The 72089-nt window shown below is 42.7% G+C and overlaps 1 protein-coding gene and 1 long non-coding RNA gene across 4 annotated transcripts; one reads left to right on the top strand and one right to left on the bottom strand.

The window, feature by feature from the left end:
• Positions 1-34436: 34436 nt before the first annotated feature.
• On the bottom strand, positions 34437-64881 carry LOC117561816. 3 transcript variants are annotated; one of them, XM_034239416.1, is made up of 9 exons: positions 64439-64881; positions 48550-48652; positions 47627-47740; positions 47222-47278; positions 39223-39360; positions 38027-38074; positions 37774-37887; positions 36533-36622; positions 34437-35417 (listed from the first exon to the last, which is right to left on the bottom strand). In XM_034239416.1, exons 2-9 carry the CDS (start codon positions 48643-48645, stop codon positions 35310-35312), a joined length of 765 nt encoding a protein of 254 aa, XP_034095307.1. In that variant the 5' UTR covers positions 48646-48652; positions 64439-64881; the 3' UTR covers positions 34437-35309. The 3 variants fall into 3 exon arrangements, with proteins under 3 accessions (XP_034095307.1, XP_034095308.1, XP_034095309.1); XM_034239417.1 differs by having other exon boundaries at positions 48550-48649; XM_034239418.1 differs by lacking the exon at positions 38027-38074.
• On the top strand, positions 56135-56590 carry LOC117561817. The gene is made up of 3 exons (XR_004571453.1): positions 56135-56217; positions 56347-56426; positions 56538-56590. It is a non-coding gene; the product is annotated as an uncharacterized LOC117561817 (long non-coding RNA).
• Positions 64882-72089: the final 7208 nt, after the last annotated feature.

Here is a 72089-nt window from a genome sequence, read left to right as displayed (position 1 = left end):
AGAGGGATCCTCCACTTTTATTTTATTTGTATTTACATTTTATACTTTCAAAGTATTTTGGGGTGGATTTTTACTTCCAAGAGACTAAGGACAGGGGGTGTCAGATGCTAGACAGGCTGTAGAGCTCCCTGAGTCCGCTGATGTGAGAGATAGAAACTTTTACTAAGATAAAAGAGGAAGAGGAAGAAGATTTTTTATTTATTTTTTAAAACAAATTGTATTTACATTTGTTTTAACTATACACACACCCTGCAACCCTAATACATTACAATTTCAAATAAATAATCAGATTTTCATGACTACCAAAATAAATATAATTTGCAACATATTACCCATTTAAAAACATCCTCTTTTACACACTTTAAAAACAAAAAATACACCTATCCTTTAAAAGTTCAATAATAGAGAGTCATTCTCCCCCAGTGAGCACAGAAACTGCCCAACATCCAGAAACCCCTGCAGATGATTGATCAGCGTATAGTATGCATGCTCCACCCTCAGACGCGCTGCCACCAGCCCCCTCAGACAGAGCACTGCATCCGTCCATCCCACTCCAGCAAGTTGCTTTTTCCGACTTTTCCAGATTGCTAATTTTGCATTAGCAAACAAGAAATGTATCAATACTAGGGTTTCCCTCTTTTTCAGGATGTATTTGGGGCCATGGACAAAAAGTGGTATGGAGAAAACCTCCCCGAACCCTTCCACCCACTCCTGTAACACATTTTTTAGACCAGCCAATCGGGGACAGGACACCACTAAATGCTCCAATGTTTCTGCCATAAAACAGAATGGACAGCCTCCCCTTGTGCCCGGGTCAAAATGAGCTCTGTATTTGCTAGTGGCTATTGCTCCGTGTATAATTCTCTATTGGATGTCAGCCATCCGTTTCTCAACCGGAGATTTATACAGGATCCTCCAGCTGCCCTGAGGGGAAGAGCCCAAGCCAAACACATCCGTCCACGTCGACTCTCTGACGCCTGGAAGAGAGCTGAGGTTTAGCACCTTTACGCAGCTAAGATATAGCTTCTTTCCATAGCAGGAGCTGAACGTTCCAGGTGTTAGAGTCTCCAGTGATAGCAGGAGACCATCCTCCTCTCTCCATTCCCCCACCGCAGGACCCACACTCAAGGCAGGAAAGACATACTCATGTCCCTTTCTCCACTGGTCAGCCAGATCTGCATCCAGAGCAAAAGTCCGGTGGGATGGCGACAGCGACTGCCATGCCTCATCTACCAGGTTCTCCAGAACTCGGGTTGATCGCATGCCCGTCACCTCAGCCAGTTTTTCTGTGGAGACCCCCGTCAAATGGCTAAGTTTTACCACTCCCGCTTCAATGAACGCATTCTTTAGGGTGACTGAAGAGAAAAGGGTTCCAGAAAGAAAACCAGTGTCAAACAGTCGCTCCTCAAACAGCCACATCCCAGGCCGGGGGTCAGGTGGTCTGGTAAAACTCAGAATCTTCCAGGCATTGATGACTGAGCAGTAAAAAGGTGCAAGTCCAGTTATCTTGTACGCAGGGGCCTTCAGCAGAAATAGGTGTTTATCAAAACCAAAGCCCCCTGCCCTTCAGAGCAACAGCCGGGCCATAGCCAGCCAGCAGGGAGAGGCACCATACAGCAGCCGCTGAGCTGCCTGCAGTCTAAAAGCAGCAGTCCTCAAAGTAATGTCCACGAGGCCCTGCCCCCCCTCCGCTACAGGCAGGTACAGGACCGATGCTGGCACCCAGTGATGACCCGACCAGAAGAAATCCATGAGGAGCCACTGCAGTTGTTTCATGAGGCCCGGCGGTGGGGTTAACACCTGAAGTCTGTGCCACAGAGACGAGGCAACCAGATTGTTGGCTACAAGAACTCTTCCCCTGTAGGACAGCTGGGGTAGCAGCCATTTCCATTTGGCTAACTTAGCTTGCACCTTTCCCAGCAATCCCTCCCAGTTCTGTGCCACCATGCCCTCAGACCCCAACCAAACTCCCAGGACCTTTAAACCCTTGTTTCCCCAGCTGAGGTTACCAGGAAGACTGGGCCTATTTCCTACACTCCACTGACCTACCAAAACTGCCTCACTCTTCTCCCAGTTAACTTTGGCTGAAGCAGCCTTCCTGTACAAAGCTAAACTGTCCTGTAGCTCCTGGATATCTCGCTGACCCTGGACAAAAACACTGACATCATCAGCATAAGCTGATACAACCACCGGGGGGGCCTGAGCTGACTCTGGCAGACACAGGCCCCTCATCCGGTTTCTAAGTCTGCACAAAAGCGGCTCGATGGCAATACTATATAATAGGCCTGAGATAGGGCAGCCCTGCCTGATCCCCCTTTTAACTGGTACAGGTCTGCTCAGCCCTCCCCCCACCTTCACAACACAACATGCATCAGTGTACAAACACTTCACCCAGGACAAAGAATGCTCCCCAACACCAAAAGCCTGCAAAGTGGCAGCCAGAAAAGTGTGATCCACACGATCAAACGCCTTCTCCTGGTCAATAGAAATAATACCAACATTTATATTATACAGTTTGCAAACGTCAAACAAGTTGTCCACAATTGATCTGCCAGGGATGCAATATGTCTGATCAGTACCAATAAGAAGTTCAATAAAACACTTCAGTCTGTTAGCTAAGACCTTTGACAGTATCTTATAGTCCGTACATAAGAGAGCCACAGGTCTCCAGTTCTTCAGCAGGGTTAGATCTCCTTTCTTAGGCAACAGTGAAATCACTGCACGCCTACAGGAAGCTGGAAGAGTCCCTTTCCCAAAGGACTCCATCAATACTTCTAGCAAGTCATGTCCTAAAATACTCCAGAAATGTTATAAAAAGTCTGCAGGTAAACCGTCTATGCCCGGAGCCTTGCCGGAGGCCATCTGTGTCACCACAGAGGTCAGTTCCTCCAGCGTAATGTCAGAGCCCAGGGTGTCACTTTCGGCTGGACTCAGCTGTGGAAGACCCTGAAGAAGTTCATCAGCAGCTTCCACGTCACAACCTTCGGCTTTGAACAGGTCTGTGTAGAAGGACACTGCATGCCTCCTCATCTCAGCAGGTTCAGAGGTTACCTGTCCATCGGGGAGACGCAGACATACCATCTGCTTCCTTTGGCCCACAGACCTCTCCAGGTTGAAGAAAAAGGTGGTTGGTGCATCAATGTCTCATGGAAGTAAAACGGGCTCTGATCAGAGCTCCCTTGGCCTTCTCCTGAAGAAAACAGTTAAGCTGTTGTTGTTTTAGGAGGGACTGTTCTATATTTCGAGCAGACACACTCTCTAACTCTCTGATCTCCCTCTCTAACTGCTCTATAGCTCTCCTAATGTTTGCAGTGGAGTAGGCTGTATACTGTTGGCAGAACACTCTAATCTGAGCCTTTCCTACCTCCCACCACTGACTCAGGGAGGGAAAATACTCTTTCTTTGATTTCCAGTTGATCCAAAATAATTTAAAATGATCACAGAAAATCAAATCTTGTAAAATGTTAACATTAAACTGCCAGAACGATCTCGGTTTCTCTGTGTTGGATAAAACCAAATCTAAATAAACTAGCTGATGGTCTGTGAAACCAACAGGTTGGATGTGACAGTTCACTGCACGAGTAATAGAAGAAGCAGACATGTAAAATCTGTCTAGCCTGGCTTCACTGACGCCCCCATCTAGCATTCTCATCCAGGTGTATTGTTTAACAGAGGGGTGCTTCGTCCTCCACACATCCACTAAGTCAGCCTCTCTTATCACCTGTGACAATAAAAGGGACGACCAAGGATGAGGCTCCCGTCCTATTCCATAGCCGCGGGAAGTCATTTTGCTCAGGGGGTGCTGCCAAAAGTGGGGATGGAGCCGTTTAAAATAAAAAATAAAAAGGCGGTGCCGGGCCGGGCCCGGCTGTCAGCGATACGAGCCGCATAAATTGTTTGTTAAAGGCGAGACACGGCAGGCAAAAACATCGTTTTTCATGCACTGGTCAATTTTGAGATGTTGTGCTATTTTGATTCCATAACATGTTTTCTTTCAGGCTTTTGGAAGGAAAACGTACAAAATACACATTTAAGTGTTTTACTATAGTTTGTTTATTTGCATCTGTATATTTCTCCTAAATTCACCAAAAGTTAGCATTTCTAACGTAACATAAAGTACCACGATCGCTGTTTGCACAATAGGCGCATTCACACTGCGGTACTTTTCCCACAAAGGTTCATGTGAACTTAGTTCATGTGAACTCTTTTATCGCGTTCACACCAAAAAGAGCCGGTACTAAAATTAGTTCATGTGAACCTTTTTACCCCCTCGAAAGTCCCTGCTAGAGAGCAGGGACTTTCGAGCGGCTCTTTTGTGAGAAAAGAGCTACATTTCTGATTGGCTGGAAGGATTGCAAACCACGCCCCGCAAAACTCCCAAAAAGTTTTGTGAAGCCGCCATTTTATTATCCTCGCATTAGCATTATTAGCATTAGCATTAGCCCAGCGGAGAAACGCAGAGAGACTAACTTATGGCAACACAAAATAAAACATGGGAGTGGTGGAGATGAGGAGGTGTCGGCGTTCTGGCGATTTACTCGGAAGTCCCAGCAGCTTCTACTGAAGCCAGTCCCTAACTCCGGGGACTTCCGGCCGGGGACTTTGGGCGGCAGTATACGCCGTGAAGTGGTTTGCGGCCTGCCAGTAAACCCAAAGCAGAAGAAGAACAAGTGACGTCAGCGGCTTCATTTGCCTAATCCACCCCCAGGGACTTTTTCCAGTGTGAACGCGATCTGTACTTAGTTCATGCGAACTAAAGAGTTCACATGAACTAAGTTCACATGAACCTTTGTGGGAAAAAGTACCGCAGTGTGAATGCGCCTCTTGTCATCGTTGGAAAAGCTCCGTCTCTCCTGCACAATGATCTCATCGGATCCAAATATGGTCATTTCCTTTGTATCAGCAACCAATCGTGAAAGCACAAAAGGGTCTTAAACCAAGAAACGAAATCTCATTGGCTGGTGTCAATTTCTGACAACGTAATTCGTTCAGATGCATCACGTGGTGTGCTAAAACACTTCCTGGTTAGCTTTCCGCTAGAAATGTAAATCTCAAAATGGCAAAATAACGGCGAAAAAAACGTTCACAGAGAAGACAACAACAATTGTCACTTGCACGAAGCAAGGTTATACAAAACACAAATGACCCCGAACATGAAATCCAAAGAACAGAGGGTTTAGCTAGCGCCTCACTGCAATCTTTAAAGGTCGTTTTCTCAAAATGAGTTTTTTCTCCTACTCTGAGTCCGAAATGTCCACTTCAGTTGCACTTACATACACCAAACCTTCCAGTTATATTCCTATCAATATTATGAAGGCTTTTACAGAAGGGTTTGTTCATATATCATTCATAGCCTGAATTATATAAGATTTTATACCTAGAAACATGGCGAAAATTGATATTTTAGGGCTGTTGACAATATTTTCTGATTTATGGAGTGATAAAGAGAAATATCCAAAATCCCTTCAGTAAAAGCCTTAGATGCTAATATGACTACAAAATGAAACGAGAATTTTGAACCTGGCTTTATCCAAAGTTCAGATTTCGGTTCCTGAAATGTGTTAAAATATGCGCAAATGTAATGAGATAATGGATAATTTATATATATATTACTCTAGTTGTAGTTCTGGTGGGCTGAGGAGTAGCTGGTGGTCCACTCTTTTTATTGGGTTGTTTGTTGGAGATAAAAATCCAAAATCCTTTTTTGCGCCATTCTAGAAAGTTGTCACTCTGCAGTGTGTGTGTCGCGTCAATTACGTCACTCTCCCACGACCTACGACCTAGATGACTCGGATTTTACTTATTTGGAAAATCAATTCAAGCCACCTGATATATACAAATATATACTATGACTATTATATGCTACTGTATACAGCTAATTTTATTTTAAGTAAAATCATAACTATTTTATGTAGTTTAATAATTTTTATTTAGGTGGTCACTCAGTTTTTCAAATGTACACCACTCGCCAACAGGGGGTGCTGCAGCACCCCCAGCACCCCTGCTTCCCGCGGCTATGTCCTATTCTGTCTAAAGTGACATTAGTGCAAACGTTCCAGTCCCCCCCCCCAGTATAACACACTCCCCCTGTACACTAGTGTCTAGCTTGTCTTTTAATAACTGAAACACAGATACACGTGCAGGGCCCTGATTGGGTGCATACACATTAATAAAAGTGAAAAAGAACTCTAACAGTTCCACTTTCACCATCAAGGCTCTACCTGCCACTATCTCTGTGCTGGATCACATCTTAACATTTAGAGAGGCTACTCCAGCACTAAGGTTTGAGCCATGACTGAGTACATACTGACCCCCCCACCACATTCCCCAATCCGTCTCATTCAGGCTATCACTGTGCGTTTCCTGCAGAAATATCACATCTAATTTTTTCTGATTAAAGACCTCTAACACTAAAGCTCTTTTCTGTGCACTTCTACCCCTGTTAATGTTTGAAGAAGCAACCCTTAAAGCCTGCATTAGAGGAAGGAGATAGAGAAAAAGAACAGACAGGTACAGACAGCAGAGAGGAGACACCCAGTGTTGCATGATCATGTTGAAATTATTTAGACCCTTTCAGTTTCCTCCCTCTTTTGCTTCCTTTCGTAACTTTTTTCATAGTAGTTACATGCTTCCTGAGACGATAGCGTCTCTTTTCATCCAGCAGGTCTAACCCTACAACTTTCTGAAGAGTGCTCACTGTATGAAGAAACTTGTTAGTGTCAGGGAAAAAGTCTCTCACTTCCACTGCCTTGCCAAAGGACTCATCTAAAAAGACATTAATCTCTTCCAAAGAATATATCTCTGCGTTCTGAGAGAGACTATCTGCAACTGAAACACAGTCAGAATCCCCCTCACCGTCTGTGTCCATCTCTGTCACCTCATTACTGTCTGCAGCCTGTTGAAGCTCTTTTTGCCTCCCAGAACCAGACGGCAGCTCCTGCTGTGTGCCAACAGCCTCCACCTGTCCCACAGCACCAGTCCTCACCTGTCCTACTACATCATCTCCCACCCGTTTACCTGTTTCCACATGTTTTCCTCTCACACTCACCACACTCTCTACAGTCCCTGTTTAATCTCTCACGATATTCATCCCTACTTCATCCGCAGCCCCCGAGTGCAGCAGCAGCAGCCCCCGCGACACCGGGTTCTGCAGCCGCGGACCCAGCTGCCCCGGGCTCGGCGGGCTCGGCTGCCCCAGCGGCCTCGGGCTCGGCGGCCTCGGGCCCAGCCGCACCCGGCGGAGCGGCGTGCCGTCTCTGTGGACATGCAACACGTTTGTGACCCGACTCCCCGCACTCAAAACACGTTCCCTGAGCTCGCATAAAGCATATAAAAACCCTCTTCGTGCCTCACCCGGAAAGACACATCTAGTGTCTGAGTGGGACAATTCAGAAACATGAAAACCTGTCTCCGCAGAGATTGGACATGTTTTAGCTTTTCATCCTTACACCCCAGAGCAACAGTGCGGAGATTACTGGCAAATTTACCGAAACGCTTCAGCTCCCGTTCCAGCGCCTCATTCGGGATGAACGGAGGAACGCCAGACACAATGATCTGCGTGGACGGTGTCGCCAGCGGTGAAACTTGAATATATTCCTCGTTTAGCATTAATCCGCTCTCAATAAATTCCGTCACATATTTCTGGTCTTTCAAAAAGACCACGACCGCTTTGTTCATGCGGGAAGCATACTGTAGGAGATGTTTACATGACCGACCTGCTCCCCCACAGCCAGCAGCACCTGCTATAAGGTGTGACTTGTGCCAAAGAACAGATAACTAAACTGACTGAGCGGAGAACTAACGTGTCAACGTGCGCCAACGGCCCCATCAATTTTGAATGGGTTGACGTAGAATACAGGCGACGTCACGACGATGTCAGACGTCAGACGTCACGACGATGTCAGACGTCACGGCGACGTCAGACGTCACGACGATGTCAGACGTCACGACGATGTCAGACGTCAGACGTCACGACGATGTCAGACGTCACGGCGACGTCAGACGTCACAGCGACGTATCACAGGTGCGCTCAAAGTACGCGCTCACGTGGCGGCGGCGTAGCTTAGAAAGCGCTATCTTAGATATGCGTGTGAATAACGTACGTCTCGCCTCCGTCAGCATTGTATAGTATGGTACGGGATTAATAAGAGTTGTGTCTAGCAGCTCTCTCTCTCGCTCGGGAACAGCTGATCGCTGCACGGCGATCAGCTGTCCCTCCCTCCCTCAAGGTGTGTGTGGGTGTGTATGTGTCTGTGTGTCTCATTTAATACTATCAATATCAATACTAAACCAAAATTAAATGATACCTCCTTTGAAAGTCTCGTTTTTAATCTTACACATCCGACCTGGAAAACTTTGCAGCCAATCTTATTTGTTACAGTGTACCGTGCACCAGGTCCTTATTCAGAATTCTTATCAGAATTCTCTGAGTTTTTATCAACTTTGGTACTTAAAACAGATAAAGTAATTATCGTAGGTGACTTTAATATTCATGTTGACGATGATAAAAATAGCCTTACTGTTGCATTTAACTCTATATTAGATTCTGTAGGTTTTTGTCAGAGTGTAAATAAATCAACCCACTGCTATAATCACACTCTCGACCTTGTTCTGACTTATGGTATTGAAATTGAGCAACTATTAGTCGAACCCATAGACTGTATATATAAATGGACATAGCATCCGTGACGTCACCCATAGGATTCTGCAGAGTTGCCGTGAAGCCCTTAGTAGGCGGAGTCGGCCACTAACGGCTCGACAGTGACGTTAGAGTTCAACTCCGCCTTGAGTTGAACGCCTTCTCCAAATAAGGGCAAAGAGGCGGAGCCGAGGCGGGACCTCCTGCCACCGAGCTGAAAGTTCCAGAGCTAGCTGAAGCTACCAAGCTAAGCTAACAGGCTCCCCATCTGCACGCTGCCGTCGCATTTTACGTTTCTAAGGTAAGCGGACATGAAACTATAAATAATAATCTAAGTTATTGAGTTTTTAGCATAATACTTCAGAATCTTAAAACCCCTTAACGTTTGTATGCAATTGTGCTAAATTCAACACTGGAATCAAGCAAATATTAATATGTTTGCATGACATTAGTTATTTATATTTTGATATCACTTAACTATACGTTTAATACATTTAAGTCAAGCTAAGGTACATGTGATGGTAGCTAGTTAGTGCTCTTACCTGTGAGGCCTCCTCCAAACAGCATAATAACCAGACTGTATCATTAAAACTAAGTACCAGTTCTAGATCCTTGACTTTAGACAAACAATTCAAAAGACAAAATGTATTTAAAGACCAATCTTTATTTGAATGTGCCTCTTAACCTGAGATATTAGTTATACAGTAATAGTATTGACAATCTAAAAAAATGAGCAACTCAACAGTCAACTTTATGTTTCTTATTGTCTAAAGCATTTATTATTTTCATTTCCCCCCTCTCATATTCAGTGTGGACGGATTGAGACAGCATGGTGTCCAGAGAGCTGCAGAGACTTCAGGGAGAAACCTCCGTGTGATGGACGTCCTGTCTGTTGGTTTGGAGAGGACTGAGGGTCTTTCCTCTGCGAGGAGGACCAGGGCTGATGGAGGAGCCCATGCTGGGCAAAGCTGATACCAACTGCACAGGCCTAGTCTGTCACTTTATTTGACTAAATGTGTTCACTTATACATTTAATAGGTTTACACCTTCTGTCCATATGTGCTTTTTATTTAAAACATTGATTAACTTTTGGTTCACATTTCAATAAATTGTATTTGTATTTGCACTCCTTTTGTCCATTATTCTTACTGAAAATGTTAGATTACACATTCACATCTGACTGAAGATTGGCCCCATTTATTTGTGACGTTGCAAAACAAGGTACATGTTGTGAAGCTCATAAAGTGAGACAAATAGAAATAATCAGCTGATGGAGTGTAGATGTGGAAATAGCTGCATTCGATCAGCTGACTGTTTTTACAATAAAAGTAGTTTCTTAGTGAATGTCCTGTACTGGTCTTAAAATCTCATAACATCAGCTTTTAATGTTCCTCTTGGATGTTCTTCTTGACCCTCAGAGAAGGAGAAAATGTCCTGTCTTTCAGGCATGTCCTTTCCTAACAAAAATGACAGGAAACATAAAACATATTATTGCAGAACAAGTGTGTTATTTATAAAAGCAGTGTGTTTGTGTGTTTCGGGGCTGTAGATATAATTATTTTGTAATTGTAATGTTTTTTTTTTATTTCAACAATGAGCTACAAAGACAATCAGATTATGAATGAACAGTATGAAGTTCATCAACATTGAAATATATGTTATTGTCAAAATAATATTGAACTGTTATCAAAACATAGTGCAACTGTAGAAGCTTGCTCTGTTGTCTCACTGAAAGAATAACTTTTACCACGTTTTTTACAGACAATATTGAGAGATAAATAGTAGCAGTTCTCACTATGTGTTAAATATCTTTGCCTTCAATACATTAAATTAGAAAGCTGACAAAGTCATATTGCTAAATATCTAAATGTAACTTTTTGCATGGAAAAAACCCTCAACTTCACTGATGTGTAGGTGATCTAGTATTTAGTATTGTTTAATGGAATGTATATCAGTGTATTCAAGTCAATACTTCATTCATTTAAACCAATATCTTTCTTGATTCTTTGTACAGTATGAAAAAAGAGTCTTTGTACCTGTGCTGAAGTTCACTGCTGTGAGGAGTCCAGTTCTGTCTCTCACTCTCTGGTCCAGCCTGTCTGCATCACCTGGACACCTTAAACAAACAGATATATATATATATGTAAAGTACCATGTGTACAAACAATATAACTGATTCTCTTCTGTTGAACATGTTGGATTGTGTATTGTCCGAGTCAGGGTCCTTTTTATTTTACTGTAACTTTGGAAGTTGTGTTACCAATGCTTACTGTTTATTTGATACCCATTTGGTAATGCAATTAATAAAAACAACAAGGTTTGGGTTCGTTCTTCAGATGACTGTGACGTTAACGTGTAAGCTCAATAATGAACTCCAGCTCAACCAACCATATTGTAATATCTAAGTAATCATCTTGAAATATGACATTAATAATTGTAATATACACACATCTTATTGTGAGGTTGATTTCACATACACTACTTCGACATTAGCTTGTCTACATACTTGAGCATAGCCAATTTAAATTAACCTTAGATGCATACAGTTCTACCTACATAATAAAATATCTTTAAGTTACAAGGATGTAACCTTATTTTATCAACCTCAAACGGAAGCCGTTTGTTCGACAGTACTTAACTTAACACTTGTCTATTTAGTTTTAACCTTTATATATACAGTCTATGATTTTAACTTGGAAGCTACGATTACAATCGTTAGCACCGATGTAGCTACCACTAGCTTACATGCTAACCCAAGCCTTACCATTCATTACGTAGCCGATTAAAATCATTAACACATAAATAAAGCACTCGAATTTCACTTACCGCATTCATGCACCGTCTGTTTTAACCGCAGAGCGAGTCACAATAGTCCGATATATAAGCATGAAGAACAAACAACCACGGCCGGCTTCAAGTTGTGTTCCCTGGATGAGCTGAGTAGGCAGAGTCCCTGTAGCTAGCTTCACGGAGCAGGTAGCAGAGAGACAAGAAGCTAGCAGCGGCAGCCACTTGACAGAGCCGTCACTCAATGTGACCACGCCCTAATCTATGCACAAACTTTAAGACCTAATATAAATAAAAGTGTCGCGTTAGAAAACAATTCACTCACAGATCCATAATCATGAAGGTGGAATCTAACTATATCGCTAATAAAATGTATGGAGCCAGGGGTAGAAACATGTTTTTTTCTGCTGTAAAGTTGGGCATTTTAACATGGGGGTCTATGGAAATTGCTCCTTTCTGCAGCCATCGCCTATCGGCCAATATATGAACTGCAGTGTGTGGCACTTCCGTATTGGCTTCCCGGCTCTACCCCACATTTGCCGCTTGGTCGAACCGCATAATCCTGCTTTATCCGACCATTTCTTAGTAACTTTTGAAGTACTGTTACTAGACTACAAAGCATTAGTCAAAAGCTCCTGCAGCAGAAACCTATCTGTTAGTGCTATAGCCACATTTAAGGAAGAGATTCCACCAATACTTAACTCGATAGCATGTCTGCATGTAAGGGAGGAAACTTATACAAAATGTACACCACCCCAAATTGATCATGTTGTTGATAGTGCTACAGATGCGCTGCGAATAAAATTAGACTCTGTTGCTCCTTTGAAAAAGAAGAAAATAAAACAACATAGATTAGCTCTGTGACGAAGGTAACTTCGTCACTATGGACTGACGGCTTCAGGCCGGGTAATATTGCACTTTATTAGCGTGATTGCACAGTACAGTTGACATTACATATTTGCACATAATTGATACTAATTATTGAGGTAGTATCTTTTAACTGATTTATTGGAATGTCGTCTGGCAGGTGCTGGTCGGGTCCTCGGCTCCGCCTGAAAAGATAGGGGAGTTTGCGAGAGCGCCGAGAGTAGTTATGCTGGTGTAAGGATGACAGCGGTTGAGAATAATCAGGGTGCAAATAATATGTTGTCTGTGGCTGATGATTGTGTGCACCTGGTGTCCTGCGTTGTCTCCTCCCCCCTCACCTGTGTCTGGTTAGTATGTGTGTATTTAGGTGCTGTTTCCTTGTAACTGGGTGTGTGAGATCCTTGTAGGGCTGTGCATCTTCACTGGTCTCACGATTCGATTCGATTACGATTATCCTGTCAACGATTCGATTCAATTCGATATCCCGATGCATCCCGATTCATACCAATGCATTGCATCCTCAATTTTCTATATTACTGCACATGGCTTATTTTTCATCAATGCATACATGCAGTAAATACATATGAACTCTCTTTTTATTATTTAGAAAGTGCTTCAGAAATCAATAACATAAATGTCTTGACATTCATTTATAAACCAAAATAAATCAATTGTATAGGTCTAGCCTCCCTATATCTGTGTGTGAAGTTGTTCCATCCTCAAAAACAAAAAAATAATGCTTCTGCAGTCTAGCTGCAGCTTCTAGCAACGGTCTTCTGTTAAAAAAAGGACACTGAATGTCCTGAATGTGGCATCACACACAGGACTTGAGTCTGAACACAGCAGACAACAGGAGTATTTACAACAGCATAACAACTCAAATACTGCATGTGGGTGCACACTTACATTCTCTGTTTTACTGTTACATGAATGTATGAGATTAAATTAGCTTCATTATATCTCAGTGATTAAGTGACTAATAAAGTTTCTATCGGGTCACTATCAGCCTGTCACTCATTATTTTCAGGGAGGGGGCGGGGTTTGGAGGAACGGAGAGGAGACGGTGATTGCGGAAGCTTTTTTCCTCTTGCCTTCACAAACTTTACACACGTATCGTCTGAAAATTGCTAGAGGACATTCATACTTTGCAATCCAAGACTTAATTAAATCCACCAAAAACCTGACATGATTGTAACGCGATTATTTTTGAAAAACATAAATCCCTGTGACGCAGCGACACGGAGTGATTCAGAGCGGGTCCTTCTGCTGTTGGTTCTGGACTGGTGTTCTTGTGTTGGTGGATAAAGCAGACTGCTCCGTGTTTGGTGTTGCTGTGCCGCTGTCACGTCTGTTCCCTGATCTCTGCGCCACCGACCGATTTGATATTAAAGTGACAGAAAAAAAAAACGTTATAGTAAAGCCGCGGCCGGAAAATCAGGAATCAACGTTAGTACGCTATAACCGATTATCTTCCGTCACTGCATCGAGACCGAATCGTCCACGTCCGCATCGCAATGCATCGTAGAAACGATTATTTTCAACACCCCTAGATCCTTGTGGCTGCAGGATGTGTGCAAGGAGAACAGCAGGATTGAGGCTGTGTACTTTGTGCACATGATTTTAATAAATGCCCACGTCGGGTTATATTTTTGGACGTTCTGCCTCTGCCTCCTTGCTTGGTCTGGGCCGCTCAACGGTCAGTCTCACAAGCTCCATGGCATAATGCCGAAACCCGCAAAATAAAGCAAAAGTCGAGACAACTTGAAAGGATATGGCGTTCCACTTAACTTGAAGAATCTCGTTTAATTTGGCATATTACTCTCAATGAATATAAGAAAGCACTGCGTAAAGAATCCGTGTATCTACCGTCCAATTGTTTTTCTTTATTAAACACGGAAACGGCAGAGCGTTTGAGAGGCCTTTTTGCTTTTTGCTTTTCAACTTACTGAATGGTCTATGGTCAGTGCAACGGGGGGCGGGGCGAAACTGACGGAAGTGATTTCAAAACAAAAGCGGTGATAATATTATAAACAAACTGATGGTCTTAACATGACCCAGCGGTCTAGTAGTTAATAAAAAACAATAATATCAAAACAAAATATTACCCCTAACTTTATTGTGAAATTCAAACTGAACGGTAAAATAATAGTTTCCGGTCTATTCTGAGCCCGATCTCTGTAGATAAATAAAAATAAAGAACTATGACAGATGTGTAATATATTTAATGAAGCCGAACCATTTATTACAATGCATTCATGTGATGACTTTCAAAGAGTAAAGCAAGCACTGCTGAATAAAGTATGATTTTATCTTTTACGAAACGTTTTTTTTTCATATGGAATGCAGTTGGAGGTCAACCAATCACAGAGCTTGAGAACTAATCACGGGGTTTGTCAAACAGAGCACATGGTGTAGTCCTAAACGATAGCTGGGAATTCTGGGTAGTGTAGTGTCTTCTGCCATCCTTTACTCCGAAAAAATATTTGTTTCTCCGAATCGAAGGGGAAAAATACAAAAGCATTGCACACAATTTAAACCAATCAATGTTGTGTAATTAACAAGGATAATCTGGTGTTTTTTAGTCGATGAGTAGTGCAGATATCACTGTAAAATCAATCGACAGTAAGAGGAATACTTACTTCCAGGTGTACAATTCTCCGTTATCCGATGGGAATGGACGCTCACATTGCCTTTAAGGGCAGCCGACACAAACGAATGCCGTGCTTCCATGAGCGTCAAATCCCGCCGCAGATGGGAATACATTGCAATCAGTTGAAAGCTATTTGCGTCCCTTTATGAAGCTGAAGGAGCCTAGGAGCGTCACAACTGCACGCCACGGGACCCTGACCAAACGTCGCTCCTGGACGATTATGGAGTGAGAGTGTGTTGGCATGGTAGACGACGATCGACACGATTGTCTGCTCAGTGAGTTCGTTCTTTGGCACAAATCTATGAGGTGTGATTTGTGCCAAAGAACAGATATCTAAGCTAACTGAGCGGAGAGCTAACGTGTCAACGTGCGCCAACGCCTCCATACATTTTTAGTGGGTTGACGTACAATACAGGCGACGTCACGACGTTGTCAGACGTCACGGCGACGTATCATAGGTGCGCTCAAAGTACGCACTCACGTGGCGGCGGCGTAGCTTTGAAAGTGCTATCTTTAGATATGCGTGTTGATAACGTGCGTGTGCATATGCGCGTGAACGACGTGCGTGTGCATTAGCGCGTGAATGACTTACGTGTGGATAAGCGTGTGAATAACGTACGTCTCGCCTCCGTTAGCATTGTATAGTACCTGGTACGGGGATTAATAAGAGTTGTGTCTAGCAGCTCTCTCTCTCTCTGCTCGGGAACAGCTGATTGCTGCACGGCATTCAGCTGTCCCTCCCTCCCTCAAGGTGTGTTTGGGTGTGTCTGTGTCTGTGTCTGTGTGTCTCATTCACTGTCCCTCAGGTTGTAGATTGATTGATTGATTGATTGAAAAGTTTATTAACAGCTTGTATATTGGGTACAGTACAGTACAGCTCAAAACATACAATTGTTAAGGGGATGCAGACCAGAGAAAGACTTTCGTCTTGTTTACATCAGGGTCCCCCATTTCCAATTCATCATATCATTTAAGACATATAAGACATATTTGACATACAGATGGCTTATTTACAATTTACATACAGGTGTTTTTTTACATACAGATTGCTTATTTACAATTTTCATTTTATATTTCGTTCTAATACATCCTAACCGGACATTTAAGACATACCAAGTCTACAGATATACAGTTAGTAACAGAGTCTAAAATGCGAGTATATACATAGATGGGGGGGGGGAAGCTGTCCATTGTACGACAGGTTGAGATTTGTACCATTACCGGGGCCAGTTTTGCAATGCTCTCCCCCGAAGGTGCTCTTTAAGAGAGGTTTTGAAGGTAAGTATAGTTTTACTTTCCTTTACAGTTGTGGGAAGAGCGTTCCACCTTGATGTGGCATAATTGCGAAACGTGTATTCCCCCTTTTTGTGCCAAATCTGGGTTTCACATGATTTGTGGAGCTCCCTCTGGTGTTATGATCATGGTATTCCTTGACCTTTGGGAAGAATTTTGACATGTACATGGGTACCATAGAGGTGTAGTGGATCTTGTAGACCAGGCCCATTGCAAGTAGCTGTACTCTGTCGTCTACTCTAAGCCATCCTAGGTTGTCAAAGTGGGCAGAGGTGAGGTGGGTTCTAGATGAAAGGTCAAGCAGTAGTCTGACCAGTTTATTTTGCGATGTTTGAAGTTTTATTTTTAGCGCCTTGGAGGTGCTATGGTACCATGACGTGCAAGCATAGTCATAGTACCCTTGAATGAGTGCTCCTGCCAGAGTTTTCAGGGTGTTTTTGTTTACCAGAGAGGAGATCCGGTATAGGAATCTAGTTCTTTGATTGACTTTTTTTATTACATTGGATGCCATTTTGTCACAGGAGAGGTTTGCCTCAAGAATAGATCCTAGGTATGTAATTTCCTTCTTACTTGTGACAATAATGTCGCCCACTGCAACTGAGAAGTCGTCGGATTTGCTGAGATTATGTTTCGAACCGAAGAGAATGGACTCTGTTTTACCCAGGTGTAATGATAATTTATTATCGGCGAGCCAGGTGTAGATTCTGCCGAGCTCGGAGCTGAGGGTTTTTTCAACCTGCAATCTGCTCCTGCCAGAGACCAGCAGGGCTGAGTCGTCCGCGAACAGGAACAAGTTGCAGTCACATGCTGATGACATGTCATTTACATAAATTAGGAACAGTAACGGACCTAATATGCTTCCTTGTGGAACACCACAGCTCACTGGGAGGGGGGGGGACAGAGTACCGTTTACCTCCACCATCTGTTCTCTCCCCTCCAGGTAGGATTGCATCCAGCTCACCGATAGTTTATCAAAACCAATTGCTTTTAGCTTGTCAATCAGAATGGGGTGATTGACAGTGTCGAAAGCCTTTTGTAGGTCCAGCATCACCATGCCGCAGTACTTGCCCTCGTCCACCGCTTGTTTGATGTGGTCGCTCAAATAAAGAAGGCATGTGTCAGTGGAGTGGGATGTTCTAAAGCCAGATTGAAATTCATAGATTAGTTTCTTTTCCGCAAGGTACTTTTCGACCTGTTCATATACTATTTTTTCCATGACTTTCGAGATGGAGGTAAGTATAGAAACAGGGCGGTAGTTGCCTGGGTCCAATTTGCTGTCCTTTTTGTGCAGGGGGGTTACTCTTGCAATTTTGAAGTCTTTGGGTACTTTTCCCTGTTTTATGGAGAGGTTAATTATGTGAGCTATGACTGGTGAGATGGCGGTTGCTTTGTCTCTGAGGAATTTGGAGGGGATATTGTCGTGGCCAGTGGCCTTGTTAGGTTGGAGGGCGCTCAGTTTAATGAGTACCTCTGCTGTTGTTACCCTTGCTAGACTGAAATCATCTTTGCGTACCCCTAGGTTTTTGTAGTAGGTCATGATGTGATCTACTCCAAAAAGCCCTGAGTGGGAGGGTAATTTATTTACAAGAGTTGTGGCTATGTTTGTGAAAAAAATGTTCAAGTACTTGGCCACATCCAGTTTGTCTGTGATGAGCCTGTTATCTGTCTTTATGTTTAAGTTAGAAAATCTCGTTTTGAGTTTTTTACTGCAGCCAAGCTGGTTATTGAGTTATTTCCAAAGTTCACAGGGTTTATTTTTGTTTTCCTCAGTTTTGACATTGATGAAATTCTTTTTGGCAGTTTTGATCATGGAGCTTATGTCATTTCTTAGTCTGTTTCTTTGCAGTTTGAGTTCAGTCACGTGGGCCTGGAGTTCACTGCTCGTGCTTTTGGAAAGCATTGACTGACTTTTATGAAACTCAGAGCATTTTTTGTCACTGGTTTTCATGGCGGTCAGTATGCCGGAGTGCATCCACGGCTCAGCGCGATTTTTTACCCTGGTTGTTCTTAGGGGGGCCAAATCATTGAGTATTGCAGAGAATTTGTTTTTGAAACCAAGCCATGTTTCTTCAACTTGTGTACCACTGAGCTCATCTGACCAGTCCAGGCTCTCCAGTTCTAGGTTAAAGGCCTCGCTAGAGTAGTTTTTGAGGTCTCTAGATATGACTGTTTTGTGACAGCCGGCCCTTTGTTTTAGCTTTTTGCGGGTACAGAATATCATATAATGATCACTTAACCCGCATGCTATAACCCCTTTACTAGAGATCCTGGACTTGTCAGAGGTCAGAATGAGATCAATGGTAGTTTGTGTTGTTTCACATACCCGGGTGGGTTGGGTGATTAGCTGGCTGAAGCCGTGCAGATCACAAATCCTACTGAAGGACTTGAAGACGGACGTGTCTTTACGTTGCATATCCGTGTTCCAGTCTCCAATAATAATTGTCTCTACATCCCCCACATCAGCCAAACACCCATCTAATGTATCATAAAAGTCACTCTGTTCCGGTGGTCTATAGATTGTCCCGACTATTACAGATTTAGCATTGTCAAAAATAATTTCAACCCACAGATTCAATATTTTCATGATGCAGGTCAGTACGGTTTTTGAAATTGGTGTCTTTATGTATGTACATGCAGACACCACCTCCATTCACGTTCCTGTCCCTTCTCACTACAAGATAATCTTCAATTTCAATCTCTGAATCTGTAATGGAATTGTCCAATTTGGTCTCAGAAAAGCATAATATGCTTGCCTTACCGTTCATGAATAGCTGCCAGAGTTCAGCCAGTTTGTGTCTCAGGCTGTTAGTGTTCAGATGAAAAATATGTAGTCCATTTTTGTTGCTTAAATGCACAATGTCGTCAGCTTGCAGATATTTGTCTTTGTCCGTTACAGCAACCGGCTTGCAGCCTGCCGTGGTGTTTGGAGCGGTGGGGTGGTTGGGGAGGGAGGCTCCGTTGTAGCTTTAGCCGTTGATATGCTAGCAGGGTGGCTAACAACATGGCGGATATTTGGTCCCTCGGATCTCGATTCTCTTCCTCTCGTCACTGCCTCATGCGTGTCTGTCTGCCGAGGCGTCCCCGGGGGAATGTCGAAGTCTCCGTTTTTTCCTCGGTCTCCGCTGTCTCCACGGTCTCTGTTGTCGTCGCGTAGTTGTTGCTGCAGCGGAAGAGATGCTAGTTGTGATGCTAGTTGTGATGCTAGTGTTGCACTCAAGGACTCAGGCGGACATCACTTGTCTTTTCTCACTCGTGGCAACTTTATTAAGAATCATCCAAACAAAAACTCCGTCACAGTTTTCTCAACCACCGAGGAAGAAACGCTCTTCCTCACCTTCACGCCCTCAGGCGGAGCCTTGTGGCGAAAACAGGCAACTACATGCACCAACTAAACCTGCTTCAACAATAAACATAACATGTTGTGAACTATATCGTCACACTCTCCCCCACTTACAAAATGTCGTCTCGACATTGTCCTTTACACCTACTAGTCTTAAACAAGTACATGGGTTGTAAGACAAGAGAATGGGCCATTTTGAATAAAACACTTCTTAATGAGATACACAAGCTGCTGTTCACTGCAGTTGTGAATACTACTGATTTGATCAGTTTTTCTTTCTTTTTTTAACACCCAAACATTTGCATCTTTAATGCATATTACAAAACCATGAGTCCATACTGTTGAAAGGGTCATCATTTTCCTTTCTAAATCAATTCTGGAACCCAATTCACACAACACAAATTTCAGCCAACAATTACATTAACACAAGGTACTTTAGGTATACTTGCAAAGAGGCAAGGAGTGTCATTTACTTTTTTTAAATTATTTAATTCCAAGTCCATTACCAGGGCCGCCAGTAGCCAATTAAAGCTATCTCTTTGGTGGAAATGGTTCTCTCTGCGAAACTAGGCTGGCCAAGTTTGTCATAAGTCAGAGTCTGTGGTTGCTTTCTTTGTCGTCTTGGATACATTGTCCTCTGCTCCGAGTCTTCCACTGTTTCCTCCTCTGAGCTCTCTGTAGCTGTTGTCACAACATCCTCCTCACCTTCGTCAGATGTCACTGTGTGAACCTGCTCCTCTTGTTCCTCCTCCCTGCTTTGCAGTGGCTCCCTCGTTCCCGAGATAATCTTTCCCTCTTGAGGATGGAACTTCTGAGCAGAGGGGTTAAGCGCAGGCATCCTTTGGTGTTCCGCTGAAGGCCAGGTGAATGTTACATCATTAAAGTCATCATCTGATTCCTCATCAACATTTGTTTGTTGTGTGTACTTGGTCACAGATGTGTGTCTGTTTGTGTAATTGTTTCTTTTCTTTGTTCGAGTTGGGATGGTAGCCTGATATCTGTCATCTGTGGCTGGGAGGAAGTCACATGGTAAAAGTAGATTCCTGTGGAGGATCCTTGTCCTGCCTCCACCACTTTCAGGCACTACCTCAAACACTGGACTGATGTCACCTTTCTGACTTTTGACAACATAAATGTTGTCTTCCCAGTAGGAGCGGATTTTACCTGGTCCTCCTCTCTCACCCACATTTCTCACCAGGACACGACTGCCCACCTGCAGTGTGGGCCATACACTTTCTTCCCCCTATCAGCTGACTTGGAAGCATTTCTGGAGGCGATGTCATAAGCCTCAGTCATCCTCTTTCGCCACTTCTCCACATAGTCCTGGTAGGAGCCTGTGCAGTCTTGATTTTCAATTCCAAACAGCAGGTCAACAGGCAGTCGGGGTGGCCTACCAAACAGGAGAAAGAATGGAGAATAGCCGGTGGCTTCATTAGCTCTGCAGTTGTAGGCATGTACGACTTTAGTGAGGTGATTTTTCCAGTCATGTTTCTGTTCTTCAGTAAGTGTTCTCAGCATTGACAGCAACGTCCTGTTAAATCTCTCTGTCTGTCCATTTCCTTGGGGATGATAAGGAGTAGTGTGAGACCCCCGAATGCCTGACAGTGTTTTCAGGTGGTGAAGCAGCTTGTTCTCAAATTCCCTCCCCAAATCATGATGCAGTCTTTCTGGGAAACCAAACTTGAGACAGAAATCATTAAACAGTTTGTCTGCAACAGTCTTGGCTGATTTGTTGGTAGTTGCATATATTTGTGCGAACCGAGTGTAATGGTCCATTATGACAAGTACATATTCATAACCACCCCTACATTCTTCCAAATGTAGAAAATCAACAGAGACCAGCTGGAATGGGTGAGTGGTTTTGATACTCATCATAGGTGCGAGTGCGTGTCTGTTAGGTTTTCTCTTCTTTAGACACTCACACACGTTTGTCACAAAATGTTCTATGTCTCTTTGCATTTTGGGCCAAAAGAAACGTTCTCTTATCAAGTTTACTGTCCTTTCTGTTCCCAAGTGTCCCAGTTCGTTGTGGAGCTCCTTCAGAACAAGTGGACGATATACATCTGGGAGCAAAAGCTGACTTTTTGTGTGAGTTTTGCGGTGCATAGTTCCATCTTCTCTGATCTCAAGCCTACTCCACTCTCTGACTAGAGCTTTAAATTCTGGGCCCTCGTGTTTCAGTTGTTGTACAGTGGGTCACTTGTTTTTCTCTTTGTGTCCATACATTTTGCCCATCACCTGATCTTGTTGCTGTGCTATCTTTATTTCTTCCCTGGAGAATGGCTGTATGGCACTGAACGTATTCTCTATATCTATCTGTGTCTGTAGAGCATTACAAGAGACTGAGTGTAGGAATGGGCTGCTTTCTTCCTGATGCACCAAAATGCCCTGCCCTGTTGCACTTACTTCTTCCTGGCAAACAGACTGTGTGCATTGGTTCACATCACTTTCAAAATCCAGTGGCATTCTGGATAAGCCGTCTGCGTCTGCATTTGCTTTGCCTGGTCTGTACTTGATTTTGAAATTAAAATCTGCCAACTCTGCTACCCATCTTTGTCCCACGGCATTTCACTTTGCTGTTGTCAGTATATATGTCAGTGGATTATTATCAGTATATACCACAAAAGAGGGAGCATGAAAAAGATAGTCTCTGAAACGCTCGCAGATGGCCCACTTCAGTGCGAGAAACTCCAGCTTACCAGAGTGCAGGTTGTAGTTTCTCTCTGGGGGGGTGAGCGTTCTGGATCCATAAGCGATCACCTTCAGCTTGCCATGACTGCGTTGGTACAGCACTGCACTAAGGCCTGCCTGTGAAGCATCAGTGTGCAAAACAAACGGTTCATTCAGGTCTGGGAAGCCTAGGATTGGAGGGTTAGAGAGTTTGTCCGCTAGGTGGCTCAGAACCTGATGATGCTCTTCAGTCCATGTGACTGGTGATGATGAGGTCAACTGCCCGTGTTTTGTTTTCTTTACTTTTCCCTTTTTAGCCACATTGTGGTTTTGTGGTGAGGCAGGAACAGGGGATTGGGCTGCCAACTGTTCATACAGGGGCTTTGCTATGACAGAAACGTTTTGTATATATGTCCTGTAGTAGGACAGGAAGCCTAAAATCTGTCTCACTTCTCCCACTGTGTTAGGGCGTCTTTCCTTCAGGGCCTGCACTGGAGCCACCTCTGCCAGGTCCATGCTATGCCCCTCTTTTGACACTATCCTGCCCAATAACCTAACTTTGGATTTAAACAGTTCACATTTTTTTGGTGTGAGCTTCACTCCATGTTGCTGGTATCGGCGAAGGACTGTTCTTACATGCTCAACGTGGTCAATGAAGGACTTGCTGTGGACTAAATTGTCATCAAGGTAAGGCAGGCAAATATCATCACGCAAACCCCACAAACACTCCTCCATACTTCTTTGAAATTCAGCTGGAGCTGAACTCAGGCCAAAGGGGATCCTCACCCACTGATACAGGCCCCATGGTGTGATGAAGGCAGTGAGAGGCTGACTTTCTTCGTCTACAAAGCCTTGGTGGTACGCCTTGCCTTGGTCAAGTACAGAAAACCATGAACTCCCAGTAAGACTGTCCAACATATCTTGTATGCGAGGAATGGGATGTCTATCTGGCACCGACTTCCTATTTAGCTCACGGTAGTCTACACACAGTCTCAGTTCCCCTGATTTTTTTCTTACACACACTATAGGTGACGAATAGGGTGACCTTGATTTAGTGATCCAGCCCTTATTAATCAAGTCCTGTAAATATTCCTTTACCTCCTGATGTAATGGCTTTGGAACACTGATATAAGTCTTCTGGACAGGTGTCTGGTCATTTAGGGTGATGTGCATACGCAGAGAGGGTATGGAGCCTACATCATTTTCATCCCTAGCAAATGCTTTCCACTCCTCCCTTAACACTTCTCTTGCTAAGGTTTGCTGGTCACTAGTCAAATGATCTAAAGTCACTGGGGGATCCCAAGTTTCATCACAGTCAGGGGCAGCTGGTACCCGAGCAGTCTGTGTTTTGCTGTGCATTTTTGTCGGGACCTGGTTGTGTCTGTCCTTGTGCCGCTGGTTCTGTAGCTGCTGGGTACACAGCCTTCACACTCTCAATGTGTCCGAGGCTAACTCGGGGGCCTAGTGTGACACTGTGTGCTGTAGTGTTAATAACTGAAACAGGGACAGTGGCAGAGTTACCTCTTCTCATAGTGAATAGTACTTCTTGGATGTGCAATCCCTCAGGTAAACTGGTGTTCATAATTGGGCTGAACAACATGACAGTGTCCTCTTCAGTCTGCATGCGTGTGCGACATTTCACTGTGGTAACTTCACCTGGGAGTAACACAACTTTATCCTTGCCTGTTTTTACTATGGTCTCCTCAGAAGTAGCTTGATGAGTGTGTATTAGCTGGATAAAAGTGTGTGCAGCATAAGAGTCAATTTCAAAAGCACTGCTCACAACTGCTGTAGTGCTGTCACTTCCTGCTGTGCCCTTCTGTTGCTTTAATTGTTCATTGATCACTTCCTCTATTACATTAAAGCCAACTATAGGGTCTTCTGCCACATTTTGATCACTGGAAACTAGAACTGGCACTAGCAGACTTGCACTAGAAGTCTCTAAACCGATCAGTTGGAACTCTACTGGTATCCTGTTTTATTTGCAGCAAGTAGTGGTTCTGGCCCTAAGAGTTCAGCTATAGGTCTGATAGTGCTGTGTGGAAGGTGTTCAGCTCGCCATTGTTAATTTATTACTGTTGCCTGAGCACCCGTATCCCACAATGCTGACACCGGTACATTATCAAAAGTACATTTTACCATTATCCGTTTGCCAATAAGCTTAATAAGTCTTTTATCTTCTTTGGCTGAGAGGTAATTAACTTTGCATATGTCTGGAAAGTTGTTCTTATGTCTCTTGGTTTCTGCCAAGTGTTCTGCAACTAAACTTACTGCTTTACACAGAGGTTTGTGTTCTGGCCAATGATGCTTCTGACAGGACCTGGAGCAATAAGCTGTACTTGAACAACCTGCACATGTCACAAGTCTCCTGGTTGCATCCTCCTCCTGTAGACAGTTGTTGCAGCGGTGGGACCCTGACGGCTGTTGCTGGATTACTGCTGGTCCCCCTGCAGCAACCCTCCGAAGTTTCCCTGCGCCTGGCGTGGAGCTCTGCATCCTCTGGATATGTGTCCCAGCTGTCCACACTTGAAGCAGTGGCTACAGTTGACTTCCTCTCCTTTGTCCTGGCAGTCCCTGCACGCTCTTCTCCGGATGCTGTTGTTCCCTGTAGCTTGTAGTTCTGTGGCCTGCCAGTGCTCATGGACGCTAACACCATACGTTTCATTTCAGCAACCTCAGTTTGAAGCTCTCTTACCAGAGTGTGCATCACAAGCTCTTGTGGAGGTTGGGCTGTCTCTGTCTTCTCCTTGTGGGTGCCTTTAGCATCCTCCTGCAGTGTTTTCTGCATGGAGGGGTCAGGTGACTTGTCCAACTTATTGTTAGTTGTCTGTAGTTCAGCCATTCTGGGTGTTTTGGTGTTACGTTTGAGCTTATTTATTCTTTCTGCCTCAAGGCTTCCTGCTTCATTTACTCTTTCAATCAGAGTTTCATCGGTCACCTCCATGTCATCAAGGTATGGCTTAATCTGGTATTTGATGTTGTCACTGAGCAACCCTGTACCAACTGACCGTAGAAACTTCTTCTTGACCAGGTCTGCACTGTAGTGCTCCTCCGAGTCTCTGTCCTTGGATGTAAACAGCAGTCTATCTTTTAGTTCAATAGCTCTGAACAAAAACTCTTGTGCTGATTCTTTCGGCTCCTGGGACATGCTGATACATTTTTGGTACAGATCTGAAGTGTCATCTTCGTTGTAATGCCCCTTTAATATGATCTTTAGCTGAGGCAGAGTCAATTCAGTCTTTATTTCTAGCATGTCACGCAGCTTTAAGCCAGGGCTAATGGCCCTTATCACAGCCTCGATTACTTCCGACTCACCATGACCCTTGCGAAGCCCGCTCTCTATCTGGTGTATTAGGTTGGTATGACAGTTTGTCACGCTGCCCTCCTTCACCGATTTGGCCGCAGATGCGGAACTCTCGCCTGATAGTTACCTCTGGCATCTTAGCTGTGAATAGTGGCCCGCTAGTGCTGCTGCTGACGCCATCTGATATGTTTAGTTTTTCACCCAGCATTTTTATTTCGTCTTCCAAACTCTTTCTGGACTGCTGCAGCTCCATATATTTCAACCCAGTCTCACGGCATTTCGTGTTCACCAACACGATTTTTAATCTATTGATTCGTGTTCACCAACACGATTTGCCCCTTTTTTTCGTGTTGCACAGCACGATTTTAAAAGCAATGTATTTCTACTGCCTGCAGCACGTCTTTTTCTCCGGTCGGGTCGAGGAAGACCTGAAGCTGTGTGGTTCATAAAAACATGTTCTTACTCAATATCAAGCCACAGTTATTGCTTTTATTTTAAATCGTATAATTTCGGACTTTTGTTGCCGTCTGTGAGGAAAATAAATGGGGCTCAGAGCCTCAGGATACTGAAATCTGTATATTTTAAATATTTTTCCTTCTAATTTGTTATTCTTTTCAAAATAACACACTGTTATTTACTCACCAATAACACACAATTATCCTTGCTTTTATTTATTGGTTTAATTCCATAATCTCGGGCTTTTTTGGCGTCCGTCAAGAACTGAATTTCAAAATAAAAATAACCGGAAACAGACGTAGGCATTTCGAGCGATTACCCAAGATGCTATGGTTTTAAGCTCGCTTATTGGATGTTTTAGCCGCTGGGATTTGGTGTTTATATGATATGAAATCCGGAAAACATTTTAAAATAATAAAATAATATTTAATTCCGAGCGCTCTTGCTTTTCTCTTTGAAAGTCATCACATAACGGCATTGTAATACACGATTCGGCTGCATTGTATATTAAAGATCTGCCGTAGTTCTTTATTTATAGAGCCCTGATGAGAAGACCTTTGGAAAAACTGAGAAAATGCCGCCGAAACTGAATACATGACGTGGATCATAAATATATTCAACAAACAACATCTTCAATTTCTCTTCACACAATACGTCTCCTTGCAGTATCAACACTAATTCGGCTGACTTTTACATTTGATCTAATTCACAGATAGGTTATATTTACACCATAACGGTGCACAGCTGATATAAAAGGACTGTAGTTTTTAAAGATATTACTGATTTTCTTTGAATGTAAGAATGTAAATACTGAGTCTGAAATAGTATAGCAATATGCTGTAAAATTATGTGAAAGCATGCATAAAACTACACATTTTCAGATGTTGTACGAAAACAAAAGTGTCCTACACTAATAATACAAAGTTATTATGGCTGTGTGTACCTTGTGTGCACCTCCTAGTGGTTAAAGCACGTTATTGAATTATTGTGTTTTATTTGATTAAAAAAATATTAAGAGTACATACTTTCATAGGGAGAAAGTATAAATATAGAATATAAAAAATCAAGAAGATACTATAAGTGATCTCTACAATAAAACAGTTTAGTGCAGAATGTACAAAGATATTAATAGGAGGAGGTGCAAAACAGAAAAACGAATTAATCTTTATTTAAACATTAAATAACAGATTAAGGTTTTCTTTTAAATAAGAAAAAAACGTTGGGGGTATCTATCTACAGATAAATATTAAGCCTGACAAAGTACTTAACGTCTAATATATTGCTTTCCTGCAATGTTAACTATGTTGAAGCACTTATTTTAACTGATATTATACATATGAATTATACTCTTATGTATGTAGATAGAATAAGAAATGTGCAGAATATGACAGTTTAATGGTGGAGGTATGCACACATATTGATAGATGTCTTGTAATGCACTGTTGAGGAACCTGTGACCCAAGTGTTTCATTCGTTGCATAACTACACCGTAGTTGTATATGAGATGTCAATACACCTTTGAAAATCTTGAAAGGGATGTGAAAAATAGCCATAATATACAGTCTTTAATTAACTATTAGTAGAGAATAACGAGTAATGAATATACTTTATTACTCGTTTCCATTCATGTCAATTGCAGATACATGTTTAGTCTTCTCAAGCACCAACTATCAAATATCTCTCCTGATTGTTGGCACTTGACAATCACCTTACCTGAAATTTTACTCAGGTGTAACTAAAGTCTGATTTAAGGGTTGTTTATATTTCACATAATTAATCAGAATCTGCAAAGTAACTCAAATAAATGCAGTGGAGTAAAAATACCAGGTTACCTCTGAATTGTAGTGGAGTAGAATTACAAAGTAACAATGAGCTGTCATGTGGGTATTAATGCTGCGCATTATGGACACAAGCGATTTTCACCCATTTATTAATTATATGTTTTACATTTGATAACACCAATGTGTTTAATACTGGCAACTTCTAATTGTGGGAAAAACGAAAACGTTCAGTAGAGAAGTCCCATAGAACATTTGCGAAACACAATAGCCAGCATGTGTAGTTCTGGGGGGGGCGTTCGATTCCAGTTTGGATAGTCTGGCGTGGTTTCGTTCCATTTCACACAGCTGTTTGACGCTCTGCGTAACCTTACGGGGACTGTAGTCCTAAACGATAGCTGGGATTATGGGTAGTGTAGTGTCTTCAGCCATCCTAAACTCAGAAATGTTGACAATCGCAATGATGCTCGAAATGTCCCTTATAGGCCTACGTCTGTTTCCGGTTATTTTTATTTTGAAATTCAGTTCCTGACGGACGCCAAAAAAGCCAGAGATTATGGAATTAAACCAATAAATAAAAGCAAGGATAATTGTGTGTTATTGGTGAGTAAATAACAGTGTGTTATTTTGAAAAAAATATCGAATTAGAAGGAAAAACATATTTAAAAAATACAGATTTCAGTATCCTGAGGCTCTGAGCCCCATTTATATTCCTCACAGACGGCAACAAAAGTCCGAAATTATACGATTTAAAATAAAAGCAATAACTGTGGCTTGATATTGAGTAAGAACATGTTTTTATGAACCACACAGCTTCCGGTCTTCCTCGACCCGACCGGAGAAAAAGACGTGCTGCAGGCAGTAGAAATACATTGCTTTTAAAATCGTTCTGTGCAACACGAAAAAAAGGGGCAAATCGTGTTGGTGAACACGAATCAATAGATTAAAAATCGTGTTGGTGAACACGAAATGCCGTGAGACTGGGTTGTATATTTATCTCTCATCTCAGTGTCATGGCGGCGCTCGTGCGCTTTTCTGTCTCCGTCTTCTGTCAGGCCCTCTATGAAAACTAGGAGCTCTTGGATTACTTTACATGCTTCCTCTGCATCTGTTTCTTCTTCAATTTCGTCAATTTTGTTTTCTGCTATTTTAAATAATGTTCGTCTGTTTTTATCAGCAAAAGTATCTTCTTCATCATCTTCTATATCTATACAATGCAGATATTTACAGACCTCCATCATCCGGTCCCGGTTTTTGCTGACTCAGAGCAATGGTGGCGCGATCTAGGAGAATCTCCAAAGCCATATTTCCTCACGATACAGTGTTATCTTTCTTTTCCTGGTTCGTCTCAGGATAAAAGCCCTCTTTAATCCGTTTTAGAGCTAATATCCCTGGCTAGCACTCAATGACTCAGGTGGACATCACTTGTCTTTTCTCACTCGTGGCAACTTATTAGAATCATCCAAACAAAAACTCCGTCAACAGTTTTCTCAACCACCGAGGAAGAAACGCTCTTCCTCACCTCACGCCCTCAGGCGGAGCCTTGTGGCGAAAACAGGCAACTACATGCACCAACTAAACCTGCATTCAACAATAAACATAACATGTTGTGGAACTATATCGTCACACTAGCTCCTCGAGCCTGCAGGACTGGCTTCTTGTCTGCACCGGCCCGGATTCAGATGGATGTCTCCCGCTAACAATAAGGCCAAAACGATCATACTTCTTCGGTCTAGTTTGCCTGATGGGGGTAAGTACTTTCGCTTCGGGTTTGCAGTTAATAATGCATGAATGCTTGCACTTCCAAAGCGAGGTGTTTCCTTTCCCAGCCGTTGAAAAGGTAAAAGTAGCATGTTTCGATTACCAGTTTGTGGCTTGTATGTCTTGTGAACGCAACGCTGGCATAATATGATGTGGCCTGCTGACATGGCCTCTAACAAACACACAGGACTAAAATAATACGTGTGTAATTCAGCCCAGATGCGGTGACTGCAGGCCAAATCCATTAATGCGGCATATATTTGTGAAGTTGCACCGGTATGAGGCGCAGTGAGAACCACGCACCTGTCAGACTAGGCACATTTCAATTTCGGGAGAATATTGAAGATGTGATTGGTTGTTCCACTCTCCGTTTCTCACGAGACCAGCGCGCTGCTGTTTACATTAGTGTGGACTGGACCGACTGAAACTGACGGCAAGGTTAATTATTGTGGAAGGATGGACCCCCATCCTGCAATAAAAAGGCAGCGAAATGTGCTAAAATCACTGATTTATTCAGAACACCCGTATGGTATAGAATGACGAAGCAGAATGTAAGTGAGCGAACATTATGGCAAGGCAAGGCAATTTTATTTATATAGCACTTTTCAGCACGTGGCGATTCAAAGTGCTCTACAGATTAAAAGACATTTAAGAACAAATACATTATTTAAAAACAGGCATAATAAGCAAAGGTAATGAAATTAAATAAACACAGCAGGTACAGAATACATGACTAAAAAGGCATAGCCTACTGTAGTGTGAGTATGGGCAGCTCAATTAAAAGCAGCGGCAAATAGGTGCATTTTTAGTTTTTAAAAATAGGAAGTGTTTCGGCAGATGTTCCAGATTGGTTGGGCCATAATAACTAAAAGCTGCTATCCATGTTTAGTGGTTATTTCTCGGAACAGAGAGCAGACCGACCCAGAAGACCTGAGACTCCTGGATGCTTCATAGTGATGGAGTAGGTCGTCTATATACCTCGGTCCTAAGCCATTTAGTGATTTAAAAACTAGCAGTAGTATTTTAAAATCAATTATTTGGCAGACTGGAAGCCAGTGTAATGATCTCAGAACCGGAGTGATGTGATCCACTTTTCTAGTGTCAGTGCCACTATTATGAGCAGTGGCGTTTTTATATGTACAAAAGTGGTGGGGCACAAAAAACTTAGATGTCTATATATAAGCTTCTGCAGTGAGGTTCATGGCTGGTGAGGCACTGGCACTGACTCTTCAGGTTTACAAATATTATATTTTGACCTAAATCAAAATATAATATTATTTTCAAAAGCCTCTTTAGTCTGATGCTTCAATTAATTTTAAACAGACAGTTCAAACAGAAGGATACCCAAAAAATGTAATTTTATCATTTAAATATTGAATTGTTCTCTCTTAGTAAGATCCCATTTTCAATAAAATGGTGGTCTTACCTGACTTGAAGATGAAGTCCATTTGCCTATCCTTCTGGACAAAAATCTCTATTAACTTTTTTGTAAAAGTCCTCCTTATCTTCTTGTAGTTTCAAAAGTCTATCATAAATCTAAATGATGGATTTATGATTCGAAAATGATAAAAGTAGGGTAGACATGTGGATATTATCCGGCTGAACAAAACGTGCATTTATCTAACCGCTACGTTTCCCACAGATCTTATTTTGAGCTATTTTCTAAAATCCTATGGAGAAATCTCATTGCTTTTTTGTCGAAAGAAGCCATGCGCAGCTTACTTCCGGGTTTTAGGACGCGTCTCTCTCCTCCTCTTCACCTGCTCTTCACACACCACACTTTTCGCGGCACACGTACTTACAGCCAATCAGCTCTGAATGATGTGAGATGACGTATGGTGGGGATGGCAGCACTATGCCCCTATGGTCATTATTTTTTGCCACATCACAATTAAATAGGAAAATACTCTGAGCATGCGCAGTGTAGTTTTTACAGTCACCGTTCACTTAGACTGTGAGAGGGAGGGGCAGGATCGTGTTTTGTCCCACATGGCTCTAAACAGCTCAATAGGCACACACTGTAGACACTAATTAAAAGAACACAGACTAAAACAGCGAATGTACAGACGAATCAGACGATTAAACATGATCTTAAAATATATTTTAGATATATTTTATTTATTTTTTGCATTTTGTTGTAATCATTATTTTAATACTTTCTGCTGACACTAGGTGGGGCTGTGCCCCTAATGACCAGTCGCCACTGATTATGAGCCACTTTTCTTTCTATATTGTAGCCTGATAGCACATCGACTGTCAACAAAACAGTTCTCAGTCCCAATGCTAAGTTAGTGGCAGGCCCTGTGTGACTGGAGACTATAAGGCAACACAAAAACCCAAACATGTCCTTAATGTTACTCAAGGCAAATATATGTAATATAACCGTTAGACTGCAGCTAACTGTGGGGCTACAAACCCCTCATACTGGAGTGAATAACTTGAGATGGTTATGTTGTCTAAAGAGGAGACAATCATTATGGTATTAGGCCATGCAAATACAGGGTCAACTTAGTGATCAAATAAGTGTTGTATAATATATGTTCTTGAATAATGTTTTTTCATAAATAGTTGTTAATGATTACATGTTCTCCTTATTCAGTTCCACTATCAGATGATGCTGATGGTGATGACCCTGAGGGAGAGATGCAGGCAGAGCTCAGTGGACAGAACTGGCAGGTACAGAGGAATCTTTTTCAATAGGCTATGACTGACACTGAACTAAACCAAAGGAAATTTAATGACAACAGTATAAGCAAGCTATGTTCATGTTCTCTCAATAAATTAGTTATTGATTAGAGTTTAATCCCAATGCTGGTTCTTATTCAGTACCAGCAGATGCTGAGGAGGTTGACAAGACAAGTCAAGATTCAGGGTCCAGCACAAGGGAAATAGCAACTGAGTAGGGCAGCAACGTTGTAGATATTGACGATACATCCAGCAAGACGCCCCCAAACAAACTGGTATGGCCTGGCTGGGTGTTATAAATCACGACCTGACCTATGGTCCCAGTCCGGGCCCTGCTGACACATCACACACCCCATACACTACACACACATTACTGATGAACTGATATCACAATTGAGTTACTCTCTTTAAATAAATATACTGTAATTGGAAAATAATCATGTGTGGTGTCCTTGTTTTGTCCGTCCTTGATCCAGGGCTCCCTATTGTTGTATGTAGGTTATTCTTGTTTTTAGAATGAATTCAGTAATGGTGTAACACAAACATAATAAATCCTTGGATAGTGTTTCTCAAATGAAGGGGGAAATAATGAAATAAAGTAATGTATTAAGATCAGTGCAAGTTATTACTTTCTTCAAAAATACACAGACATTGCAGCACATCGTGTCACGTCTTTGTACAGCCTTTCTCAGCAGTAGAGTGCAATGTGTTGGTGAACCTTTGTTTCCTCCTGACAGCTCACTTAAAGGTATACTCAATTCAATAGCTTTATTAGCATGACCTCAGTTACATATAGTATTGCCAAAGCTCTGTATAGTTGCAACATCTATACAAAATATAAATATACAATACTCCCAATTGTGGCCAAAGGCAGACACAACTCTTGTCTTCAGATGTATGCTTGAGTGCAGCAAAATGTAGCACAGTGACTATTTTGTCAACTAAACATCATAAAACAATACATATTTTAGTAAAGGGGACATTATAATCTCCGCACATTAACTCTATATTTGCCTCCTAATGGTGCCAAAATGAAACGAAATAAAATAAACAATATATAGGGGTTGCTTTTCTTCTCTGAACTTCTATGTATACTGCATCCCTCCATATCAAATAACCATAAACAAATACTAAAGTCGTGTTCACTGCAGCGATCTATTTTACACACAAAACTATGAAAACTTGGTGATATACAGTTTTCTACTGGAGAACAAGGGAAGACAGGCTTCTCCTGTTTTTTCAGCCTTTGTTATCATTTGATAATTACAATATATATTCTTGTCTGTGGTTGTTTTTGCGTTCAGGGCATACAAGGGGTGTAACATTATTTTAATACCAAAACTACATTGAAATAGAGTCTCGCTTGAACAGCAACTGCGTAGCTGTCACATTACTGGGTTATTAGGTGATAACTACCAAAGTAAAATACTTCAGACGCAGACGTCACGTAGCTTCTCAGACGAGAGGGGTGGCGACGAGAGTGTCCGTTACTTCTCTCGCGCATAGTTCACGGCATGGTAGGCGACGATCGACACGTTAGTGAGCAGTGAGTTCGTTCATTGGCAAATCACACCTCATACCCTGCTCCACTGTGTTTGCGGCCTGAGCCACCAAACGCACGCCGTCTCTCAGAGACACCGGCGGTGCCCCGAAGGACGCCATCCCCGCCGCGAGGCGCGGAAAAAACACTACGAAAAAAGTATTAACCGTACTTGCAAAAGAGTACAAATATCCCAACGAAGATCATACAGTTAAAGAATGATTAAAACAGAACAACGAAATAAAAGTGTAAATCCTCTTCCCTCTTCAAAAACACACCTCCACCACAGAAGAAGAAGAAGAAGAAGAAGAAGAAGAGAAGAAGAAAGAAGAAGAAGAAGAAGAAGAAGAATAAGAAGAAGAAGAAGAAGAAGAATAAGAAGAAGAAGGGTCAGCATAACGAAGAAGAAAAGAAGAAAGAGAAGAAGAAGAAGAAGAAGAAGAAACAGTATAGGATAGATTTTGGAAAATCATTCAGTGCGTCTGAATACTTTCGCCCTCTGGTGACTGATTTAATTCTCCCAACTTTCAAGATAACAGGTCTAAAAATAAAAGAACAAACATGAATGAACAATAGAGAGTAGATTGCTGTCGTCATACTCTTGTATCAATGAATTCTGTAATAGCATCAAGCCAGTTTGAATGTGCATGAACACACTAAAAAGGTTAAAGGTTAGACAACAACATTTTATTTCAACAGTCAATTATGGCAAGAGCAGTTTGAGATATTTGAAAGGCAAAACAAAGTGCAAGCTTACATATTGGATCAGCCTGTAACTACAACACAGTGTTGAACAGAGTATCAGTGGAGTGAACATTTCCTCTCCCCCCTCGAGCTCAGAATCCTTCTCTGGTTTTATGTCCTCTAGATTTGTTCTACTCTCTACTTATTTTAGTGACGATATTATTTGAAGAATAAATGACTAGTAACACTGATCACCATCAGAACCACAACACACTGTAGTGCACTGAACACACTGAAACGTTGACTTTAATTCAATTAATTACGTCAACAGATATTCACATAACTGTATTAGGTTAGTTGAAACCCAAAACATTCCATTTGAATCAAAAATATTAGGTTCAACTTAATATGAATGCTTTCATCTAACCTAATACATTCATGTGAAATATGTTGACATAATACATTTAGTTAAAGTCAACATTTCAGTTTGTTCAGTGTGTAGGTGTAGCAGTGCTAATACTGAGTGTGTATTCATGGCAGGAGTGAAAGGGCAGGATGGAAACCTTGGACACCGTGTTGGGACCCCCACATTTCATTTTGACCAATTCTTCTGATGTTTATTACCGTGCACTGCTGTCATCAGCATTGGCTCTCACTTTGATTCATCGATCCTAATCAGAATTGAAACAGTTATTATTGTTCCGGTCGCCAAGAGGCTGACATCCATATTTACACTCTGACTGACATGACACCACAGGGAGGAGTGTGTGTGTGTGTGTGTGTGTGTGTGTGTGTGTGTGTGTGTGTGTGTGTGTGTGTGTGTGTGTGTGTGTGTGTGTGTGTGTGTGTGTTGAGTTCAGGGCTCTGAGGTCACATCTTCGATGGGCTCCACCTGGGGTTCAGTGGGGGGGGTGGAGATCTCCTCCATCTGATCTGAATCGGCCTCAGTTACAATGACAGCCACCTGTCGACACAGAAAGCAGATCAAACAGGAACATGAAGTGAATAAGTTAACTGAGGTTTGGGAGCAGGACCCCTCCTCAACCTCACCTCTCATCACCTGCTAAGTTACTCCAGTAAACACATCTCGCCTTGTTTGTCTTCATCACTCCCCCCCACACCCCCTGGACCATGCATCCCCTCTTTCGGCCTCCCTTAATCTCTTTCTATTTAATCCGGCACATATGTTTGTCTCATTCTGGGTAACGTTTGAGGGGCTTGAATTGATCAGGCAGAAACATGCCAGAGACCCCCCACCCTGAGTGTCCCTCTGCCTGACTGACGGAAGACATCCCTCATCCTTCTCTATCACTCCCCTCACATTCAATACCTCCTGAAAATAAAACCTTTGAACCAACTTTGTGTTGTGGTGCTTACTACTGAACAACATGTTAAACAGAGATTGAAGGGACTATACAGGACTCTTATTTCTCCACCATCAAGGTCATGCAAACACTTCCAGTAACCAAACGTATTCATCATTTGGTATGAAAACATTTACACTAATCAGCGCCTTGCCTTATTAATCAAATACAAGTACCACCAATAAAAGCACCATGTTGACACAGGTCCTCAGATAGCTTGACGATGAATTGCACAATAATCTAAGACCACAAACTAACTGTAAAGGAAATGTCCAATGCAAAGGATAAAATGTATGTCACGCCATGATGGACTGCCTGCTAAATTCTAGGAGAGATTTAAAAATAAACTTTCTCCTGAGTTTTTTTTAGGAATCTTACAAATGTAGTCTTGATAAAACTATTACAGTATAATTGGGTGATGCGCTAACATAGTCCGACTCCTGTGAAGTTACACATGTCTAGAAAATGAATCCAGATATATGATACAAGTGCAAAAATACGTTTTTATAGAGGATTAAAGCCACAACTTTTGAGATCTGACCAAAAATGAATATTCTGAATCCTGAGATTAAAGTCAGCATTTTAAAGTATTTTTTCTCAGAATTAAAAGAAAACTGTATTGTACCTATTTAACATTTCTAGCTTACAAAACAAAAGTCATAAACATATTGTTTATTGAACAAATAATATGTCAGTATCAAAGACTTTATGCTACCTGAGAAGTCTCGGCCACAGCTGGAGACACCTGCACAGCTGGAACAGAGGGGGGGCGGGTCTGTGGGTACACAGGCTTCTGTCTGGGAGCCTGCAGGACACACACACACACACACACACACACACACACACACACACACACACACACACACACACACACACACACACACACACACACACACACACACACACACACACACACACACACACACACCACACACACACACACACAGGTTTTAACTATGGGGCTACACAATATATCAGAATAAGTACTCAGTAATAAGGTCGTGACCTTCTGCTGCTCTTACCAGAGGACACATTTGTAATATTAAATATCTTGGTTCTTCTTCTTTTTAAACTGTAGTATGTGCTCATGTGTTTCAGTGTTGGTGTACAGGCTGCTGCCTGAATATGCTGAGCGAAAAGCAGCTTTTCCTATCAATCAAATCATTTCTGATCCTAAATATCTTGGTTTCTTCTTTTTAAGGACACATTACATAATACACATCTTATTGATATTTCTTTCCTCTTTTATTTATTTGCTTTGCATTTGATATTGAGGTAATCTACAGTAAGAGAAAGTAATCAGGATTTTAAAGTAACCCTCTCAACCCTGACACAACTACTCCCCCATATTACTTATTCTAGTTAAGCATGTATCTACGCTCCTTCCTGGGGTTAAATTGGGATTTGATATGTGGGAGGGCTATACTGTGTGAGGCCCTAAGTAACTGCTCCATTATCTGTATCATATCGGAGCAGAGATACACGTTCACTAAGCCAAAAAACTATATCCGGACACAGAGATCTGCTTTTTTAAAAATAAAGTCAACACATATCGACCTTAAATATATGTATTAAGAACGAGAAAAGTTTTAACATACCATTTTTTGTAAACATATGACAAATGTGCGAGGGTGATGACGTCAGAGCATCGTCCCATGTGCCGGGGCTGAGCCCCGGACAGCCCTGGCCCAATTTAACCCCTGGGTACTTCCATCTGAGTTACCTCAACATTACATTACATGACATGTCACTTGTTAGACGCTTTTATCCAAAGCGACTCACATACTCAACACTGAGGGCAATCCCCACAGGAGCACTTTGGGGTGAAGTGTCTCAGGGACACAACGACATGTTGACTGCAGTGGGGTTTGAACCTGTGCTCCCCTGATCCCAACACCAACGTACTAGTCCACTGTGCCACAGCCTCAACATGCTGCAGTATCAATAGGAGCATACCTGTGCCCCCCCCGCAGCCAGCACACTGAGCCCGAAGAGCATGGCTGTGATGCAGATCAGCAGCTCCAGCACCAGGAAGATCACCAGGGTCACCAGGATCCCGTCGATCAGCAACTGCAGAGAGAAGCCCCAGAGCAGAGGGGGTCAGGGGGAGCTGAGTGTCTCTGACCGTGACACTGACTTCAACACAAGTGTTTCTGTCTTCTCCATGCACTCTACTAAGTACGAGTTATAACAGTAGTCAGTCACTTACTTTACACTTTTGCTCGATCAGCCCGGTGCATTTCCTGAAACAATGTTGCTGCAGTGGACGTAAAGACAGAGAAACATGGAGTCTGCTTTTTCACAACATGTAGTGTCAACTATGAAAGCATGTGATCCTAAGGGTCAGTGAGGCTCTGTAGCCGGCTCTACGGCATGACAATTTCCATCAAGACTTGATTAATTAAGGTTAGTTTGAAACATTTTCACATCTACCTACACACCTATAAAGTAGGTTAGCTCTCGTCCTTACAGTTTTTTTTTCTTCAAATAACACATTTTTTGAAACTTTAACTTTAACATTTAATGTATTTCCTCTTTGTGTCTTCTCTGGTTTGACTTCCTGTCTTCTAGTTTTCCTGCCTGGGTGTCTGATTGAGTTCACCTGCTGTCCTGTGTTTCTGCCTCCCTTCTCCAGCTGTGTTTTGTCTACACAAATGTTATGTATTGTGTAATCTTGTGTGTGTGTGTGTGTGTATAGTCCCTACTCCCCTTGGTTCGTCTTCTCTGGTCCTGTCGGTCCTACATGTGTGGTGTATTTCGTCTCTGCCGGTTTCCAAGTGTTCCTTCTGTTTCTCTGCCACTTGTTTCCCACAGCCAATCTATCCTTGTTCAGTTTTTTTGATTTGGTATTTTTGCATGGTTTGTCCTTGTTTTTGTGTGAAATCAGCTTTTTCTTAATTAAAGCTTGATTTTGGTTACGTAAACCTGCCCCCCTCTCTAACTGCGTTTGGGTCCAACCTTAATCCGTGACAAACAGCTGGCAATAAGGGTTTGGCATTTTGAGCACCGGTGTTTTGTGTCCCTGACCAATAATTAACATTGTCCAGTGTGACTGCACAGGTGTTGCATATTAGTCACTGTTGTAACTATGGAAACACCTTTTGAGTTTCATCAAAACAAAGTACGAGAGTATAATCTGAGAGGGATTCTTTTGTTTCTGTCCTGCAGACATTGTTTCAGTCTTGCACCAGGCAAGACTCACATCTCACACTGAGGCAAGTTTGTATCAATGATCCAAGTTAATGTTGGAGATGTAGTTCAGTCATGTGGATTTAAGTCCTGAGGCTGTAACATAACTGTTTTGTTACATTAGTAGCTATATTCTTTTAGCACAGATTGTTTGGTCATCATTAACACCTTCAATCTACTTGTAAGTGCTCAGGTTGCAGGTTTAGCGGACATTACCACGGCGTGCAGCTCCAGCCGGTGGCAGTGCTCACAGTGGTACGAGTCCTGGCGGTACGGCAGGTGTTTGGACATCAGACCCAGGGCGGCGGTGGAGAACGCAGCACTGATGAGGTGCAGCACGAGCACAACCTTCACCTGCAGATCAGAAAGTGTCATGTTCAATAATGTGACAAAACACAGTGCTCTCCGATGCTGCAACTGTCTACAGCAGGGGTGCCCACACTTTTTGGGCTGGTGAGCTACTTTTGAAATGACCAGCTCACCGAGGTCTACCAACCACAAATAAAATCCCAAATTGCAAGGGTTGCTGAATAACACGTTTTATTTATACATGGGATAACTACAATAGGGCTGCAACAAACGACTCATTTGATAATCGATTAATCTATCGATTAATGAAACGACTAATCGACTATTCAGACTATTACTGTATGGCTTGCACAATTTCTCAAACGCTCTTATTTAGCCATCAACTTTTAGATGTAGCTTGAGGTTGTTTTAGGCATGTGGAAACTAACAATGAAGACAATAAAGATGAATACTTGATTCAAAAAGACATATATTTACAAAACTAACATTGCTTTTTATTTAAATTAAATAAATAATATTTCACATCAAAAGAAACAACAGTGTTTTAACAAATCGTATTAAATAATCTGATGACAGAACTGTAAACAGAATAGCTGAAACTTTAACAAACTAAATAACTGTTTCCTCTAATCATTAACCCATGTTTGTATCATTTAGTTAACTCTGTGTGTTGCTGCTAGCATACATAACACCTGACGTGGAAACGTTACTCGTGGCAGAGTCCTGCACGGGTCTGATTTTCAAGACCCGCTCCCGCCCCGCACCCGCGACGTACAATACCGAACCCGCCCCGCTACCCGCACATATTGCCAATTAGTTCCGCAACCCGACCCGACCCGTCGGCACAAGATCCGCAACCTGTCCCGAACCCGCATAGCCTATGAGCAGTGAAAACGTGCAATTATTAACACACGCAGTTGCATATTTGTCTCAAAAAGCGTGGGATGTTGGTTATTTTCTCCATCTAGGATGACACAAAAAGCCTCCCAGACGTTGGATTTCGCTCTTGAGGAAGTGTTATTGAAAATGCTGTATTCTCCACTAGAGAGCTTCACCTCAGCCATTTTGAATGTGGCGCGCACAGCAGCAGATTGATGCGCTGCAGAGGTTATGATTATGCGCGGTCCCGCGGGGGAGAGGTCTGAGGATTTAAAACATTCAACTAAATTACTATTATTTTAATATATTTATTATGCAATACCCGCGACCCGACCGCCATCATCTTTGTTTTACCCAGAACCGAACCCGGAAAAAAGCGTTTGAAAAAATACCACCCGCGAATCACCTTTTTTGCGGGGTCACACGTCGGGTACCCGCGGGTAACCCGACCGCGGGTACCCGCGGGTACCCGACCCGATGCAGGACTCTGACTCGTGGATGGGGGGCTACAGAGCTACTAGAAGACAGTCGAGCGAGCCCGATGCATTTCTCCGTCTGAATGTGGAGCACTTTTGCTAAATGTTTAGACAAATTGCTCGTGTTACCGCCCTTACATGCTAAACACTCTTAGCACGAGCATTGTCCACCTCAAGACGGTAACATTTAACCACACTTTGGAGCACTTCTCTCCGCCATCCCCGCCGTGTGTTGCTGCATGTAGCAGCTGCGTGTGTGTAAACGGCCCCGCCCCCTCGCACACAGACGGGGGAGAGAGATCTCGTCTGGATTGGAAAGATCGAAAATACACCGACCATAGACGCATTTGTTTGTCTTTTTGCATGATAGAAACGAGTTGGCGACACTAAGACTGCGAGATAATAATAGGCTACATGACCTTTTCTCTTCTCAAACTCGCTACTCGGAGGGAAGTCGCTGTCATATGCAGTGGCGTTTTCTCCCGGGAGGGCCAAGGGAAGCCAGGCTTCCCCTGTTTTTTCGGATTGTAGTTATAATTTAAATAAATAAATAAAAACACTTTGTTTTTGTTTCGATAATTCTCCTTTGCTGTGTGTTGCTGCCGGCCCGTCTCTCCCCCATTCTCATTGAGTATTTTACAAAGAGTGAAACAGCGCCCCTCTAGATGTTATGGTGAAACAGTAGATTGCACTCACTGTTGCAAGAGGAGGCCAGCCGAATCTGGCTTCCCTTGGTGAAAAAAAATTGAGGGATTGACCAATCAGATGAGGCTCACGTGATGCCCCTGCCAACCTGTAATTGGTCAGGGCCATGCCAAGGGAAGCCAGAGGCGGGTGGCTTCCCTTGCCTCACAATCCAATCAAATCGCATCAATTTAGTGTTGCAGTGACGCATCCTAAAATCCGGAAGTAAGCTGCGCTCGGTTTCCCTCATGTTTCCCTCGACAAAAAAGTAATGGGATTTCTCCATAGGATTTAGGAAAATAGCTCGAAATAAGGTCAGTGGGAAAACGAACCTGTTAGATAAATTCAAGTTTTGTTCAGGTCGGATAATATCCACATGTCTACCCTACTTTTATAATTTTCTAATCATAAATCTAATCGATAGAAGATAGATAGCGTCACTGCACCACCCTCACCGCCATTAGAAAGTAGCAAGCAACTGAAGCAAGTGCAATTATGTAGGGTGGAGATTTGGAGTATTTAATCAAAAATAATTGTACTAAACTTCCGCTACAGCAGCAACAACAAATACAATATGATGACAGGCTGAAAAAAGGAGGCGAATCGGACGTAAAACGTTAAAGGTCTCCTGATGTAGTTTGTGAATGAATGCTTATTAGAGTTTCGGCTGGAGAGTGCGTGCGGACCTGTCGGTTAGATAACAGGTGTGTGTAAGTCCTGCATCTGTATGATACAAATGTGTGTAAAATGATAAGCACTCATCTGGTTACGTTATTACTTTGACCACCACACCCCCGACCCAAAGAAAGGACGTATTATTGGCTTCCCCTAATTTTTTTCCTACGCCACGCTACTGGTCATATGCCTTGTGAACACTCCGATAATGCCTCTCCACGTTACCTTTCTTTGGCAGAGCGACGCTTGCTTTACAAATAAGGCAAATAACCTTTGAATGTGACATCACAACAAAATATTCTTCCTCCCATTCCGGGTGGAAGTGGTTTGTCTTTAGCTTCTTGCTCGGTCCCGCACTCATTTTGTTGTTTGTCTCTTGAACTTCATTTGAGTTTTCCTGGCACTTGACTGATTTTGTATCGCTTTGCATTCTGGGTTAACAGACTGGAAAGCGATAGGTCGCTTTTTCTGTCAATCAAGTAAACTCCTGAATTAAGTGTCAGGGAGGCCAAGGGAGGAGGGATCAAAACCTGTTTTGTCTATTTTAACGGAGCTGGATTTTTTTTTTTTATGAATGACTCGCGATCTACCAGCATTGCCCCCGCGGTCGAAGTACTGGGCACCTCTGGTCTACAGGCAGCACTCTGCAGCAAGCTTCACATTTGGCCTCCATTGGCCAGTAATAATGAGAACGCTGTATTTCATTTACTTTGCAATAAAAGACAATGATCTTCCATCTTACACCAACTATGAAAATCATTTTCACAGACAAACACATAATACAGTAACGCATTGTTTAAAACAATGTTTCAAATATGAAATGTTCTATGTTCGAAAGATAACAGATTGTAGAGTTATACAGGAAAGTGTGCGGAAATGGGTTAACATTTTAGCAGTTCCCACATATCGTGTAAATGTTCTTCCAAAGTGTTTTGAAATGCCTCAAATAAGGTCTGTAGCATAGACTGTATATATAAATGGATGTAGTGTCCGTGACGTCACCCCATAGAATCTGCAGAGTTGCCGACAAGCCCTTAGTAGGCGGAAGTCGGCCACTAACGGCTTGACAGCAACGTCAGAGTCTAATCCCGTCTGCTCCACATAAGGGCAAAGAGGCGGGACCTGCTGCCTCCGAAACTGGAAGTAAACAGAGCTAGCTCAAGCTAAGAAGCTAATGCCCGTCCACACAGCGGCGTGCGTTGAAGCTTCCAACGCTTCTGCCCATTCACTTTGAATGGGGTGACGTCACTTTTAGCCGAACTGCATTTTGGGAAGCGGAACGTGGAGCGTTGCTGGCGTTGCTCGCTTCAAAAGTTGAGCAATGTTCAACTTTTGACGCCTCGATGGAGGCGTCAGCCAATCGAATCATATGCCAGTACAAGCTCTAGCCAATCCAACCGCGTGCTTGTGTGTCTGGGGCGGGAGATTCATGTGATTGGTTGTTGGTCGAGTGTCAGACACGCCCGCCGGCAAGCGTCAACGCCCGCCGGCAAGCGTCAACGCACGCCGCTGTGTGGACGGGCCGTAAGCGAACATGAAATACATGGATTCCAAGTTACTGCTAACAGTGTAGTTCCCCTATATCAGTGGTTCTCAAAGTGGGGGGCGCGCCCCCCCAGGGGGGCGCAGAGGAATGACAGGGGGGGCGTGAGAGACCAGGATGAGAAATGGTTATTAAAAAAAAATTAAATAAAAAAAAAGATAACAAAACAAAAAAATCATATTTTTTAAAATGATTGATTCGAAAATACGTCTGGGTCTCTGTGTTTTCATTAAAGCTCTGTGTGTGTGTGGAACGATGTTAGCTTCTGGTGCTAGCGAGCTACGCTAACGGATATAAGGAGTTTTTTTCAACAACAAAGTGGAGGAGAGTGTTATCAGTGTTATCTCAGTGGGTCTCAAACATTTGGTCACAATTAATGTAAACAATTATTCCGAGGCACACGTTTATATGATCATTAGCTATAAAAAATAAGAGAATAAATAAAAAACAGGTATGAAATACTATATGACATTAAAAAATGATAAAGTTTAAAAGGGGAGTGATTTGTAAAATATCCATAAAGAAATAGTAAATCTGTTTACAGTTCTGTGTTGAGAGATGTATCCATAGATCTCTTCATTTTGCTCTCAAGTGCACCAAGATTGATGCTTTTAACTTCAATATTTAAAAATCTTCCTGGGGGAGCTTGCCCCCGGACCCCCCTATGTGAGGTCCACACACCACCTGTAAAAATAGCACTTGACCCTGCTTACAACTTATATGCCGTGAGCTGATTATCGAGCCTTCATTGTAACTGTCACAACTGTGTATATGCGTGGGGAGTGTTGCAGTAGAACATTCAACTGTAGCTCCCGGTACATTAATGGGAAACGCTAAATGTTTGAGCACCCTCTATGAAACATCAAGCTACCCCACAGTACCCCCAAAATAAATCTCTGACGCCGCCACTGAGCCTGACTATTTGTGTTGGGGGGGCCCGACTTTTTTTTTTCTCCAAAGACTGACAGAAAACAAGTTTGAGAACCACTGCCCTACAGTATATAAACGTTACATTCATAATCAAATGAGACAATCTGCAAGAGAATTAGCTATATTTTGTTATTCTGAATGCTTGTCATTCACACGTTAAGAAAATAAGTACCGATACATAGCAGAACAATTGTGGCGATGTTCAGCTTAATAAGCGTTGTTCAACATAATTTATTTAGCTGATACTACAGCAGGCGAACCAAGTCTGCGTTTCGCTGCATTCCATGATCTCAGTTATAACGACGGACTCCACCGCCCGGACCTAACGGAGCCGCAGTGGGCTAGCCCCCTGCGGCTCCGTTAGCTCCGGCGGCCACCACTGGGATAATTGGGTCCCCTATTAACATTTGCTCCCGTTTAGCATTATGGGCGTCATAGCCATAGACTATAAAAGTCTTACCCAAGGCTGAATCATAAACTAAAATGTATATGTATGTATAAAGGGTTACGTCCTTAGCTGGCTAATAAGTAACAAGCCTAAGCTACCAAGCACACAAACACCTGCGAACGGGTTAACATGTATAATATTATCATTTTAGACTTCTTGGAAGTTCTGTTAGTACATCAAGCGCACAGCACGACATTTTAATTGTCTGGTATTTGTAACAATATTCCCCAAAAGGCACAATCACCACGAACACGGCTAAAGCTAAAGGGTTGTAGCCTCTATGGTTGTAGCCTAGCAGAGTGGACAAGTTGCTGTTAGCTGACAGTGAGGCATGTACGTGTCTATCAACGTGACCACGCCCTCATTTATGCAAAAACGTTAAGACCTAATATAAATAAAAGGGTCGTGTTAGAAAACAATTCACTCACAGATCCATAATCATGAAGGTGGAATCTAACTATATCGATAATAAAATGCATGGAGCCAGGGGTAGAAACATGTTTTTTTCTGCTGTAAAGTTGGGCATTTTAACATGGGGGTCTATGGAAATTGCTCCTTTCTTGCAGCCATCGCCTATCGGCCAATATATGAACTGCAGTGTGTGGCACCTTCCGTATTGGCCGTCCCGGCTGTTCCCCAGAGTTTGCCGCTTGGTCTGTAGTTAACACAAGCTGAAGAGATTTGCATGTTTTGTACTAAACATAAAATACATCAGTAAATACCCTGCTGGTGAATGTCTGAAGCTTCTGTTTGTCTTCAAAACAGTAGTTGCCAACAAGTGGCTAAAGGGGACCACTAAACATCATCATCCAAAACATTAGCCGCCTTTAGCTTAGCGGTTGTGATGTGCAGCCATGTGGACCGTGACTAGCTCTTTGAAAGCCTAACATTAGCTTTTTACTATTGACGATTATGTTTACCTTTCAATAATCATAAAGTGGTGCTAATATGTGGAGATTATCCTGCTGAACAAATGTCTAATGGGCGGTGCGATTACATGTAAAAATCAATGTAGAGACGCAGACAGACGCAAATTCGCTCCGACGGCGCGCATTAAGCGGTTTGATGCGAATTCCGCGGCGCGATTGAGGCGATTGAAGGTGGCTGCGACAAAACGCTCCGAGTTAAATGTGTTCAACTCGAGCGTGAAATTCGCGTGACGCAATCTCGCGGTAGCCAATCAGCGGTGTGGATCTCAGGCCTGCCGTCACTGACGTTGAACCACAAAATCAAAACATTAGCCGTTAGCTGTTAGCACTCAGAGCTCACAGCTCCTCATATCTGTTCAGAAACTAGACAAAAGTTAAACAAGTACAAACCACAGACTGTCTGTGTCATGGCGAATACAGTCGCTGATTTATTTCTGTCTGTATAGGCTGTTGTTGTGAGTGTGGAGCAGATACAACGTTAGTTTAGCCGGATCGATCCGACATCCATTCAGAAAACACGCATTTTAAAAGGTTTTCGCCTGCCGTCTGTCTGCAGAATTGTCAAAACATTAATTCATGGTTTTTACTAACCGGTATCAGTATGTTGTTACTTCGGGATAATTTTGAAAACATGTATTACTGTACAATTAAATCACGGTCAAATATGTTCATTTAAGCCAGCGCGTCTTGATACGAGTAAACACGGCTGACAGCCGCGGTGAAACCCGAGCGTTTAGAGCGATGCGATTAGAGTGAGGCGAATATTCGCATCGCGTCCGGTCTGAACGCAGCATAAGTATCATAAATGTTTGTTTGCCACAGAGATTATGTTCTGCAATATACTGCAAACCAATGGAAAAATCCCATTGCATGTTGTTGAGGGAGCCCTTGTGATGCTAACTTTCAGGCCTGATCTAAAGAAATATGTCACGCACGCGCGCACACACACACACACACACACACGCGCATGCACGCACACACACCTCCCTGTGGTGTCATGTCAGTCAGAGTGTAAATATGGATGTCAGCCTCTTGGCGAACGGAACAATAAGAACTGTTTCAATTCTGATTAGGATCGATGACTCATGAATCAAAGTGAGAGCCAATGCTGATGACAGCAGTGCACGGTAATAAACATCAGAAGAATTGGTCAAAATGAAATGTGGGGGTCCCAACACGGTGTCCACGGTTTCCGACACTCACACTCGCACTGTTACAAACACTTTAACACACCCTCATACACTCATTAAAACACATCAACACACTCTTATAAACAAACACACTCTCCCACACTAGAGGCGTCAGGGTTGTGTGTTGTGCAGTGTGTCGTGTTGTCACTCACCCAGAACAGAGTGGGTCTCCTCCCACTGTGGACCAGCACTGAACCAGACAGGGTCACCTGGGGGGTCACAGTGCACGGCATTTAGAAGAAACATGAGTTTAATAATAATACATGGGATTTTTATAGTGCTTTTCCAAATGCTCAAAGACGCTTTACATAAAATCAGAACCGAAACAATACAAAGAAAACTAAAAAAACATAAACAGTAGTCCTAATCCAAGTACGGAGTAAAAAGGGGGGGGGGGAAACATCCTCTTGAGAAGGATTCAAGAGTGTTGGCCTTTCGAATGTGACTGGGAAGGGAGTTCCAGAGGGAGGGGGGGCTGCAGCGTGACATGACATGTTCATGTTCCTAAATTAAATCTAGATGAGAAAGCATGGCAGCATGATGTTCCGCTCACTCACCTGTATGACAACCACCAGGAAGAGGGCCACGTCTCCTGTGAAGTGCACCTCGTGGACTTGGAGCACAGAGGCACTCAGACAGAGGATCAGAACCCCGATAACAATCTGGATCGCCTACAGGGAGGGGGGGGGGGGGGACAGGTGATCAGCACTTTGAGTCCAACAGGTGCATTCAGATTATGGCAAAACATCTGAAATTCAGAGCCTCCTATGGAGGAAGTTGCACTGGAGTAGACTTTTAAGTCAGAATCCAAGACCAAGTCCTCTCTCATTTCCCTGTGTGAGGTTATCATTACAGTGTTTCTCCCGCAGTCTGCTGGTACTTTGTACAGGATGCATGCAGGATTGGGTTACATTCAAAAAGTATCCTGTTACTATTACTAGGTACCTGTACAAAATTGTTAATCAGTACCCTAATCTGAAAACAAAATATAAAGGTATGTAACCTGATTACTTTCTGTTACCTCAATATAAAATGCAATGGATATAATAAGATAAAAAAACTAAATATCAATACGTTTTTTTTTACTGAAGTGTATTATGTAAGACAACAGAACAATGTGACCTTAGGAAAGAAGAAGCCAGGATATTTAGGATCAGAAATGATCTTATTGATAGGAAGACCTGCCTTTCACTCAGCAGATTCAGACAGCAGCCTGTACACCAACAATGAAACACATGAGCACATCCTACAGTTTCAAAAAGCAGGAATCAAACCTGAGCTGACAGGAAATGCTCCGTTTTAGTTTAATACACACAGTTAAGCTCACACACACTATTTTATGAACATACAGGTTCACCTGCTGAATTAAAAACAGAACAAATGAAGCAAAGAAAGTGAAAACCATGAAGCAGATTCAGGCAGTAGAAGTATAGACTCCCAGCCTGGATGCATGTTGTGTGTTCTGGTGTACAGGACTCACCCCCAGGGTCTTGGGCTCCATCTTGAGGAGGGACTGCAGTTGTCCCGGGGAGAGGGACGCCACTGCAGGCATGGGGTCTTTGTCATTGACAGACATCGTGCTGCTGGTGGACAGAGGACAGAAGAGGGTTCAGTCAGAGACGGAATACAGCTGATACATAGAGAGGAGAGTTAAAGGTTTGGGAAAATAAAGACAAAAGGATATGGACAGAGACAATGATGTCTCTGTGTTTGACTTAATTCAACTGATATGTTGGTAAAGGCAAGGCAGCTGTGGTGGAAAAAAACGAAATACATTATACATTTTGGTCATATTGGTACTTTACTTGAGTATTTCCACATATTACTACGTTATACTTCTTCTCCGTTACATCTCAGAGGCAAATATTGAACTTTTTTCCACTACATTTATTTTAACACAGTTACTGTGAACAGTTGTTCATATATAAACACTCGATAAGCTGATATGGTCTAATGCAGTACTGTAATACTAATCTGCACAGTATTTCTAGTATCTATATTTTGACCATTTGAACAAATACAATACTAAAATGCACCTACAAGTATAAAAACAAGATTAAATAATATTCATTCTGCATAATGAGTACTTTAACTGTTATTACTTGAAGTACACTAAAGATAATACCTCTGTACTTTATATTATTCTGAAATAGGCTCTTGTGAGAAGGAGTATGAGATTTCTTATTTAAGTTACATTTTGAAATCAGGACTTTTACTGGAAGTGCAGTTTTTTAAGACCATAGCATTTGTACTTTTACTTGTATAGGATCTGAGTACTTCTCCTAACACTGGAAGGCAGAAATGTAAAGGAGGATCAACCTGCCAGCTGATTGATGTAAACATTGCAGTTTCTAACTTTGTGTTTGCAAAGATCTCTTGAGGAGGAAACCCTTTGAGTCTCAGAGACACAGGCCTGGTCATACTGGTGTGTGTGTGTGTGTGTGTGTGTGTGTGTGTGTGTGTGTGTGTGTGTGTGTGTGTGTGTGTGTGTGTGTGTCAGGTTTAGAAGACTCTATGCTGACATCCACTGGTGTTAGACAGGAAGTGGAGGGATGATGGTGTTATTTTTACTCAACAACGAAGGGTGGATTTGATTTTGTGTATCTTTGATTTTAGATATCATGGGACTCCACTTCTTAATCCACAGAGGATTTCAAACATGTAAGAAAATATCAGAGAACATGGGGCTACAACACATTTCATCTTATTTCAATTGTAATCCATAGCATATAGATCCACCCGTTTTTTAGTAATTCAATTTTTCAAGATTCAAGATTCAAAGGTTTATTGTCATAACATATACACAACTACTGTGTGATTATGTAATGTATGAAACACTTAGATCGCAGGTTCTTCAACAGTGCCATTTACAAGACATAACGAGGGGTTATGTATGGTAACCCTTGTTATATAAGCACAGGCGGAGCCCTCTACTGGACTCTATGGGTACTACCTTATCATGCAGGCATTCACCTACTGAGACTTCTATAGACGTAGCCGGCCCCGGGGCGGGCCTACCTGAATGCGCGTGCATCTCACCGCATAAAAGGAGGCCTCGCCTCCTGACCGTCATCCTACACCTCTCTTCAGCGAGCGGTATAGGACAGACAGTGCCCCAAGTAGAGGGCTCCGCCTGTGCTTATATAACAAGGGTTACCATACATAACCCCTCCTTATATCTCTCACAGGCTCCGCCCTCTACTGGACTCTATGGGTACAGTGGGCGGAGCCCCGATGTATACACGCACTGTCGTCCAGCACACCGTTCCACCTCACTGTCCCTGACCGGCTTTAGCAGCCGCTGCGCCTCACTCACCTCTCCCTCCGTTGTAACCGTGTAGAAGTCCGGGCTGCGGCTGACAGAGCACACCCAGACGCGCTTACCTCGCGAAAAGTGTGCTCGGAAAACAGTGTTGAGGGCTCCCCCCCTTCCGCCAATAGGCAGACGGAGAGAGTCCCCAGCCCTGTATGGGCTCACTATGCAACACCTCTCCCGAGTCCCTAAGGAGCACGGGGAGAGCGCAAGTGCCCCCCATGTCCCCACACTCAGACACTGACCCCGTGCAGAGTGTGTGTGGACTATAGTGTGGAGGGCTCTCCCCTCCTGCCCCCAGGCAGGCGAGGAGAGCCCTCCAGCCCCGCACTACGTCCCCCGGGACCCTCCAGGGGGCCCAGAAAAAACGTAAGCTTATTACGCCCGGGGAAGGGGTCAGATGCCCACTGACCCACAGCCCCCCCCCTCCTCACCAGTCCTGTGTTGCCCCAGCAAGCACATACGAGGATAAAGAGCCAGACATGTCCAAGAGATAAAACTTTATGAAGGGGCCTGGCGTTGACCAAGATGCCGCCGTGCATATATCCTCCACACTCACACCGTTGAATAAGGCTGTTGACACAGCTTCAGCCCGTGTGGAGTGTGCCGGACCCCCGCGGGGCAGGCTCTCCCCGCCTGTCCGTAGGCATGTGCAATGCACTCGCAGAGCCAGCCTGCCAGGCATTTCTTGGACAGAGCTTTCCCGGTCACCCCGCCCCCGAAGCACACAAACAGCTGTTCAGTGCGTCTAAGGGCAGCCGTGCGCTCCACATAACATGCTAGCACACGCACCGGGCAGAGGAGGTGCAATTTAGCTTCCCTTTTTGCACCAGGGCCTGAATCTCTGTTGAGAGGAAACCCATCTCCTCCTGGGATGATTTACCTCTCACATGCCTTTGAATGGAGGTGGGGTCCTGTCCATCCACTCTGATAGCACACAGCTGAGTTTCCATTTCCCATAACATTGTGTTAGGGGACAAGCCCTCAGCTGTGGGGCCCCAGCTATGAAGCTGTGATACTCCCTGGTGACCCGTTCCGCCGCACAACTCCCCGTGAAGTAGGGTGGCCATACGTTCGGTTTTAGGTCGGACAGTCTGGTTTTCAATGTCTGTGTCCGTCTGCCGGCGCAGCCTTGAGCCGGACGCTCATTTGTCCTCCTTTTGAGGTCATCCCTATTTTATACTTTTAGGGTATAAAAAAAAATAGACAATTATACAAAGAAATACAAATAATAAGTTATGTGTAAGTATATACCCCCGTAAGACTTGTGGTCTTACAAATTATTGGCTGAATGCGATGTCAAATAAATATCTTGTATTTCATTGGTTCATAAACGTAAACAATTAGCATGTGCTTCTTGACGTCACGTTCACTGCAGGGCACTGTGGCAGAGAGTGACGTTAGCGCTAGCCGACTAGCTCATGAGCCAACTCCACCTAGTTAGCGGTAGTGTTAAACCGCAGAAATGCCGAAACGAAAGACTTCATTTAATCCTGAATGGTCGAAAGAGCATGGATTCCTCACAAAAAGCCGAAAGGACGACTTCCATGCTTTTTGCACGTTGTGTCGTTGCGATGTGGACGTAAGCAGCAAAGGAAACGGTGCTGTCGACAGACATGCTAACACAGATAAGCACAAAAGCAACGATCAAAGCGCAGGTGCCTCTTCACTTTTATCGTTTTTCCGTGAAGCTTCATCGCCTCAAGATGACAAAATCTCTGCTGCAGAACTTTGTAAAGTTTATCATGCCGTCAAGCATCACCAGTCATACAGGAGTGTAGACTGTGGAATAAAAGTTGATCGCACAATCTACAACGACTCATCAATAGCAAAAGGGATGACCTGTGGAAAAACAAAGGCCAAAGCTTTGTGCGAAAATGTCCTAGCACCCTACTCTGTCCAGACGCATGTAGATTATATAAAAGAAAATGAACTGCATTATTCAGTGGCAAGTGCATGATGCATCAAACAAAGGTACGATCAAGTGTTTCCCCATTGTACTGAGATATTTTCACTTTGAGGAGGGCGTGAAACATGCACTGTTGGATTTTTACAGTGATAGCAACGAAAAGTCAGAAGCTATAACAAATCAGCTGCTATCTAAACTGGAGATGTCTGGACTAGATGTGAAAAAAATGTCAGCATATGCAGCAGACAACGCCAGCGTTAACTATGGAAAACACAACAGTGTTTATCAGAAACTGAAACTGGCTCAAAAAGACGTGCTCGCTGCAAACTGTTTAGCCCATATTCTGCACAATGCAACAAGATATGCAGCAAGCAACTTGGATATTGACATTGAAAATGTTGTGCTTAAGGTGTATAGCCATTTTAGCATCTCAGCTAGCAGAACGGCGCAGTTGAAGGAATTCTGCGCGTTTGTGGAAGTGGAGGAATGCAATCTGCTGCGGCACGTTGTCACGAGATGGTTGTCTCTGCTGCCATCTATTGACAGAATTCTGAAGTGTTGGAGACCCCTGACCAGCTACTTTCAGAGTCTAGGTGAGGAGGAATGCTCCAAGATGTTGTGGAAATGCTTTGGAGAGGATGGTAACGAAGTATCTGAGATGTATTTTCTCTTCCTCAGTCACATTCTGAAAGTGTTTTCAGACTGCATTGAAGCACTTGAGGCCAAATCATTCAGCATAACCTCTGTGGTTAAGGTAATGACTGAACTGAAAGGGAAACTTGAGAGAAGGTTAAAGGACACATTTTTTGGCTTTGCTGTGAACAACAAACTCAAGCAGCTAACCCCTGATCTCGCAAAGAAATGTGAGGCTGATTTTCTTGTTTTCTATGAAAGAGCCAAGAAATACGTGAGTGAAAGGTATGACTTCTCTGAGAACAGCTTTCATAGTAAAGTGTCAAAGCTTGGCCTCACAACTGCTGTGTCCTATGGAGAATACAGTGATGCAAAGACATTGACATGGATGGACTCTATGAGGAATATGGCATGGTGGAAGCTATTCTCAGCTCTTCAGCAATGGAAGGATGCCACAGTGAGGAGCGGTATCTCAAACTGTTTTCCAAAGCAGAAGTCCCACTTGTGAATCTGAGGAAGGTCAGCGCCTATATCTTCTCCATCCCATGTAGCAATGCCCATACAGAACGTGTGTTCTCAATGATGACCTCAGCATGGAGAAATGAGAGAAATCGTCTGGATGTGGACAGTGTCAAGGCAGAGCTGCAAATTTGTGTCAACTTCACATTTGAGTGCACAGACATGTACCAGAGACTCCTTACAAACAAAAAACTCTTGGAAGCAGCCAGGAAAGGGCAAAAGTATCGAAAATAGACATTCAACTTGTGGTTAGTACACTAGTCTCATTGTGTTTTGAGTGTGAAGGATTATGTGAAGCCAGGATAAAAACTAAAAGATAATCCCAAAGTGTCCTCCTTTTTGGTGTTATGGAAATGGCCACCCTACCGTGAAGAGAAGTTCTGCTCATGGAGGGTCGACACAGAAAGGGTAGATTTCTTACTGAGGTCCCTGAACGCACCGCTGCACGCTCTTGTGGAGTGCTCCGCGAAGACGGCTCGGTGCCGGCGCCTCTCCCTTCGTCTCACCGTCACGCTGCGCTCCCTCGTCTGCAGGGAAGCCTGTGGAGGAGCGCGCTGCGGCACCTGAGGAAGAGCCAGCGGTAGCATGCGGCTAAGCTGCACCCTCTCCTCCTCTAGGCGGCTGAAGCGCTGGGTGACCGAGGATATCGATCCATATAGCCCTTCCGTGGACACGGGGGCTCCAAAGAGATCCTCTCGGTCCTTCTTGGATAGGGCGGTGAGTCCTAGCCACACGTGACGCGACGCCACTGTGGCCAAGGACATCACCCGCCCCGCTGCGGCGGCCACTCCATGGATCAGATTATTCATCTGACCAACGCAGCGGTCCGGGCGGGGGTGTCCGTCTGAGGGGTAAACAGGGAGACACCTAACACACCGAGATTATTCGCCGCAGCCGCCATCTGTGCCCCGAGCCTGAATATTTTATCCAAATATTCTAAGGTGTCTCGGTCCTGCGGCAGCGGGGTCAGAGGTTTCTTTCCCTCCGCCCAACCAGCTGCCTGCGGAAGCAGATGGGCCGCCAGACTCTCATCGAGGGGGGGCACACCGGGACACGCCGTGTCTGAGCGGCCCTGCAACCTGATGATACCTGCCATGGCTGCTATCGGGGCCTTCGTCCTCAATGGCTGCCGCCACGTCGCCTCCACACACTGCCAGATATCAGGCACCGGGTCGAGACGAAGGCCGGCTGCGCCGGATGCACCGGGCCGTAAAACCCCTGTCGAGGGCGGTTTACTGGCCTCGGTGGCAACGGTGGGGGGAGCGGTAGGCCCACACGCTCCGCCGCCAGCGATCAGGCCAGGGCAGGGAGTGGTGAGTCTCTTTCTCTATGGGCTGGTTGCACAAGATGGCGTCTATCAACTTCCGGCAGCTGGGTGTGCGGTTTTAAACTTCCGGTCTACAGTAGAGCGGTAGAGGGAAGAGCGATAGATAGCGTAGAGATAGCGAGAGAGATAGCGTATAGATATTATATAGGCACTATTTTACACTCGATGTCTCCAAGACCTACTGAAGGTTAACATCAGTGATGTACATCGGCTGGTACAAGCGGCAGGCTCAGCCTCGAGGAGCAAAAGAGAAAAGGGGTTCAAGATGTAGCTACATATCCAGCTACGTCGACAATTATGAAGGTAAGTGACAAACAAAGCTGTAGTTACTGGCTAACTTTGACAAATGTACAGTCTTGATACAGTGTAAAGCGTTTTAATGATATACTATTACGTTTTTTGGATAACATGAATGATGTAAATTCCCCACAGTTTCAAACAAAGATCTACCTTCAGGGAGAGTGAGCATCAGGGCTAGCTGTTACAGGTCCATGAGAAAGCATGAAAAGCCTCACGATCTCAGAGTAGGGAGGAAAATAAAAAGTGTTAATCGGTTCAAAGCCTCAATCAGGTTCATGTTCTGGGGTTTTGATGTGGCTAGAGTAGGTAACCTGTGATTTAGGATTCAAATAAGCCCAGCTAGCTGACGTGCTGCAACAGATTACATAGTGACAATACATTTGCTCACATCAACTGGTAGCTAGCTATGTGTGTGTAGCATGAAGGGGCTACAGATTTATTTTCGTTTTGTAACCCTCTCGTGTAAAATGATAAATACATTAGCTAAACCCAAACGTAGCTTTCATCAAAGATTCTTAATGAGAGGTTGAAAACCGTCTCTGCTTTCATGGAAACCCCAGAAACTGGTTGTGACGGCTGCTGTTCTTTACTGAATGGTTAGTATAATCCATGTAGGGTCCAATTATTTGTGTTGGCCAGTGTTAGGTAAGTGCTGGTTTTGTACCCTACATCTATGTTAAGCTGTTCAACGTTCTACTAACACTATTTTATGTAGTTATAATATAAGATAATACATTGAGAGAGCTGAGACAGGCTATACAAGCGTATCTGTTTGAATGTCCTCAAATTACAGTATTCCAAACAGCAGAACTTCTGTGTATGTGATGTGACTGACAACCTGACATGGTTTAGCCTTTTCCCACACCTACTACTTGCCTGATCAGCCTGCTCTCAGCTTTCTCATTTGTCTGTGTTGTATTGAAGCAGTGTCCTAAATGTAAAATGTCTGACATTTTGTTTTAAGAACTGTTCACCTGTGGAGATTGCAGTGACAAAGTGTTCCTGTGTAGCTGGAACAGCACTCTGCAACCACAATGTTGCACTGCTGTTCCAGACTGCACACTACTCCACACTTTACCTGGCTGCTGTCCCCCCTGTCCTCAGCTGCACTGAAACAGAGCAGCGATGGCACAAGCCAAGAACCATGGTAAGTACAGTATGTGTTCACAACCAATCCACGGTTTAATGAGTATTTCCTTTGTGCCAAGAGCTGATTTAGTATGTTGCATCAACGACCTTTTCAATTCATTTGACAATTCTTTTGTGTAATTAATAGGGTGTGAAACCAGGCAGAGTGAGTGACATGGTGTTCATTTCCACTAAGCCAAAGCAGTTTACAGTTGCTGACGGTGTAAGGTCATATCTATTGTCCTAAGTAATTGTATGTAGCCTGCTACAACTTTGTGATTGTTGTCTGAGTGTAAGATTGTTCTTAAAGTCCTAATTATCATATAAACATGTTCAAAGGAGTACACGTTACAAGGCCGTGCGGGGGGAGCTGCCAGACCCAGATGTCCTCAAAGTCAGCGAGGCTACAAGGACTTCTCAGCAGACATCGCACCACGAAAAAAAAAACGAATGGCTCACTACTCAACTCAACGACTAACACTCTTTCAGAGGATATGTTGGAAACACATTATATATATTTTTTGCATCTACTTTCTGGATATTGTACATCTGTTCATCTGTTATATAAACTAGCATTACTTAAATATGCAGAGACTAATTGAAATGTTTAAATATGTATTTTCCCCCGATATAACATCAACCTATGTTTTGTAAAAGTTTATTAAATTAATCTGTAAAATGTTATCATATTGTGGATTTATTAAATGATGTATTTTCCTTTGTTATTTATGTGTGCGTTTGTTTTGAGGATATCATTCATTAGTACCTAAACATAGTATGGTATAACTGCTTTTTGTAATGAAATACACAATTGGTTTGGGAGCAATAAATCTTTTAATCGTTGTTGCCCAGGCTTGCCCAAATGAATGGAAACTTATCTCCCGATTATAACATTGTGTATAACTTGCTGCTGTTAAATAGCGTCAAACTATGTGCAATATATACTTTATATACATATGCCATCTTTAATAACTGTAATATATATACCGGGCTGCTAAATCCTAAGAACTGCTTCAGGATTTGATTTGTAGATTTGATTTGTTTTTTATCTGTATTTTTGAAAATTATGTAACTTTTTATCTTTTTTTTAGCATATTGTTTATTATATTATAACTTAGTACTTTTTTTAGCATATTGTTTATTATATTATAACTTAGTACATTTTAACGCATGTAAGATATTCAACACTAAGCTGTCTGTGGCTCTTTCCTGCTGTAACTGCACATGTCCCCTCTGTGGGACTAAAGGTATTCTGATTCTGATAACGGGACGAATTTGTACAAAGGGGCACAAAGCAATGTAGTGCCGACTTTCTTACACGCTGGAAGGCCAATCGCTTTTCTTTACCCCGAAATCCCCTCATTCTTGCTCTCGGTGTGACATAACAAACTGTCAAGCTGTCAAAACTCTGTACTCAAACCGGAAGTACTCAGCCGCACACCCAGCCGCCGGAAGTTGATAGACGCCATCTTGTGCACAGAGCCTATAGAGAGGCGAAGTCCCTTCCTTTCCGAAAGCCTCCATGGGACCCCGGAAGCGGAAAATTATACATTGAAGTCAATGGAGAGAGAAAGGTTATCTTTTGATCCCGTTTGAATTGTGCCACGAATGACACATATGATGTTTGTCAATGTAAAAGAACATTTTGCAAGTCAAAAAAATAAAAATGTGTCGTAAAACTGTGAAGTTACACATTTTTTTGTGTGACACCGCTCAGTGAACTACAAGTCTCTGGTCTCGCACAATGCGCGTCACCATCACAAAGACGGCCGTCACGTTAGCAAATTTCACCTGTTTCTTTCAGAATGAGGTGAAAAGTATAAAACAAGGTGAACATCACTACAAGTCTGGGCATGTTGAGAGCTGTACATACACGAAAGGGGAGTTAGTCGGTTCTGTAAGAGCAGCGGGACCGACTTTACAAGGTTTCGGTGAGTAATATGAGTGCAATGTGTAACGTTAATGTCAGCTAGCTAACATTAGCTAACAAGGTACACTAACGTGTTTTGTTTTAGTAACTAGTTTTCTCCTTAAGAAATTCGTGGTCTCTGTGTATGCTGTGGATAACATTAGTGTTCACAAGAACAAGGTACACTCCCGTGTTTTGTTTTAGTTGCTCTTCAGATTGAAGCGGCCAGTTGTATATCGACTATACTGTATGTGTGATCTCCTTTTTCTCATTGTGTCATTTGAGTTTATTTGCTGTGTGTAGATTCAAGGATTTTGGTTATCTAGGCACAGCTGTGCATGACTCCCTCTGGTACACCTGTATGTGTTTTCCTAATGTAGAGAGCATTGATTAATTAATAAACTACACACTGAGTCTAGATCCTGACCAAATCCTTTTTTATTGTTGATCAAATGTTTTTCAAAAATGTATTCATACACATTTAGAAAAATACAATGTACAATCACAACCAATACAACACAAATTACAAAAAATACAGAAAAAACAAACAATAACAACAGACAAGAGGACAAAACTATGGAAAAATAAACCCTCCCACCCCCAGATCCGGACCATCCTTGTATTATTGCTCATTCAATCTATTATAGCATGCTAACAAATGGTACTTACTTTATTTTTACAGATCTGCATGGGAGACGATGGCGCGATGCAGAGCGCTGTCTGTGATTGTGCACGGGGGATGTACAAATGCAGCCACGCTGCAGCATTGGCAATATTTGCCATGTGGCAGATCAGCTCCACAGATGTTGAGTGCCAGTGGAGGAAGCCTGGCACTTCCAAAGTAGTCCAGCCGGTGTCTCAACTTTACCAACAGCGAGAGGAGACATACAACCCACTGGCCAGAGACATCGCCAACTGTCAACTGGGGGGTTGTAAACGAGGCCGAAGGGGTGAAGGCTTTTGTGCAGGCCTATCGGGTGACAGTGTTCGAGTCTGGTCTCTTTGTGAGTGAGTCGGGTGTTTTGGGAGCATCACCCGATGGACTTGTGCAGCCATCTGCCCTGCTGGAGGTGAAGTGTCCACACAACCAGAGGAACATGACCATCGCGGAGGCAGTCCAGTTACCATCCTTCTGTCTTCGTGAGGAGGGTGGGTCATATATTCTCAAGGAGAATCACCCATACTGGCACCAGTCCAAGGGCAGCTGCATATCACAGACCGGAGTCTCTGCTACTTTGTTGTGTGGACCACGAAGGAGGCGATCATCATCCCCATCCCCAAAGACCCTGCATGGCATGGAAATCTCCTCCTCCTGGAAAAATTCTACACCCAGCATATGCTCCCTGTGTTGGCCAGTAGAGAGGAGGACATTTCAATAAACATACTCTTAACACCCTCGGACTCTGCGTTGTGTTTCGTATGTGTGATGGGGTGTTATGCAGGGGGGAGGAAAACGGGACACAGCAGATTGGGATTGTGGTGGAGATGCTGAGCAGTTATTTAATTGTTGCATGTAATTATTATTATACTGCGTGCTTCTGAGTTATTCCATCTTTTGCTGTAACATGGATCTGTATGTAACTCTATATTTACTTGTTATCTACCACACTTCCTTCTACATCATACACCATCATTATACATGATGGTGTATATAGGATATATATATTCGTATACATATCTGTAAATTGTATTATTTTATTTAAACGTCTTTTTGATCTCTCAAACTGAGTAAGATTGACAATAAAGTTGACTTTGAAAAATATATATATTCTTTATGAAAATAGTTGACTGTTGTCAAATGAATCCAAATGAAACGTTGGACTGAACTACAACTACGCCTTTAATTCTCTACGGACTGTTTTTCAGTGGGATGGCAAGTTCCTATCTTTAAACATTTATTAGTTTTTTCTCAGAACAGATTTGATTTTCTGAAGTTAATTTAACTTTGCCGACCATGTAAGGTCATTATTAAAAAGGTACAATCAATTTGTTTAGGGTTGACTAAAATAATGAAAAACATTCATTTGGATAATTTACTGACAGAATAAGAAACTCAATGATGCTCTACTCACCTGTTCCCTTTTTATAAAGTGAAACAGTTGAAACGATAGATTTTAGTAAACTTAAAAACAACCTTCTCCAAAAGCTATCAAGGAATATACCGAATACTTGTTTTAGAACTTTATTACATATTTTTATATAAATAGTTTGAATGATCCATAATTGACAGAAGCTTGTGTTTACACTGACCTGTTACTCATATATTAATGTCTTTGTAACTTCAGTAAACCACTACCTCACTCATTTCTTTCATTCATCACGGTTCAGTAAACTAAGTGATACAGGAACCAGTTTAATCATTATAATAACGTAGGATTGCAACTCTTTGAAACTGTAGGTGGCTCTTAAAAGAGCCGTTGTGTTTGGGTGTGCTGGTCTCAGGTCAGTCTAAGCCCTCTCTCCGCGGATGCGGCGGGCCAGCTGGATGTCCTTGGGCATGATGGGGACCCTCTTTGCTTGGTTCATCTTACTGGGGGGCAGCTACATGGATGTCGGTGCAGTCCACAATCATTGCGCAGTTGAAGGCAGAATGAATTTATTATTGACTCCGAATGAAGCACAACTTCATGTCATACAATACAATGACTTTATTTGTAATTGTGTAAACAAATATGAGCATTGATTAGCAAGCAGGACCTGCAGGAACAGAGAATGGTGATGGATGGAGCTGGGAAGAGAGAAGAATAAAGAAAACAGATCAACTTTATTATCGGATATTAAAAATTCAATTTCAAAACAAGTTGCCGCTCCTACAGTTTTCTAGTATGTAAAGATGATTTCATATGACCTATGCAAAATATCACACTCAATACATGTGTGTCTCTGGGGGGTGCATTGTGCCTTTGATGTATATAAATAATATACCATAACCAAATACTATTACGTACAGTGGAAATCAGGTTGCCAGAGCAGGTCAGTGTGCATGTTCCTCAACATCTCAGCAGTTACAGGTGAGGTAAAGACAATAAAAGAGAAAAAGGTCAGTAACAACACTTTAAAGTAACAACACTTTGAATAATTATCTCTTCTAACAATTTTCTCTCAATAAGCACAGAACGACTGTCTTTCCAACAAACAGATTGTCATCACAATGAAACACGTCCAGAAGAATGACATGCAAAGCTCCATGCCTGCCTTCGACTCTCCCTGAACTGCTTCCTTAGCACCCGGTGGAGGGCACAGTAGGCTACTCTTCAAATGTTTCACGAAATACTTACCATCATGTTTGGTTACTGTTTAACATTTTGGTTTACTTCATGTAATAAAATAATAACTTCATGGTAAGGCTACTAAAAATGACAAGGCTAAGTAATGTAATGCTAACTAACGTGCTCGCTACTCGTCGCTACTAGCTAGGTAGCTAACTTGACTATGTTCCATGCACAACATGTATATTACCTATGATATTACCTGATATGTCTGATCCAGCGACTCCTGGTCCTTTCATCAGATGGGAAGCGATAGAACGAGCAAGTGGTATGATCACTTTTGTGATTACAACCTGGTACAAAGCACACAGGCATCTTGTAAAAGTGAACCAACCACTTGGAGCATTATCGCCGGTGACATCACTTACGCGACCCAGAATGGGATTTGGGATTTGTAGTCGCGTATTTTTCATAGTCTTATATTTCAACAGTTTTACGACAAAATGTGACTTTTTTGACATGGAAATGATTGTTTAAGATTGACAAACATCATATGTGTAGTTCGTGGCACAATTCTAACGGGATCAAAAGATACGTTTTCTCTCTCCATTGAATTCAATGTATAATTTTTCGCTTCCGGGGTCCCATGGACCGGAAGTAGATGGGCGTGACTTCGCCTCTCCATTCACGTCTTTGCTCAGTGTTAACTTTCGCTCGCTGAAGAGAAAGGGATGACGGTCAGGAGGCGGGGCCTCCTTTTATACGGTTTATACGGTTTTATACGTTTTTTTTATACGGTTTTATATGGCACGCGCATTCAGGTAGGCCTACCCCGGGGCCGGCTACGTCTCTAGAAGTCTCAGTAGGTGAATGCTTGCATGATAAGGTAGTACCCATAGAGTCCAGTAGAGGGCGGAGCCTGTGAGAGATATATCCATTTTTTATACAAAAACACTTTTCTGGAGATGTCCCGCGACTATTGTCCAGGTACATATTAGTGTTAATATAATGATGCTACAACTTTCTCCTCCTAATGTTCCCTGCCACCATGGCGTATAACTAGCTCACTTAGTAATAATAATGTTTTAATTAGTCTGAGTTTATGAGACTGTCACATTGATCCTTAAACATTATTTACTGTTTCTGTTCCAGCATTGATCTGAGAGTGAATATAATGTTGGCTGACACAGGATCTGCAGCGGCCCGACACATTTCCTTTAGGGGTAACATGTTCCAGCTTCAGAATTGATACATATTTAAAAGCACAAAGTCGTAAATACAAACGAAAAAAACATCTACACCAACTTGACAACACATCCGCAAAAACCCTTTCAACAATTTTGTGAAAACTTGATTCAGAGAATATATCAGATTATTGCAATTTTCCTGGACGTTACTGTCTCAACTTCATAACTCTTAAAGAGGAAATATTCTACAAATATTCAGGTTCATATTTGTATGTAGTGTCTCTACTGGGACATGTCTCCATGCTCTAATGTTCAAAAAGCTATTTATTTTTCTCATACTGCCTGAGCTGCAGCACCTCTTTTCACCCTCTGTCTGAAACCAGAGCCCAGTCTGCTCTGATTGGTTAGCTGGTCAGCTCTGTTGTGATTGGTCAACCGCTTAGAGATGTCCCGCCCCTTAGCCTATCAGGTACAATGTGTTAGAGCGCTAGCCAATAGAAGTGTGAGTGTTACGAGGTGATGTCACGGATGTAAACAGTATGGATTACAGATTACATTACAGATGGCGCCTATTAGATTGATTTCCTTTTTGGTGCATATTATTCATACTGTAAATGGTTGTATCTTTGTAAAGAGAATTTCAACAAAGATAAAGGCATTGAAGAAGATTACTCAGCTTTATGTTGTGTGCATTATGTCAGATTAGTTTATTTGACAGGCTAATAATAAGCAAAAGGCGAACATGCAATATAATAGGAAATTAAATGAGCCAAAAAACGTAATACTCCTCCCGAACAACACTGACAGATGTCTGACATCACTAACGTCATAATCCACAAACAACAGCCTCTCCCAGCAGAGAGCATCACATGGCGTCCACGCAGGAAGTTGTGGGTTGAATTCCTCGCACAGCCGACTGTACGATGCAGAGCTGTTTTCTAGAAGCTTGTGACGTCAAAGTGATTATTTTGGGTGTCATCAAGCTGCTAAATGTTTTCTTATTGCCTGCCGTGTGTTGTCAAGTTAGTGCAGAGGTTATTTATTTTCCTTTGTGGAAAGTTACTCAGTACATTTACTCGATACTCATTTGAGGTAGCCTACTTCATTTTATGCTATACTACTAATCTAATCAATCTTGGTGCAAATATTGTACTTTGTTCACTACAATTATTCACAACACAAGTTACACGATACTTTTGCCGTTTTATTATATCAATGCAATAATAAAATCAACTAATAGGCCGACTGCATAATTAAAATGATAGGCAATAATGCATTACTATTTCAACTCCAGTGATAGGCTATTATATTATTCCAAAAATTGTAGCTTTGGATCAGGAGTAGGCCTACTTTCTGATTTGATATTTTGGTATTTTTACATAGGAACATTTTGCATGCAGGTTATTTATTTAATTTCTACACCGCGGTATTAGTACTTTTACTTAATTATAAGATCTGAGTATTCTTCTGCCTCTGTTTATTCTGCCTGTGTTCTGAGGCTGCAGCTGATGGAGATGGGTCGGGCCGTGATGCCCGTGCACCTTGTCTAGAATAAACGTGCTGATCACGGGATGTCCGCAGCGGAGCCTAGCAGCGCTGAGTCAGCAGCACTCAGGACGTCTGATACATGAGGAGAGGGCAGAGACACAAACACAGAAACACACCGGAGCATTCTCCCGTTAACCACAGACAGCAGACTATCCTTAGTTTGTCACGATAACTCAGACAGGATGCTGCTGGGACGCAGTGACAGAGATCCAGGAGGATGTTTTGGACAGTGTCCCCACACCTAGGCTATGTCCACACACACTAGTGATGCTGCAGGACAGCTGCAGACTGTTTCGTCCTCCGCGCTGTGTTCAATGACACTTGTCCCGGCCCGGTTACCTGCCGGTCCTCCTGCGGGACAGAGCGCGCTGTGGAGGGGCGTCTTACCTCAGCTGGGGGTCTCCGTGTGCTCCGGCCCTGTACAGTCCGTGTTGTGGGGCTGCTGGTCCGGATGATCGGGTCTGCAGGGTGTGTTCAGGATCTCTGCGGCACTGTGTGTGTGTGTGTGTGTTCAGGATCTCTGCAGCAGTGTGTGATGCTGCCAATAGTATGAAGCTGCAGCGTCGGAGACTGCAGTCTGATGCAGTTCACATGCACGCTCACAGCTCCTGTTACGTAGACTGCTCCTTCATAAAAAGTACAGCAACACTGAATATGATTTATTGAAACAAGTTAGTCTCAGCTGAATTCCTCGACACATCAGGACAAATGTGCCCTGATGTGTCGTGAGGAATTCATAAACTTGCCATTAACAGTGGTGGAATGCAATAAAGTAAATGTAAGTGGTAGATGTCAATGGTTAAAATCCCGGTGTTCCTTCAGAGGGAGTCTCCCCCCACCCCCGTCTGAAACGCCTCCATTTGATGTATCGCTTGCGCTTCTATTGGCCAGCACTCCAACACATTGTACGTTACAGGCTAAGGGGCAGGACATCTCTAAGCGGTTGACCAATCACAACAGAGCCAGCTAACCAATCAGAGCAGACTGGGCTCTGGTTTCAGACAGAGGGTGAAAAGAGGTGCTGCATCACAGGCAGTATGAGAAAAATAAAGAGCGTTTTGAACATTAAAACATGGAGACAAGTACCAGTAGAGACATAATAGTGGTGCCCCTTTAATATTGGGTTATTACATTACATGTGACTTATACACCTGAAGATCATCCCCTGTGGCTGTGATATTATCGGTGCTATTTTGAGATTTATTTACACTTGCATTAATGTTAATGCAGGATTTGAGTGTTGTATTTGGTGAAAAAAAGCCTGCATCCAATTATTGTCCACAACACTGCAGCTCATTAGACGTTACTTACAGTAAGTGAAAACACACCAGAACACACACACACACACACACACACACACACACACACACACACACACACACACACACACCACACACACACACACACACACACACACACACACACACACACACTACACACACACACACACACACACACACACACACACACACACACACACACACACACACACACACACACACACACACACACACACACACACACACACACACACACACACCACACACACAACACACCACCACACACACAGATGGAGAAGAGGAGAGGCTACATCTGGAAATAGCCAGACATTAAATAATTAATAAACAATAAAGCCACAGTGAATGGAATTTAGAGAGAGGGGGAGGAACACGAAAATAATTGAGACCAATGTGACATTACCCCAAAACATGCATACAGTATAACAATAATGCAGAATAAAATTATCCCTAAGAAATTCAAATATATGGAATGATATCTTAAAAATAACCATACAGATTTATGTGCCTGTGAGTTTCAGCCTTTAGTATGGAGTCAGATTTGGGTCAATATTCTAGCGCGCAAAACAAGCTACTCACGAGTGGAAAATATGCTTTTACACGCGCATGAAATGACCCTCGCAGAGAGACACCCCTTATGGAAAGCCATTTGCGCCATGATTCGCGCGAATAAACGGGGAGGTCCGTATAAGTTCAAAGTTTCAGTAACCAATCAGTGAACAGTAAAGCCAGACCAAAGCAATCTGTAGATGAAAAGTTACTGACATTGTGAGGCTGTGAATTGTACATTATTCCAGATTCATGGGACTATGTATTAATTTGCCTTTCAATATAATAAGTATATCAATCAATATAACCTGCCTTCATTGTCTTTTAAAAATAAAATCGCCTTACCTTTTTCCTAAACCCTCTGGAGTGTGAAGTGAAGGGTATTTTCTCAATTTTTAGATGTCTCCTTAAATGTACTTCTTATAACATCGCATGGTGTTACTTATCAAAATGTTCAGTCTCTGGTCTTACTAGAAACGCAAAGTCACTCACCGTAGGGCACTGTCTTATGAAATACTTAGCTTAGAGATACGATTTTTGGAAAACTTAAAAACAGTTTTTTTTGGTGTTTCAGATTTGGTTTACAAAAGTAATGAAATATATGAATTACACTATAGGCCTATATAAATGTGTTATTCATGTCTAAAATGAAAATGTGTTAATTAGAATTTGGAGTAAAATCTATCACTCTACTTTCACAACAGAAAAGTTACATCAGGACTGATTCATGACTTCATACTGAGGTTCATGTGATGTGTACAAATACAAATTGAGCATTACAACTTTTTTTTACAACCAACTATTTATGTTAACATAAGAAACTGTAAAATCTCAATATACAGGGTTCATACACTTTTTCACCAATGATTTTTAATGACTTTTCCGTGACCAAAAAAAATTACTATTTCATGTGGCTAGCATGCGCTGCCTGCCCATATTCGAAATATTGAATATGTTACAACACAGTTTGCATTTAGCACGTCTTGGGTCAATGTCTTTTGATAACCACAAGTGGTACTTATCCTTTAGAAGCCATACATTGTTGAAACTGCACTTCCTTAGCATCTTGGCAGCTTTATATCAAATAGTAGCTCCTGTAGACTAGAGGGCGTGATTGTAAACATCTCTCACCAGCGAAATACTGCCACAGTTGCCATTTTACGTTTCATTATACGATACAGTATTTATTATCATTATAGTATTACTATTTCGGCGATTAGATAACATATCAATTATATTTGATGCAACTTTAGTTATATTTCCATGACTTTTCCAACACCTTGGGAAAAATATTGCATTCCATGACTTTTCCAGGTTTTTAATGACTGTACGAATCCTGACAATATCAGAACTTTCTCAACCAACTATTCATTATAAATGTAAAGACAGGGGGAGCAGTGCCATGGTCTTTGTCTGTCTTCCAAGACAGTGGGTCTGGCTGCTGTGTAGATGGGGGTGATGGTGCATCGGCTGCTGGTGGCTGTGTCGGAGGGAGGGAGGTGTGCTAGGCGAGACTTCTTTGCTGGCTGGGTTGATCGTGATGGCTGTGGTGGAGGCCTTTGTACCGAGGTGTATCTTAATCTTGTGGCAGGCACAGATGGAGGCTGCTGTAGTGATGCTGGTCCTCTGGTCCTTGGTGGTGATGGCTCTGGTGAAGGCCCTTGAGCCACGGTAGATCTTGACCTGGGTGCAGGCACAGATGGAGGTTCTTGCTGCTAGGCCCAGGCAGCTGTGAAATCGGAAAGAAATATAAGACAATAATTACTACTAAGTTCATTAAAATAGAGTTCAAGTGGAGTGTTTCTCAAGCACAAATAACAATGCACAACTAAAAATAAAATGGGGAGGTGGGACAGGAGTCTCTCTCTCTTACAACCTATTTAACTATGTTACACCCACACAATGAAAGTACACTATTACTGTAATATTTACCTATCTTCAAATGGATCCTTGTTGTTGTTGCTGTATTCTCCAGGTTCTGATGCTCCATCTCCACTGCTGCTAGTGTTACAAGTCCGCTGTGCAGAGCTGGTAATCAGATAATAAGCCTCAGTGTTTCCCACAGATATGAAATATACTTGGGCGGGTGGTGGCAAGGGGGCAGGGTGCGCGAAAAAAAAAGAAAAGTTTTAACAACATTATTTATTGACTTTTCATTCCGGTATAATCATTTTGCGCAAAGATGGCACTGTTTGTCAGAGCACTTCATCCTTCTGGGATTTCATGAAGAACAGCTCCAACGCCTGTGTGTATGGGAATGCCTCTGGTGCTGGTCCATTAACTGCCAGTGTTTCCGAACAGATCTGAAATATACTTTGGGGGGTGGTGGTAGCGGGGGGGGTTGAGGTGACGTGCAACAACATTAACCTTTCTGTTGGTCGCTTGTTAGCAGACCCTTCACGCGATGGCAGAGCGAACAGGTACAGGTACAGGCAGGGTCCATAATAATAGCCCTATAGTTTAAATCTACTACCCACACATGTACATATGGAAATGGATTACTATTTAAAAAAATAAATGTATTTATTAATGTATTTAGGAACCTATCCATGTGATTTTTAGTGGGGTTCGACCTCAAATCCTCTAGGGGGGTCCAGGGGCATGCCCCCCCGGTAAGATTTTATTTTTTATTTTGGAGTTAAATGCATCAATCTGGTGCATTTTGAGGGGAAAATAAAGAGACTAGATCTATGGAAACACCTATATTTAACAGAACTGTATACATTTCAATAATCATAAAATCAAGGCCATAACCAATAACATACCATTTCCAATATGAAAAAAACACTGAAACTTGTTTATTAATTTAGTTTTGGTTCATTTATAGTTGTGAGTGTGTCTGTGCTCCTGAATCAGCCTCTCCTGTCTCCATCCTCTCCCCCTGATCCTCTTTGAGGCAGCAGCAAAGACTAGTTTTCTCTCAACAAGTTTTAAAAGTGTATCTTACCTTTTTTCACCTAGTTAACTTTTTATTTATTTATTCATGCATATTTTACTAATCACATTACATTTCATTTAGCTGACGCTTTTATCCAAAGCGACTTATAATGACCGATTACAGGGACATTCTCCCTGGAGTAACTAAGGGCTAAGTGCCTTACTCAAGGGCACACTAGTGGTGGTGTTCCTGTCGGGATTTGAACTCACAGCCTTCCGATCTTCAGCCCACCTCACTATCCATTAGACCAGGCATCCTCAAACTACGGACTCCGGTCCGGATCCGGACCGAACCACCACTGTCTCCGGACTCTGAGCAAATTATACTTTTTATATGTATTATCTCTGTATTATATGTGAGACATCGCCACAACGCATTCGCAACGAGTCAAAATTCTCCTCTATGTCCACTGCAAACAGCGCTCTGCATGTCTGACTGTTCCACTGTGTTCCACCTGTGTGTGTCAACGCTTTGGTCCAATCACATTCAGCATCCAGTCAGCGTTTTTTCCCCCCAAACAATCTGCGAATCAGAGGCACAGTAGGGCGGGTCTTCGCGGAATGCGGGTGGGAAACATGTGTGTGTCTCTTTCAACCTGTCTAAGTCAGAGCGAGAATTAAAAAAAAAAAATTCAGAGCGAGAGTTAACAGCTCATCTAGTTCCATCTGTACTGTAGCTAGTAGCCTTGTTTCACCTACTGGGGTGGTAACTGACACCCTAAAAATAGGCCTTGCCACTCCAGCTGCCACCCCAGTTGGCAGCTTTGTTTTGAAAGAAAAGTTGTGGCTCATCGGACATTTATGAGAGAAAGTCTCTAATGTCCGAGTGCAAGTGAATGCAGCACAAGATGCACATCATGTAACCCCTCCCCCGGTCCTGGCGCGAGCGTGGACATACGATTGGCGGCGATTTCATTTTGAACTGGACGGCGCAAAACGAGAAGCATTCGGACCCAAGCACTGAAGGAATGAGGTATTTGCGGTCTACAATGACAGAGAAGAGACTGTCAGTTTGTCTGTACTCAGCATTGAATCAAAACGCACTAAAGCTGTTGAGCTTAATACGTTTGTGAGGCGTTTTGCTGAACAAAATGGTAATCGGCGCATTCAGCTGTAATAGACATGTCAACTTGATGCTCTGCTCACGGATGAGCATACACAACTATTAAGATGATGAACTTACGTGTGTAAATATATTTTTTTCTTTGAGGGGGTCTGCCCCCAAAAAACTGTTTCAAGTCCTGAGAAAGTCAAATAAGACGGTGTGTAAAACTACACTGCCCAGCCAAACAAAAGTAACCACTTTGATTGAACTAGGCCAGTAGGTAAGGACTTTCCACTGGATAATAACTGCAGTATAAAATAATGCATGACTGAAGTGATGGAGACCATGTTGAAGGCAAACAAAAAGAGGAAATAACAGGTCAAATCAAGCAAATCCCCTCTCAGATTCCACAGCAACCAGAAGAACATAAATACTGGCTGGTGATTTGATTCATCAGCTTTGTGATGGAATAAAAAATGCACAGTGCATTTCCTTAGCTGTGGGTGAGTCCACTGACACCACTGACAATGCTCAGTTGCTGGTGTTTGTGAGTTTTTATGATGAGGCAAAGGGGGAGTTTGTTGAAGATGTGTTGGGCCTGACGAACCTCAGTGGACACACAAGGGGCAAGACATTTATAAAGCAATAATGGGAATGCTGAATGAAAGAGGGTGCAGCTGCCTTTATTCCTAACTGTGCAGCTCTTACACTGCGACTCTGAGGGGTCAAGCACAGACACAATAACAATGAAAACTGCTGCATACAGATTATTTTTGTTTTTGCAACCTCGTGTTAAGAATCTTGTTGCAATTGTTTAAAAGTTTGAATGACCGTAATAAACGGACCTTTGTCTTATTGAAACATTTATTTTGGACCTTTAAGATTTGTATTTGAGTACCCCTGCATTAGACCAATCACTACCCTCTCAAATGGAAATATGTGTTTACATAAATGGTGACCACACCGTATGAGACCCACTGAGAACTTAGACTAAGTTAACTATCTAAACACTCAGAGAGTGCTTTACCTCACCTGAGCTGAGGTTATCCCGAGCTTGAATGACACACAGAGATCAATCAAGGGCTTTGATTTATGATCTGTATGACAGTGGCCATGTCGGCAGGCCACATCATGTGGACAGCCAGTCACCCTGTGTGAGGCAGGCCACTTAACAGGCCAGAAGGAGGCGAGATCAGAGCAAGGGAGCGAGGGATCATTGTCTACAAGTTAATCGATCGCAGATGGCGTCGTGGTCACGGACGAATAAAAAAATATATATATAAAAAAAAAAAATTATAAAAAAAACCAAAAAAAAACTAAATGGGGTCGCGAAATATACTTGGGCGGCCGTTAATATACCTGGGCGGCCCGCCCAAGTATAGTCTATGTGTGGGAAACCCTGAGCCTGTTGAACAGGAGAAAAGAATGAAGCAGAGGGAAAGTTGCTGCCGTTTGTGTGGTTGTCCTAGCCAGAATTTATTAAACACATTAATAAATTCACTTACAAATTATATCCGTTTTCTCTATTTATCTAATCATTCTCTGGGTTGACGCCACATGTATCTCTGCGTTGTGTTGTCGAATGAATATGGCTTCCTTCTTGCCAACCAGGTTTATTATCTGTGCAAACAGAATATAATGACAGCAGGAAATGGCTTCGCCAGCTTTCTACCTCAATACTTCTCCTCAGTGAGGCCTGAAGCTAACTGAGAAAGCATACACAAAGTTCTAAATAATTAAATTAACATGTTCCTTTAACAGATATGCATTTATCCATGGTGGCAAATTCGGTTTTTCTTTGTAAATTAATATATACAAATATAACCATTAATTTACACTTGCAAAACAAACAATACAATTTACAGTTACAAAACACAAACAGAATACCCACATGCAAACAGAATATAATGACAGCAGGAAATGGCTTCACCGGCTTTCTACGACAATACCTTCAGTAGAAGAAAACACCCACATGCTAGGTTAGCATAGCTACACTTTAGAAAGCTCACAAACACTGTTTGTAGTGTTCTCATGCAGTGTGTTGAAACTCCGATGTAAACACTGAGTTAAACCGCAGCCAATGAAGATAGAGTCGTAGTAGGTTTGACCGCTTACTGTCACAATTCTTCAAAGACATGGCGGCGAAAACATTTGGAGAAATACACTGGCCGTTTCTCAATCGCGAGGATGCTTGCTTGGTAGCACATGT

This window comes from Gymnodraco acuticeps, unplaced genomic scaffold (assembly GCF_902827175.1).
Source record: "Gymnodraco acuticeps unplaced genomic scaffold, fGymAcu1.1, whole genome shotgun sequence".
Lineage (NCBI taxonomy): Eukaryota > Metazoa > Chordata > Actinopteri > Perciformes > Bathydraconidae > Gymnodraco > Gymnodraco acuticeps.
This window is presented reverse-complemented; position numbering and strand designations above follow the sequence as displayed.

What these genes read in the sequence shown, in the direction of transcription:
- LOC117561816 (XM_034239416.1), bottom strand. Translation starts at nt 48,645, where the DNA reads ATGTCTGTCAATGACAAAGACCCCATGCCTGCAGTGGCGTCCCTCTCC. An exon ending in GGCTGGAGCTGCACGCCGTG is followed by an intron (nt 38,075 to 39,222) that starts GTAATGTCCGCT and finishes CGTCCACTGCAG; the next exon opens with CAACATTGTTTCAGGAAATG. An exon ending in CTGTGGCCGAGACTTCTCAG is followed by an intron (nt 35,418 to 36,532) that starts GTAGCATAAAGT and finishes CTGTGTCGACAG; the next exon opens with GTGGCTGTCATTGTAACTGA.